We start from the raw sequence: 54,026 nt of genomic DNA, 5'->3' as shown, positions 1-54,026 counted from the left end.
CGGCATTAAGGGGCTAAAACAAGGACTGGTCGGCTCGGAGTCAGTATACTGTAAATTATGTCAACATACCAACATTTAGAAATGTCTGCTAAAAACAACAAACAAACAAATATTTAACCACCACTTACGTCAAAAGTACCTGTGGACCCTACTCGTAAGAGGCGACTAACGGGATCTGGTGGTCAGGCTCGCTGACTTGGTTGATGCATATAATCGTATCCCATTTGCGTAGTTCGATGCTCATGATGTCAATCACTGGATTGTCTGGTACAGACAACAAACAAACAAACAAACAAACAAACTTTGTGAAAGATTAGTAGCAGGTGGATAATCGTCTTGTCATATTCTGCATCCATGATGCTATGACAGCTTCGCTATGCAGTGTTGCGTCCCTTGGGCATACCAGAAACCTATGATTGTAGGTTCGAACCCCGGTTCGCCCCAATTATGTTTCTAGGTTTGTCAGCACCATACCCGTGCTCGTGGATTTCACCGAAGTGGTAAACTAAGACATGCATCACTTCGGGCTTTCCTCCCACATTAAGCTGACACGCCGCGATATAACTGGAATACTGTTAAAAGCGGCGTTAAACCCAACTCACTCACTCACTCAAGAATCTGGAATGTTGTTCCTCAGGCACGTCCCTTCACCTGACCCCCGGAGACTTGCGGTTACTACATGACTGCTCGGCTTTTGCAAGTTGCGTGCCTCTGAACATATCCCCATTCAATGGAGCTGACACGTGCAGGTAAGTCAGCGATCTGCATAAATACTTCACCTGAAGTCTTTATCCTTCAGACCTCCTCCGTGGTCTAATGGTAGAGCGTCCACCCGGAGAGCGGAAGGTCCGGGGTTCGATTCCCGGCCGCGTCATACCAAAAGACGTTAAAAGATGGTACTTGTTGTTACCCTGTCTGGCGCTCGGCATTAGGGGGCTAAAACAAGGACTGGTCGGCTCGGAGTCAGTATACTGTGTCTGAGTGGGGTATTCATGTTAAACTGCGGCATGGTATCTCAGTGAGCTAGCACTATAAATCGGCATTAGTCCGGACTAGTACAAGCAGCCACACACGTACATGCACGTCGCTATATAAGTGCAATAAACCCCATTTCACCTCACCTCTTTATCCTTCACATTCCCCTGATTGTGTCGCCGGTTTAACTGCATTTGTTACAGACCCGTGAAGATTCCGGGGTAGAGTAGGTCTTCAGCAACCCATGCTTGCCGTAAAAGGCGACTATGCTTGTCGTAAGAGGCGACTAACGGGTTCGGGTGGTCAGGCTCGCTGACTTGGTTGACATATGTCATCGATCCCAATTGCGTAGATCTATGCTCATGATGTCAATCACTGGATTGTCTGGTCCAGACTCAATTATTTTACAGACCGCCGCCATATAGCTGGAATATTGCTGAATGCGGCGTTAAACAACAAACATACAAAGCATTTGTTACAGCTGGAATCGAGTGAGTATTGTTTTTCTGCCGCTAGAAGAATATTCCAGCAATGTCACGGCAGGGAAACCAGATATGGGCTTCACACTTTCTACCCACGTGAACATCGGGCCTGGGTCGTCGACGTGAACGCTTTAACCGCTAGTATACATCACCGCCCTGACCTCATTTGAAACAGCTGAAGGGGCAATAAAACTACTTCCGTGGAAAAGTCCCAAAACATGCCATTACATCACCCATGTCGATTCTCTGTAGGTGTAGGGGGCACGGGTGGCGATTCGCTGTGCAGAGTTGCGTCCCTTGTACACGCCAGAAACCCATGATTGTGGGTTCGAGTCCCGGTTCGCCCCGATTATGTTTCTTGGTTTGTCAGCACCATACCCGTGCTCGTGGGTTTTCACTTTTAAAGTCAGTTAAATCCCGTGCTCCAAGAAGATGTACATGATGCAATGATTGTGTATTATATTCATTATTACAAATAGGTTTTAACAATACACATGTATTTGGACCGGATCGTGATCAAATGGGCACGGCAGAAACCTATGAGTGTTGTTCGAATCCCGGTTCGCCCCGATTATGTTTCTAGGTTTGTCAGCACCATACCCGTGCTCTTGGGTTTCACCGAAGTGGTAAACGTCTGAGACCTGCATCACTTCGGGCTTTCCTTCCACATTAAGCTGATACGCCGTGATATAACTGGAATACTGTTAAACGCGGCGTAAAACCCAATTCACTCACTCACTCACTCAAACGTGACTTTGTTAGCTGCATGACCCAACGTTCAGTAGGACTCTACATATAAACATGCCAAGAAAACCCTCAGAAAACAAAGTATTTTCGAAAGTCTGCCCGATCATTGGCATTTTGAAACACCACATATTTTAACTTGAAATGTGAAGCACATAACTTGAAATTATAAACATTGTTGAATGTTGCAGTGTTGTTGGGTCTGTCTTCAAGTGTATTGACGCTGCCTTATTGTCGTGCGGCGTCCCGAAGTCAATACGAACTTTCTTCACATCTCAAAAACAAAAAGTGGAAAAACTCTGTAATTCCGGTGAGCGTTACTATAACCACTGTATGGATCTTCTACTGGTAAAACATCGTTAAAAACCAATTCCGACCCGTGAAGATTCCGGGGTAGAATAGGTCTTCAGCAACCCATGCTTGCCGTAAAAGGCGACTAACGGGATCGGGTGGTCAGGCTCGCTTACTTGGTTGATGCATGTCATGGTATCCCAATTGCGTGGATCGAAGCTCATGATATTAATCACTGGATTGTCTGGTCCAGATTCGATTATTTACAGACCGCCGTCATATAGCTGGAATATTGCTGAGTGCGGCGTTAAACAACAAACCAACCAACCATAAACCAATTCCACATCTGTTTTGTTCACCGTAAGTATGTTATGGCGTCAGAATGTATGCTACTGTGCTTAGATTGCGGGAGGGGATGGGATGGGATGTTATAAAAATAAAAATGTTGGAAAAAAAAATTACCCTCAATTACCCCGATATAGATCATTGTCATGCTGGTTGTACTGAAATGTAATGTGTTGACAGAATGAGGGTTCCAAACATCGTTCCTCTCCACCATTCCTAAAATAATTTTTTAAGTTTTGAAATTTCAAGGCCTAAGTAATGCTTTTCAAAACGTTTTATGGTAGACATTTCCAAATTTAACGCCTCAGTGACGATTGATGTGTGAACCAATTCCCTTTTTTGACTTAATCATATGTTCCCGTGTTTCTTCGGGCGAACACTTGATTTGCCTTTGCATGTGTTTGTGACGGTGTCATCGCTAGGGCAGGATACGCTCACCTTTTTAGTGTATATCGGCATCATCATTATTTGGTAGTGATTCATAAACACATATTTATGATATAGTCGTCATCGTACAATGGACTCTGTTCTTACCAGAGACGTCTTTTGGTCACTTTTATTGAATATGCAATTGCAAAAATAGTCTTTCCCTAACAAACGGCCCCTTTCCCCAGGATATGAAAATGTTTGTCCTAATTTTATGGTATTGAATTGAATTTAACTTTCTTTATCATAAGCATTGGGTGTGTCTTCATAATTTCAGATAGAATCGTGGCTATTCTTCCTTATTTCCTCACAAGGCTGGGTAAGTGGCGACCGCCTCCGTGGTCTAGTGGTAGAGCGTCCGCCCGAAGAGCGGAAGGTCATGGGTTCGATCCCCGGCCGCGTCATACCAAAAGACGTTAAAAGATGGTACTTGTTGTTACCCTGTCTGGCGCTCGGCATTAACGGGTTAAAGCATGGACAGGTCGGCTCGGAGACAGTAAACTGTGTCTGAGTGGGGTATTCATGTTAAACTGCGGCATGGTATCTCAGTAGGCTAGCACCATAAATCGGCTTTACTCCGGACTATAGTACAAGCAACCACAAACACGTGTGCACGCACACCGCTATATAAGTGCAACAATCTTGGCCGCGACGTTAAACCCCATTTCACAGATAAGTGATGCCGTTTAATAATGTGTTAATATAAGAAAAAAAATATCCTTTTAATGCTATTCGAAATACAACATTATATTTTAGCCTTTGAACATGTTTATGCTTTGAAATGTCCTGCATGTTTAAAAGTAATAATGTGTTAATATGGGTATCTTTTCCTATATCCAGATGAAGGAGATGGACTGTCAGCGTTATCGTCTCCTGGGTGTGTGGAGTTGATGCGATGTACAGGGGATGGTCAGTCTCTGCGCCCCGGACCACAAGACACGGACACGCGCACATTCTGCATGTATGGGAATTAGTCTTGGCACACACGCACACACAGAGTAGATGTATAGACGTGATTTGACGTCCGTTTAATATAAAGCTGTTTGAACCGGAATGGAAGAAATCATGAGGTGCGGTGAAATGGGGTTTAACGTCGCGTCCAAGATTATTGCACTTATATAGCGACGTGTGTGTGTGGGGGTGTGTGTTGGTGTGTGGTGTGTGCTTGTACTAGTCTGGACTTTCCGCTCTCCGGGCGGACGCTCTACCACTAGACCACGGAGGCGGTCAGAAATCTTGACAATATGCTTAATTCAGAAGAAGACATAAATGTGCCGAATGGTTGGAGGATATTAAGTATACGCGAAGGGAGATATGATACACGGGACAGTCGAGGCTGCTGATGCTTGTGAGAATTGTGTCCCACGTGGTTGTATAGATGACACGTGGTTATGTAGCTGTGTCACGTGGTTGTGTTGCTGTCACGTGGTTGTGTAGCCCCCGCACGTGATTGTGTAGCTGTCGCACGTGGTTGTGTAGCTGTCACATGCTTGTGTAGCTGTCACGTGGTTGTGTAGCTGTCACATGGTTGTGTAGCTGTCACATGGTTGTGTAGCTGTCGCACGTGGTTGTGTAGCTGTCACGTGGTTGTGTAGCTGTCACGTGGTTGTGTAGCTGTCACGTGGTTGTGTAGCTGTCACGTGGTTGTGTAGCTATCACGTGGTTGTGTAGCTGTCACGTGGTTGTGTAGCTGTCACGTGGTTGTGTAGCTGTCACGTGGTTGTGTAGCTGTCACGTGGTTGTGTAGCTGTGTCACGTGGTTGTGTAGCTGTGTCACACGTGGTTGTGTAGGTGTGTCACACGTGGTTGTGTAGGTGTGTCACACGTGGTTGTGTAGCTGTCACGTGGTTGTGTAGCTGTCACGTGGTTGTGTAGCTGTGTCACGTGGTTGTGTAGCTGTGTCACACGTGGTTGTGTAGGTGTGTCACACGTGGTTGTGTAGCTGTCACGTGGTTGTGTAGCTGTGTCACACGTGGTTGTGTAGCTGTGTCACACGTGGTTGTGTAGCTGTGTCACGTGGTTGTGTAGCTGTTGTGTAAATTCCGCCCCAGTAGACCAAACTGCGACTGGAACTTTGCTTTTAAATTTTTGTATTTTCAGTAACATAAAGATTGTGAACAAATGCATCGACGAGAGCAAGGATTCCTGTGCCGTGGCCAGTCAGTTCCGTTCATTCATTGACCACTACAAACACGAGGAAAGCGAGCAGTGCCATTCAGGTAGTTGTTCTTATACAGTAAACTGATTCATTGAAAACTGTCTACCTGATGTCTTTGTCACAAATATTGTACAAAAACATCTTCCCGAGGCAAGAGAGATAACTGGCTATAAAATTCCAGTTTCCACCCTTGCCGAACTAGACTGGTATTATGGAGTTACATTTTGGCTGGACTAACGAGTCATGCAGATTTCGGTCGCTTGCAGGATTCGTAAAGCATGTGCACAGCCAACGTGTTGTCAACAGAAATTTTCCAGGTCATTTCATGTTTTTGATCAAAGTACTCATGTGATTTGATGCACTGCGCGATTATCGATCAGATCGTCTTGACTGGGTGGCGCCATTTTGTTTGAAACAAATACATGTGATACGGGAGGTGGAATCTGATTGGTCCATAGGAAAGGCTCAGAAGGGACATAACTCGTAATAACCACTGGTGGCGCTACGATCGAGCCCAGGAATTCCAGCCAAGTTCGGCAAGGGTGGAAACTGGACTTTTAAAGTCGGTTAACTCTCTTGCCTCGAGAAGATGGGTGGAAGGTTGCCTTGGCAACCAACTTCGTTATCAGCCAAAGTCGCTAACTGGCATACAACACCTTAATATAACTGAGTCCCCATGGGGATTAAAGGCAAGAACTCGTCCAACGCTGTGTGTAAGGGCGACGAACAGGACGGGGTGGCCAGGCTTGGTGACTTGGTGAATGGTGTGCCATTATACTCCGACCGGGAGGGGTGGATGGTCCCGTAGGAGCCAAGTCGTCTGAGGCGCCCCAATTCACTGTGCAGAGTTGCCTTCCTTGTGGGTTCGAATCCCGGTTCGTCCCCATTATGTTTCTTGGTTTGTCAGCACCATTCCCGTGCTCGTGGGTTTCACCGAAGTGGTAAACATCTGAGACCTGCATCACTTCGGGCTGTCCTCCCACATTAAGCTGTCACGCCGTGATATAACTGGAATAATGTTCAAAACTCACTCACTCACTCACTCATACTCCGACGGCATGCATGGCTGCTCATAAATTGTGAAGATCGATGCTCATTAATTCAATCCCTCGATTGTTGAATAGTGAACACGTTGGCCAGCTGTGGTGTCGATGGTGGCTGCGTAACACCTGGTATCCCCCTCCCCAACCCCCCCCCCCCCCCCCCCAAAAAAAAAAAAAAAAAATTAAAAAAAATAATAATAAACAACAACAAACAAACAAAACAAAACAAAAAAACAACAACAAAAACACCAAACAAAACAAAAACAAACACAAAACAAAACAAAAACAAAAAAACCCAGACAAAAACAACAAAAAACAACGTTCGGTTCCTGGCACACAAAAAGAATTGTCTGCACGTGTGCACCAGCACGGTAACGGGTGTGTCAAGTAATTATTTCTTATAATTTCCGAGTTCTCGATATTCAGATATAATGACCTATATAATAAGCTGAGTAAACTGAACTAAATTTAATACCTATGATAAAGCCAACGACCCCTGTTAGAGAAACAGGATTCTCAGAAGTTCATTTAAATATAACGTTGTCAGTATTTAACAATGACATGGTGATATAAATTCCGTTATTATAATTTCTTACATTATATCTACTGTTTGCAGGTGTTGGAGTTCAATCTATGACTCTCACCCTGGTGTTTGTCATTGCGACAGTTACCATGGTTACAAGACAGTTGCAGTGAATACTCTTGTTGGCACTCATGGCCAGTTGGTCAAATGTACCGGAATTCATTGTGCAGAGTTGCGTTGAGGTTCGAATCCCAGATTTGCCCTGATGTTTTTTCAGTGATACAATGAAATACTGTTTAAAGCTGCGCACATCTTACTCACTGCTGAATACGCACATATTTTGGAAAAGTAATGTTTTAATTTGTATGTTCTTCCTGTGACGGACGATGATGGTCGTTGGTTCCTGGAAAGGGTGTGGCAGAACACGTATATTTGATAGATCTCAAGGCCCGAGAAGATCCGAGTAAGAATAGGTCTTCATCAACCCATGGGGTCGGTGGGGTAGCCTAGTGGTTAAAGCGTTCGCTCGTCACGCCGAAGACTCGGGTTCGATTCCGACATTGGTACAATGTGTGAAGCCCATTTCTGGTGTCCCCCGCCGTGGTATTGCTGGGATATTGCTAAAATAAAAGCGGCGTACAACCAAACTACACTCAGCAACCAATGCTTCTAGCCTCTAATTCTACATATAATTATTTGATCCTTGAAGATCCGGGGTAGAATAGGTCTTCAGCAACCCATGTTTACCGTAACAGACGACTACGCTTGTCGTAAGAGGCGACAAACGTGAATGGGTGGTCAGGCTCACTGACTTGATTCATGCATGTCATCGATCCCAATTGCTGGATCGATGCTCATGATGTCCCTTGATTGCCTGGTTAAGACTCGATTATTTACAAACCTCTGTCATATAGCTGGAATATTGCTGAGTGCGGCGTTTAACAAAAAAACACACACTAGATCTCTATACATGTTCCTCCGTCATCTATAACATTCCTTGATGCTTCAAGAATTACTGGTCATGTATCCAACCTAAAATGTAGTGACGTTTTGTACTTTCACTGTTTTTCACATGGTTCTCTGTAGCGTTCGCTCGTCACGCCGAAGACCAGGGTTCGATTCCCAATATGGGTACAATGTGTGAAGCCCATTGCTGGTGTCCCCCGACGTGATATTGCTGGAATATTGAAAAAAGCGGCGTAAAACTTCACTCTCTCGCTCACACTATGGAGCCTCTTGTACATTGGTCACACCGATGATCTGAGCTCGAATGTCCACTTGTTGCGACGTGTAAGGCCTAGTCTGTGTCTCACAGTACTAATGCTGAAGTCCTACGAAAACCAAAACGGAAAATTGAGCTATTTTTCAATCTGGTATTACAGAGTGAGATTTGTTTAACGCCGATTTCAACAGTATTTGTCAAGTAACGGCGTGTCTGCTTCATGTGGGAGGGGAACCCGAAGTGATGTTGCCCTGAGACGTTTTCCGCTTTGTTAAAACCACCAGCGCGAGTACATACAAAAACATAATTTTGGAAAAATCGGGATTCGAACATTCAATCATATGTTCGGGAACGCCTAAGGGAAGCAACTCTGTATAGAGAATTGCGTCGCCATTGACGACCAGGCAAGCTATGAAGCCGTGGTGTAATACAGTATACACTAGTATATGCATGTTCCGTGATGATTGAGATAGTGAGTGAGTGAGTTGGGTTTAACGCCGCTTTAAACAATATTCAAGTTATATCACGACATGTCAGCTTAATGTGGGAGGAAAGCCCGAAGTGATGCAGGTCTCAGGCGTTTACCACTTTGGCGAAACCCACGAGCACGGGTGCTGACAAACCTAGAAACATAATCGGGGTGAACCGGAATTCGATCACAATCATAGGTTTCTGGCGTGTCAAAGGGACGCAACTCTGCACAGCGAATCGCGGCGCCTTAGACGACTGAGTCACCCGTGCCCCCTGATTGAGATAGAGACGGGCTTATATGTCTTCCCTTTATTTCTATAACGAATTCTGTTGTTTTGCATATGCCTATTGCTGGCAAAGTCTTTGATGTTACCTGATTCTTCTGAATGAAGAATAGTCTACCGATGTAGGTATTGATACTGTTCTTCCACGCATTGAAAGTGTCCTGTTACTGTTATACATTATATTCCAACTCGTGAAATAAAAAGAATTGTTGTGATTTTTCTGTTTACGCCTCAGTCCATAGCCAGCCATTTCGTGGCGGCCTGTTCATACTCAATATGCATCAGAATGTTTGTTTATTTGTTTATTTGTTCAGGAGATAAACATACTGTGTTTTTGATGTACAGATGGGACATCTGTAGATTTAACGGTGCTCAATTGAATTTGAAACCGAACGCACAACGTGAGGTTTCAAATGTTTAATTTAGCGCGGTTAATTCTACAGGTAACCTTGCTCTACATTGAAAATACAGTATGTTTCTCCGTTCAACCATAACTAAATGAACGCGAACTCTTTGGTGTCGGTAAATACATTGAGTGAAGCGGCATGGGTTGAGTCTAGGGTTGTCGATCAGAATTTATTATTACTTTATATGCTCAAGCAGTAGTAGAACATCGATCCACGCATTTGGGATACGATGACTTGCATCAACCAAGTCAGCGAGCCTGACTACCCGATCCCATTAGTTGCCTCTTACAACAAGCATAGTTCCGGTCTTCAGTGATTGGGTGTCAGGCTCGCTGACTTGGTTGATGCATGTCATCGTTTCCAACTGAGTAGATCGTAGCTCATGAGGTCAATCACGGTATTGTCTTGTCCAGACTCGATTATTTACGGACCTCTGTCATATAGCTGGTAGGTTGCTGAGTGCGGCGTTAAACAAACAATAAGACATATAATTATTTTAATCATATAATGGGTAGGTTTCTCGGAAGGATAAAGCCAACGGATAAACCCGATATCCGTAGGGGTCAAATGCTGATAGAGATGCAAATATCAAAGGTCAAGTAGGGACTACTTTCAGTGTTAAATAACAAACATGGCGACGCCTTTGTCATTCGGCGATCGAGTCAGAATCTGGATATACTAAAGATATTAGGGCTGGTACGATTCCAAATTTACTACCCGGGTACCAACACTCCTATTACTCGATCCTACCCGGGTACCCGCTGTTGGTGTCAAGAGATAGGTATAAAATGTCCAATTGGGAATAGTTTGACAGTAGCCCTGGCAAAATGTATTTAGATACACGTATAAAACATTGTGGTCATGCATACACTGAAATTGACTGACGTTTTAGCTTTGTTCAAACATATATAAGTCAGAAGGAATGTATTCATAGTCATGAAGAAATGCGAACATTAGAGACTTAAAATTGTCGTGGAACCATGCAGTTATATGGTGATTTTTTTGTCATGAAACAATATATCACGTGACTAACCACGGGTCAGGGTAGTCCTGTGGGTACCCGGGTCCTACTCAGTACCCACCCGACCCGAGTACCCGAGTTACCCGTCCCAGCCCTAAAAGGGATAATTGCTTTCATTATCAAAAGAACAGTCTAATATACTATGTGTGGCTGCTTGTACTAGTCCGGACTGATGCCGATTTATAGTGCTAGCTCACTGAGATACCATGCCGCAGTTTAACATGAATACCCCACTCAGGCACAGTAAACTGACTCCGAGCCGACCACTCCTTGTTTTATCCCCTTAATGCCGAGCGCCAGACAGGGTAACAACAAGTACCATCTTTTAACGTCTTTTGTTATGACGCGGCCGGGAACCCCAGACCTTTCGCTCTCCGGGCGGATGCTCTACCACTAGACCACGGAGGCGGTCCTTTTGCTGTATTTGTCTGTTTGTTGTTTTATGCCAGAGGGGCGGTCGGGTAGCCTAGTGGTTAAAGCATTCGCTCGTCACGCCGAAGACCCGGGTTCGATTCCCGACACGGGTACAATGTGTGAAGCCCATTTCCATTCCCCGCCGTGATATTGCTGGAATATTGCTAAAAGCGGCGTAAAACCATACTCACTCACTCACTCACTTTTATGCCAGACTCCTCACTATGACAGCGGTCTGAACATGATCGAGTCTGGACCCGACAATCCAGTGATTGATATCATGTGCATCGATCTTCAAAATGTGGATACGATGACATGCATCAACCCACCGAGATTGACCACACGAGCCCGTTAGTCGCCTCGTACGACAAGCATAGTCGCCTTTTAGGGCAAGTACGGGTTGCTGTTCTACCCCGGATCTTTACGGGTCAGGTGGGCAAATGGATCGGGTGGTCGGGCTCGGCGATTGCGTCTCCTCGTACCCCGAAGTCGTGGATCATTGCTTATTATATCAATCATTGCATTGTCTGACCAACAATTTATTATTTCCAGGCCGCCGTCATTGCTCGAGGGGGCACGGGTGGCCCAGTCGTCTAAGGTGCCGCAATTCGCTGTGCAGAGTTGCGTCCCTTGGGCACGCCAGAAACCCATGATTGTGGCTTCGAATCCCGGTTCGACCCGATTATGTTTCTAGGTTTGTCAGCACCATACCCGTGCTCGTGGGTTTCACGTCTAAGACCTGCATCACTTGGGGCTTTCTTCCCACATTAAGCTGACACGCTGCGATATAACTGGAATACTGTTAAAAGCGGCGTTAACCCCAACTCACTCACATCATTGCTCGAGCGCAGCGTTAAAAAGGAAACACATATTCAACGGAATGATAACATTGATATGCATTGAGTTTTTAAAATTTTCATTTAAATTAAAACCCGAGTGTCTTCGATGACCAAACTAAAGTCGGATTAATAACTTAAAAAAGTGGAAAAACTAGTATTTAAAACGTTTTATTTACAAAGGACACAAAGACCTCGTCCGTGTCATACGCATGACGTAATTGAACTACAGTCTTCATGAATGAAGTTAAAAAAAACTACAAATAATACTTAACTAAACTTTTATATTTATGTTTGTACACTGGAATTAAACAACAAGAATGGTTCTTGTCGGGTTCATACGCGAATCTATGCATTAACCATCATGAGGAAATTACCGCCAACTTAGGTAAATAGTTGGACAGAAATGAAATAGGCTGTCGGAATTCATCTAGAGTTCCGACGCGATGGCAAACAGCGAGGCCCACACCTCGTCTCCAGTCGGGATTATCTCGCTTGTCGGAAGGACGAACCCGTTGCTGGTCCCTGCAGAAGGTCGGAGTTCATAGGTCATAGTGTATGGAATCTCTTCTCGGAGCCTGGCCCAATCGGCGGAGATTCCCGATGCAACGTCTGAATGACACGAGATACAAACTTTAGTGGGCGAGTTATTGTTTGTTTGTTTGTTTGTGTGTTTGTTGTTTAACGCCGCTCTTAGCAATATTCCAGCTATATGACGGCGGTCTGTAAATAATCGAGTCTGAACCAGACAACCCAGTGATTGACATCATGAACATCGATCCACGCAATTGGGATACGATAACATGTAACAACAAAGTCTGCGAGCCTGACCACCTGATCCCGTTAGTCGCCTCTAACGACAAGCATAGTCGCCTCTTACAGCAAACGTGGGTTGCTGAAGACCTATTCTACCCCGGATCTTCACGGCTCAGTTGGCGAGTTAACATGTATCTGAAAAGGCTCAGTCACAGATAGAAGAGAGCAAATCATACATACAAATAGTGCGATGGCACTGTAGCTCACCTGGATATGTAGTCGACAGTTTAAAGTATCTATAAAATTGACATTCGAATATTTGTAGCCAAATATTGAGGACTAAAAACACTAAATCTGATGATTTATACAAAATAAATTTTATCATAAGGAGACACTTCCACGACATAGTTCAGCTGCATCAGTTTGGCAACGTCTTGGAGTAATATGCCAAGTGTGCCATTAAAGATCATTAGCTTGGTCGCGACATGGTCACATTTTACTGTATTTCAAATAGAACCAAACTGAGTGTACATCTTGAATCCTACAACTAAACATACTGTAAACTACGTTTATGACGAACACGCTTATAACGAACTGACGGATATACCGAACTTATTTTCTAGTCCCGGCCATATGGGTGAGTGAGTGAGTTTGTTTTACGTCACATCGGCAATATTTCAGCCACATCGTGACGAGAAGTTATACATTTTTAATACATACATTTAAACTAAATAAAACCTGTAATCGATGGACAGTAAAATTACTAGAATATCACAGATTAATGTTTAAAACTAGCATAAAACGATATCACTAAATGAACAGTACAATATATAAAAGGGCTTCAGATCGCCAGCAGCTGAAGGTAGATCACCATGCTAGGGTCCATGGGGACTTACAGTACTTTTGCTACCTGCATGGACCCCAGCCGGATTAACATCATCCCTTCAGCTGTTGGCGATTAATGACAAATTTAATCAGATTAAACGAACTTATATACTACTATTAAAAAAGTGTCAGAAATAAACATACTTTGAAAGACGTGGTCTTACATACCCTCTCAGGGGCCCCGGCCATTTGATGTAAATATGCTGTATATATGCTTATAACGAACTACGGTTATTACGAACTAAAATTAGTGATCCCTTTGAGTTTGTTATAACCGTAGTTTACCGTATAACAAATTTCATCAAATTTTCAAAGCAAACAGACTAATTGTCATCAATAGATTTTATAATATGGTTACATTTTAATAAGAACCCAACGGTTCCAGTGTCAATGGCTGTTTCGTATGCTGAATACAGACAAATGTCACAGGTTAAATACTTAAAATGCAAGGCCATGGCCACATTGAAGACAGCGTGAGTCATTTGGTTTAACGCCTGTTGGAACAGTATTCCAGTTACATTACGGCGTGCCAGCTTAATGTGGGAGGAAAACCCGAAAGTATTCTGGCCTTAGACGTTAAACACGGTGACACCTACGAAAACGGGGAAGGTGCTGACAAACCTAGAAACATAATCGGGGCGAACCGGGATTCGAACCCACAATCATAGGTTTCTGGCGTGTCCAAGGGTCGCAACTCTGCACAGAGAATCGCGGCGCCTTAGACGACTGGGCCACCCGTGCCCCCTACACCTACAGAGAATCGACATGGGTGATGTAATGGCATGTTTTGTGACTTTTCCACGGAAGTAGTTTTATTGCCTCTTCAGCTGCTTCAAATGACGTCAGGGCGGTGATGTAGCCTAGCGGATAAAGCGTTCACGTCGACGACCCAGGCCCGATGTCGGTGACACCAACGAAAACGGGGAAGAAGCTGAGAAACCTAGAAATATAATCTGGGCGAACCGGGATTCGAACCCGTAATCAAGGAGTACTGGGACGCTTGACGGCAACACTGCACAGTAAGTTGCGGCCCCTTAGACGCCTGGGCAAATTCCAAAGCAACACGACCACACGGGGAGAGCAAGGATCACAGCACGGCAAAGGGACGAGACTACACACTGACAGTACTGGGTGTATCTTGTGTATGAATTCCCTACAACGTTGGGAGCAAACTCCGAAACCCTACTGAGGTCAAAATTGAAAGATGGGCCTTCAGTGTGACGAGCGAACCACTAGGCTACCCCACCGCCCCGAATAAATCAGACAAATCACCCGCCTCTTTAGATTCGGGAAATAGAATCAACAGATTCTCCTGATTTCACCGAACACACAGACAGACAACTACCCAGTGCGTGTCCCGTCTTTACGCCACTGAGAAGAAGCTGAGATTCAGGAACTGTTCTATCAACAGCTGCCTGACGAACGGAAAACAGGTATAAATTCAGATATGAACGTCGAATTAATAACGCAAACGATCACGGGCGAAAAGGGAATAGTCAAACCACAAACACCAACTATCACTAAAACATCTACTGATGCCCGGCCATTTGATGTAAATATGCTGTATATATGCTTATAACGAACTACGGTTATTACGAACTAAAATTAGTGATCCCTTTGAGTTTGTTATAACCGTAGTTTACCGTATAACAAATTTCATCAAATTTTCAAAGCAAACAGACTAATTGTCATCAATAGATTTTATAATATGGTTACATTTTAATAAGAACCCAACGGTTCCAGTGTCAATGGCTGTTTCGTATGCTGAATACAGACAAATGTCACAGGTTAAATACTTAAAATGCAAGGCCATGGCCACATTGAAGACAGCGTGAGTCATTTGGTTTAACGCCTGTTGGAACAGTATTCCAGTTACATTACGGCGTGCCAGCTTAATGTGGGAGGAAAACCCGAAAGTATTCTGGCCTTAGACGTTAAACACGGTGACACCTACGAAAACGGGGAAGGTGCTGACAAACCTAGAAACATAATCGGGGCGAACCGGGATTCGAACCCACAATCATAGGTTTCTGGCGTGTCCAAGGGTCGCAACTCTGCACAGAGAATCGCGGCGCCTTAGACGACTGGGCCACCCGTGCCCCCTACACCTACAGAGAATCGACATGGGTGATGTAATGGCATGTTTTGTGACTTTTCCACGGAAGTAGTTTTATTGCCTCTTCAGCTGCTTCAAATGACGTCAGGGCGGTGATGTAGCCTAGCGGATAAAGCGTTCACGTCGACGACCCAGGCCCGATGTCGGTGACACCAACGAAAACGGGGAAGAAGCTGAGAAACCTAGAAATATAATCTGGGCGAACCGGGATTCGAACCCGTAATCAAGGAGTACTGGGACGCTTGACGGCAACACTGCACAGTAAGTTGCGGCCCCTTAGACGCCTGGGCAAATTCCAAAGCAACACGACCACACGGGGAGAGCAAGGATCACAGCACGGCAAAGGGACGAGACTACACACTGACAGTACTGGGTGTATCTTGTGTATGAATTCCCTACAACGTTGGGAGCAAACTCCGAAACCCTACTGAGGTCAAAATTGAAAGATGGGCCTTCAGTGTGACGAGCGAACCACTAGGCTACCCCACCGCCCCGAATAAATCAGACAAATCACCCGCCTCTTTAGATTCGGGAAATAGAATCAACAGATTCTCCTGATTTCACCGAACACACAGACAGACAACTACCCAGTGCGTGTCCCGTCTTTACGCCACTGAGAAGAAGCTGAGATTCAGGAACTGTTCTATCAACAGCTGCCTGACGAACGGAAAACAGGTATAAATTCAGATATGAACGTCGAATTAATAACGCAAACGATCACGGGCGAAAAGGGAATAGTCAAACCACAAACACCAACTATCACTAAAACATCTACTGATGCCCGGCCATTTGATGTAAATATGCTGTATATATGCTTATAACGAACTACGGTTATTACGAACTAAAATTAGTGATCCCTTTGAGTTTGTTATAACCGTAGTTTACCGTATAACAAATTTCATCAAATTTTCAAAGCAAACAGACTAATTGTCATCAATAGATTTTATAATATGGTTACATTTTAATAAGAACCCAACGGTTCCAGTGTCAATGGCTGTTTCGTATGCTGAATACAGACAAATGTCACAGGTTAAATACTTAAAATGCAAGGCCATGGCCACATTGAAGACAGCGTGAGTCATTTGGTTTAACGCCTGTTGGAACAGTATTCCAGTTACATTACGGCGTGCCAGCTTAATGTGGGAGGAAAACCCGAAAGTATTCTGGCCTTAGACGTTAAACACGGTGACACCTACGAAAACGGGGAAGGTGCTGACAAACCTAGAAACATAATCGGGGCGAACCGGGATTCGAACCCACAATCATAGGTTTCTGGCGTGTCCAAGGGTCGCAACTCTGCACAGAGAATCGCGGCGCCTTAGACGACTGGGCCACCCGTGCCCCCTACACCTACAGAGAATCGACATGGGTGATGTAATGGCATGTTTTGTGACTTTTCCACGGAAGTAGTTTTATTGCCTCTTCAGCTGCTTCAAATGACGTCAGGGCGGTGATGTAGCCTAGCGGATAAAGCGTTCACGTCGACGACCCAGGCCCGATGTCGGTGACACCAACGAAAACGGGGAAGAAGCTGAGAAACCTAGAAATATAATCTGGGCGAACCGGGATTCGAACCCGTAATCAAGGAGTACTGGGACGCTTGACGGCAACACTGCACAGTAAGTTGCGGCCCCTTAGACGCCTGGGCAAATTCCAAAGCAACACGACCACACGGGGAGAGCAAGGATCACAGCACGGCAAAGGGACGAGACTACACACTGACAGTACTGGGTGTATCTTGTGTATGAATTCCCTACAACGTTGGGAGCAAACTCCGAAACCCTACTGAGGTCAAAATTGAAAGATGGGCCTTCAGTGTGACGAGCGAACCACTAGGCTACCCCACCGCCCCGAATAAATCAGACAAATCACCCGCCTCTTTAGATTCGGGAAATAGAATCAACAGATTCTCCTGATTTCACCGAACACACAGACAGACAACTACCCAGTGCGTGTCCCGTCTTTACGCCACTGAGAAGAAGCTGAGATTCAGGAACTGTTCTATCAACAGCTGCCTGACGAACGGAAAACAGGTATAAATTCAGATATGAACGTCGAATTAATAACGCAAACGATCACGGGCGAAAAGGGAATAGTCAAACCACAAACACCAACTATCACTAAAACATCTACTGATGCCCGGCCATTTGATGTAAATATGCTGTATATATGCTTATAACGAACTACGGTTATTACGAACTAAAATTAGTGATCCCTTTGAGTTTGTTATAACCGTAGTTTACCGTATAACAAATTTCATCAAATTTTCAAAGCAAACAGACTAATTGTCATCAATAGATTTTATAATATGGTTACATTTTAATAAGAACCCAACGGTTCCAGTGTCAATGGCTGTTTCGTATGCTGAATACAGACAAATGTCACAGGTTAAATACTTAAAATGCAAGGCCATGGCCACATTGAAGACAGCGTGAGTCATTTGGTTTAACGCCTGTTGGAACAGTATTCCAGTTACATTACGGCGTGCCAGCTTAATGTGGGAGGAAAACCCGAAAGTATTCTGGCCTTAGACGTTAAACACGGTGACACCTACGAAAACGGGGAAGGTGCTGACAAACCTAGAAACATAATCGGGGCGAACCGGGATTCGAACCCACAATCATAGGTTTCTGGCGTGTCCAAGGGTCGCAACTCTGCACAGAGAATCGCGGCGCCTTAGACGACTGGGCCACCCGTGCCCCCTACACCTACAGAGAATCGACATGGGTGATGTAATGGCATGTTTTGTGACTTTTCCACGGAAGTAGTTTTATTGCCTCTTCAGCTGCTTCAAATGACGTCAGGGCGGTGATGTAGCCTAGCGGATAAAGCGTTCACGTCGACGACCCAGGCCCGATGTCGGTGACACCAACGAAAACGGGGAAGAAGCTGAGAAACCTAGAAATATAATCTGGGCGAACCGGGATTCGAACCCGTAATCAAGGAGTACTGGGACGCTTGACGGCAACACTGCACAGTAAGTTGCGGCCCCTTAGACGCCTGGGCAAATTCCAAAGCAACACGACCACACGGGGAGAGCAAGGATCACAGCACGGCAAAGGGACGAGACTACACACTGACAGTACTGGGTGTATCTTGTGTATGAATTCCCTACAACGTTGGGAGCAAACTCCGAAACCCTACTGAGGTCAAAATTGAAAGATGGAAAGGAAACGAAAAGAAATTCTTTATAACGGAGAAAAAAATCGTTATTACGGAAATAATCTCGTTATAACGGGAAAAAAAGATTCGATATTAAGAAAAAAGATTCGTTTTTACGAAAATAAATTCGTTATAACGGAAAAAAAGATTCCTTATTACGGAAATAATTTTGTTATAACGAATCTGTTTTTCGTAATAAAGAATATTTTTCCTTACTCCGTAATAACGAAATTATTTCCGTAATAACGAATCTTTTTTCCGCCATCACGAATTTATTTTTGTAATAACGAATTTTTTTTATGTAATAACGAATCTTTCTTTCGCAATAACAAATTAATTTTCATATTAACAAATCTTTTTTCCGTTATAACAAAATTATTTCCGTAATAACGAAATTTTTTCCGTTATAACGAATTTCTTTTCGTGTCTTTTCCATATTTCAATTTTGACCCCAATAGGCTTTCGTCGCAAACGCATCGATGTCGCACGTACTTTGGAGAGAGTTTTACAAACGTCTATAACAGTATTAACTTTCTCAAAACACGTGAAACTTTACTGTTAATAAAGAGAGTGATGTGATGACGAGGACCATTACGACACATCTCAAGATGTTTAAAGACGACACATTACTTACACAAAATCTCAGCTGGAGTGCCGACGACATAACTTTTCCCGTCGGGGCGATTCAAGATGGCTGTTCGGGCCAAGTTTGTGATCCGTCTCTGCGAAGTCATTTAAATAATGATAGAAAAACTCAATCATCATACATTAGGTTACCTGTAGACTAGGTTTACCTGTAGACAATGTTATTAATATTGATAATTAGTCATGATGATAGTGACGTGGCTTCCAAGATTCAAGGGGCGGTCGGGTAGCCTAGTGGTTAAAGCGTAGCTCGTCACGCCGAAGACCCGGGTTCTATTCCCGAGATGGGTACAATGTGTGAAGCCTATTTCTGGTGTCCCCAGTGTTTTTGCTGAAAAAAAAACCATACTAACTCTCTCACTCCAAGATTCAAACGCTTTTTGAGTACACACAAAAAAACTAAGACCAGGTGAGCTTGGCAACATCTTAATTCAAAACGAAAGAGTGAATGAGTATGGTTTTACGCCGCCTTTAGCAATATTCCAGCAATATCACGGCGGGGGGCACCAGAAATGGGCTTCAGACATTGTACCCATGTGGGGAATCGAATTGGGCCTCTCGCGTGACGAACGAACGCTTGAACCACTAGGCTACCCAACCGCCCCTCAAAAACGAAAGAAACATCGCAATCGTTTCTTTAACTGCTGTATATATATGAGGATTTAATTTTGAAATTCAAATTTTTTAACATTGTCATTCATTTCCTGTCGATGTCTTCATCATGAGTGAGTGAGTGAGTTGGGTTTAACGCCGCTTTTAACAGTATTCCAGTTATATCACGGCGTGTCAGCTTAATGTGGGAGGAAAGCACGAAATGATGCAGGTCTCCGACGTTTACCACTTCGGTGAAACCCACGAGCACGGGTATGGTGCTGACAAAGCTAGAAACATAATCGGGGCGAACCGGGATAGGAACCCACAATCATAGGTTTCTGGCGTGCCCAAGGGACGCAACTCTACACAGCGAATCGCGGCGCCTTAGACGACTGGGCCACCCTGCCGCCGATTAAATATGAAGTCTTTGAAATTATTATTGTTGTATGTATGTCAAAGAATTAGCTTCAACATGTTTTTGCGTTTGTGGAGTTATACTAAACTAAACACCGCTGTGCTGCTAATTTGTTTGTTTGTTTGTTTTTTGCCGAACTCGGCAATATTCAAACTACATGGGGACGGTCGGGTAGTCTAGTGGTTGAAACGTTCGCTCGTCACGCCGAAGACCCGGGTTCGATTCCCGTCATGGGAACAATGTGTGAAGCCTATTTCTGGTGTCCCCCGCCGTGTTACTGCTGGATTATTGCTAAAAGCGGCGTAAAACCATACTCACTCACTCAAGCTATTTGGTGGCGACAGCCCTTCTGATAATCTGGGTAAAGCAGAAGGCTGCAGTGTTTGGGAGTCTTCACATTTTCCGAAAAGTTCTTGGTGGGTATGGCAAGGAAGCGCATCTTGGGAGAAGTCCCACTAGCTGTCTGATTTGATTGTTTGTTTGTTGTTTAACACCGCACTCGACAATATTCCAGCTATATGACGGCGATCTGTACATACTCGAGTCTGGACCAGACAATCCAGTGATTGACATCATGAGCATCGACCCACGCAATTGGGATACGATGACATGCATCAACCAAGTCAGCGAGCCTGACCACTCAATCCCGTTAGTCGCCTCTTACGACAAGCCTTTTATGGCAAGCATGGGTTGCTGAAGACCCCGGATCGTCACGGGTCTTGTTGATCATGTACATATTTGACCATAAGTGTATTGTGGCCATCGATCCACGAAACTGGGATATGATGACATGCATTAACCAGGCAAGCGAGCATTTTTGCTTCTCACGGCTATCAAGGGTGCTGAAGACCTATTCATAACCGGATCTTCATGGGTCGATGATACGCCTGAAGATTAATAAGAAAATTATAGCTACTTGACTACTCACAATTTCAGCATCGTTAGCTGGAACAGTGTTGTAGGCGTATCCGTAGGGCGTCAGCAGATACTGAGAGTAGCAGTGGACGGAGATGTAGGCGGAGATGGCGCCCTTTGTCGCCTTGATGGAGCTGACCAGGTCACGCATGTTGCGACTCTCCGCCTCAGAGAAGGCGCTGGGGCCTCGATATGTGTCTGATGCACAGCTGCCAGAAGAACCACCGCCTGAAGAACACATCAGGTGAGGTGAGGTGAGGTGAGGTAAGGTGAGGTGAGGTGAGGTGAGGTGAGGTGAGGTGGGGTGGGGTGGGGTCGGGTGGGGTCGGGTCGGGTCGGGACAGGTCAGGACAGGTCAGGTCGAGTTAGGTCATGTCAGTTTAGGTCGGGTCGGGTCGGGTCAGGTCAGGTCAGGTCAGGTAAAATGGGGTTAAATGTCGCGTTCAAGATTATTGCACGTTTATAGCGGACTGATGCAGATTTATAGTGCTAGCTCACTGAGATACCAAGCCCCAGTTTAACATGAATGTCCCCCCCCCCCCCACACTCAAACACAGTATACTGACTCCGAGCCGACCAGTTCTTGTTTTAGCCCCTTAATGCCGAGCGCAAGACAGGGTAACAACAAGTACCATTACAAGTACGGAGATACCATGCCGCAGTTTAACATGAATACCATGACACAGTACACTGACTCCGAGCCGACCAGTTCTTGTATTAGCCCCTTAATGCCGGGAGCCAGTACATCTTTGAACGTCTTTTGGTACAACACGACCGGGGATCGAACCCCTGACCTTCCGCTGTCCGGAATGCGCTCTACCGCCTGATTATTGAACCACTATTTTGACGTCACGCTGTTGTTGTTGCAGTCAGTAATTATAGAAAGTTGCAAAGCAAATATATATCAACCATAACATAGTATAAATCGGAGTGAGTGAGTGACTGTGGTTTTACGCCGCTTTTAGCAATATTCCAGAAATATCACGGCGGGCTTCACACATTGTACCCATGTCGGGAATCGAACCCGGGCCTTCAGTGTGACGAGCGAACCACTAGGCTACCCCACCGCTCCGAATAAATCAGACAAATCACCCGCCTCTTTAGATTCGGGAAATAGAATCAACAGATTCTCCTGATTTCACCGAACACACAGACAGACAACTACCCAGTGCGTGTCCCGTCTTTACGCCACTGAGAAGAAGCTGAGATTCAGGAACTGTTCTATCAACAGCTGCCTGACGAACGGAATCCTGTACGGACAAAATTAAAGTCTTCTATACTTTAGACCTCTATAACTCAAAACTCCAGACGCTGCGTCTCGTCAAAGGCTATCAGAATTCAGACAAGACGCTGTGTCTCGTCAAAGGCTATCAGAACTCAGACAAGACGCTGTGTCTCGTCAAAGGCTATCAGAACACAGAAAAGATGCTGTGTCTCATCAAAGGCTATCAGAACTCAGACAAGACGCTGTGTCTCGTCAAAGGCTACCAGAACTCAGACAAGACGCTGTGTCTTATCAAAGGCTACCAGAACTGAAACAAGATGCTGTGTCTCGTCAAAGGCTATCAGAACACAGACAAGACGCTGTGTCTCGTCAAAGGCTTTCAGAACACAGAAAAGATGCTGTGTCTCATCAAAGGCTATCAGAACTCAGACAAGATGCTGTGTCTCGTCAAAGGCTACCAGAACTCAGACAAGACGCTGTGTCTCGTCAAAGGCTACCAGAACTCAGACAAGACGCTGTGTCTCGTCAAAGGCTACCAGAACTCAGACAAGACGCTGTGTCTCGTCAAAGGCTACCAGAACTCAGACAAGACGCTGTGTCTCGTCAAAGGCTACCAGAACTCAGGCAAGACACTGCGTCTCGTCAAAGGCAGGCAGATGAACCGCAATGAATGGGAACACATTCATAGACCCTTTCAAATGACATCATTTGCGATACGAAATTGTTTTTTTCCAGCTACCTCCGAAGTTGGCGTCAAAATTGCGGTTCAGGTCAATTCCCCGACTGCTGGTGCCAGAGCAGATGTTTCGGTTCTTCCTCCAAAGCCGACTCTGTAAAAATGGACCGACATAAAAGTAGATGATGTTTTTTACAGAAAATTCGATACATTACTGTTTCATTTTTGAAAATTATTCTTGTAATAACATATATGTTCCTAAACACGACTGACAATGCAGTTGGGATCGGGCATTTGAGTCTACTTTTGGCGCTGATTTCTTCTGAACATGGAAAGGGTTTTGTCACATTTATTTGTAACCCCATCAGGGTGGAGACTTCGGGCAGTGACAATGTACCTACATGGTGTGTGTTTAGGAATATCCGTCAGGGTGGAGGTGAGGTGAAAGGGGGTTTAACGTCTCGTTCAAGATTATTGCACTTATATAGCGACGTGCATGTACATGTGGGTGTGTATGGCTGCTGGTACTAGTCCAGACTGATGCCGATTTATAGTGCTAGCTCACTGACATACCATGCCGCAGTTTCACATCAATACCCCACTCAGACACAGTATACTGACTCCGAGCCGACCAGTCTTTGTTTTAGCTCCTTAATGCCGAGCGCCAGACAGGGTAACAACAAGTACCATTTTTTAACGTCTTTCGGTAGGACGCGGACGGGGACCGAACTCCGGACCTTCCACTCTCCGGGCGGACGCTCTACCACCAGACCACGTAGGCGGTCCCTTCAGGGTGGAGCCAGGGGTAGTGACGATGTACTTACATTGGTGTGTGTGTAGGAATATCCGTCAGGGTTGGTGACAGGAACAATGTACCATTCGAAGTTGTTGTAAAGGAATTCTGCCTGGCTTCCGGGGTTAGAGCGTTCGTGAAGCATCTGTAATGGAACGTCAAAACATCAGTTCTGCATAAGGAAGAGAATTTATGGGTGTCAACTTCTTGATTAGGAGGAACACAACGTTTCGGAGTATATGAATGATTATTCACCCGATGTTTCGAGTTTTGATATAACTCAGTATGAAGGACATTTTAATTTTAAAGATTCGTTTGGGGCTTTGATATAAATGAGTATGAAGGACATTTTCATTTTACAGATTCGTTTAGGGCTTTGATACAACTCAGTATGAAGGACATTTTCATTTTAAAGATTTGTTGAGGGGCTTTGATGTAACTCAGTATGAAGGGCATATTCATTTTAAAGATTTGTTGAGGGGCTTTGATATAACTCATCATGAAGGACATTTTCATATTAAAGATTTGTTTAGAGCTTTGATACAACTCAGTATGAAGGACATTTTCATATTAAAGATTTGTTTCGAGTTTTGATATAACTCAGCATGAAGGACATTTTAATTTTTAAAATTTGTTTAGGGCTTTGATATAACTCAGTATGAAGGGCATATTCATTTTAAAGATTTGTTGAAGGGCTTTGATATAACTCATCATGAAGGACATTTTCATATTAAAGATTTGTTTATAGCTTTGATATAACTCATCATGAAGGACATTTTCATATTAAAGATTTGTTTAGAGCTTTGATACAACTCAGTATGAAGGACATTTTCATATTAAAGATTTGTTTCGAGTTTTGATATAACTCAGCATGAAGGACATTTTAATTTTTAAAATTTGTTTAGGGCTTTGATATAACTCAGTATGAAGGGCATATTCATTTTAAAGATTTGTTGAGGGGCTTTGATATAACTCATCATGAAGGACATTTTCATATTAAAGATTTGTTTATAGCTTTGATACAACTCAGCATGAAGGACATTTTAATTTTAAAAATTTGTTTAGGGCTTTGATATAACTCAGAATGAAGGGCATATTCATTTTAAAGATTTGTTCAGGGGCTTTGATATAACTCAGTATGAAGGACATTTTCATTTTAAAGATTTGTTTAGGGCTTTGATATAACTCAGCATGAATGACATTTTCATTTTAAAGATTTGTTGAGGGGCTTTGATGTAACTCAGTATAAAGGGCATATTCATTTTAAAGATTTGTTTAGGGGCTTTGATATAACTAATCATGAAGGACATTTTCATATTAAAGATTTGTTTAGAACTTTGATACAACTCAGTATGAAGGTCATTTTCATATTAAAGATTTGTTTCGAGTTTTGATATAACTCAGCATGAACGACATTTTAATTTTTAAAATTTGTTTAGGGCTTGGAAAAACTCAGTATGAAGGGCATATTCATTTTAAAGATTTGTTGAGGGGCTTTGATATAACTCAGTATGAAGGGCATATTCATTTTAAAGATTTGTTGAGGGGCTTTGATATAACTCATCATGAGGGACATTTTCATATTAAAGATTTGTTTATAGCTTTGATACAACTCAGTATGAAGGACATTTTCATATTAAAGATTTGTTTCGAGTTTTGATATAACTCAGCATGAAGGACATTTTAATTTTTAAAATTTGTTTAGGGCTTTGATATAACTCAGAATGAAGGGCATATTCATTTTAAAGATTTGTTCAGGGGCTTTGATATAACTCAGTATGAAGGACATTTTCAGTTTAAAGATTTGTTTAGGGCTTTGATATAACTCAGCATGAATGACATTTTCATTTTAAAGATTTGTTGAGGGGCTTTGATGTAACTCAGTATAAAGGGCATATTCATTTTAAAGATTTGTTGAGGGGCTTTGATATAACTAATCATGAAGGACATTTTCATATTAAAGATTTGTTTAGAACTTTGATACAACTCAGTATGAAGGTCATTTTCATATTAAAGATTTGTTTCGAGTTTTGATATAACTCAGCGTGAACGACATTTTAATTTTTAAAATTTGTTTAGGGCTTGGAAAAACTCAGTATGAAGGGCATATTCATTTTAAAGATTTGTTGAAGGGCTTTGATATAACTCATCATGAAGGACATTTTCATATTAAAGATTTGTTGAGGGGCTTTGATATAACTCATCATGAAGGACATTTTCATATTAAAGATTTGTTTCGAGTTTTGATATAACTCAGCATGAAGGACATTTTAATTTTTAAAATTTGTTTAGGGCTTTGATATAACTCAGTATGAAGGGCATATTCATTTTAAAGATTTGTTGAGGGGCTTTGATATAACTCATCATGAGGGACATTTTCATATTAAAGATTTGTTTAGGGCTTTGATACAACTCAGTATGAAGGACATTTTCATATTAAAGATTTGTTTCGAGTTTTGATATAACTCAGCATGAAGGACATTTTAATTTTTAAAATTTGTTTAGGGCTTTGATATAACTCAGAATGAAGGGCATATTCATTTTAAAGATTTGTTGAGGGGCTTTGATATAACTCATCATGAAGGACATTTTCATATTAAAGATTTGTTGAGGGGCTTTGATATAACTCATCATGAAGGACATTTTCATTTTAAAAAATTGTTGAGAGGCTTTGATGTAACTCAGTATGAAGGGCATATTCATTTTTAAGATTTGTTTAGGGCTTTGATGTTACTCAGTATGAAGGGCATATTCATTTTATAGATTTGTTTAGGACTTTGATATAACTCAGCATGAACGACATTTTAATTTTAAAGATTTGTTGATGGGCTTTGATGTAACTCAGTATTAAGGGCATATTCATTTTAAGATTTGTTGAGGGGCTTTGATATAAATCAGCATGAAGGACATTTTCATTTTAAAGATTTGTTTAGGGGCTTTGATGTAACTCAGTATGAAGGGCATATTCACTTTAAAGATTTGTTGAGGGGCTTTGAAATATAACTCAGCATGAAGGACATTTTCATTTTGAAGAATTGTTTAGGGCTTTGAAATAACTCAGCATGAGTGAGTGGATGAGTGAATATTGCTTAACACAGCATCAGGAATTTTGTAGCTATTCGCGGCGTTACTCAGCATGATGGGCATATTCATTTTAAAGATTTGTATTTGGCTTTCATATACCTCATCATATAGGACATTTCCAAATTTACTCTAGCTTTGAGAGGCGGTCGGGTAGCCTAGTGGTTAAAGCGTTCGCTCGTCACGCCGAAGACCCGGATTCGATTCCCGAAATGGGTAAAATGTGTGAAGCCCATTTCTGGTGTCCCCCGCCGTGATATTTCTGGAATATTGCTAAAAGCGGCGTAAAACCGTACTCACATACTACTCTTGCTTTGAGTCTTGATGTAGGATAACCACAATGAGTCTCAGGAAATGGTTTACAATAGTTATGTGTTACCCTATCAACAAAATACAGCATGGATGCAGGTGTGATCCATTCTCTGGCATGTATCCCAGCCTCGATGACAATCCGCTTCTTGTTCGAACTGCTTCCACCAGTTATCTGCAAGAAGATATAACAAGGATGATATCATCATAGTCGTCGGCATTATTATCATTATTGTTATTGTTGTTATCATACATATTAAAATGTTGGAGAGGGGTCGGATGGTCATGGCACAGTCAGACCTGAAAAGGTTCACCACAGCTCATCTACGAGTTTGCCTTCAGCTTTCTCTATACTCAGCCCAGTAGCCCTCGCCAATCAAACTCACCTAGAACCTCCTAAAGGATATAAAGCCTCCCCCTTCTGTACACCCACAATGTCTGCATGTAGCAAATACTGACACTCTCCTAATCCGTGCCAAGTGATCTGCAATCTTAGCGCTAAGATGATCGTAACTCCCATACTTTAACATAGGCTTACAATAGTTGTAGTGCTAAGATCCCTTTGTGCAAGTGAGCCCTGGAGATACCAAACAAGAGGCCCCGAGAATGATGGAGAGTCGGTCAACTTCATATGAGGTACATTCATACGTATTCTTTTCATTCCTATTAAATCAAAATGATCAAACTTTTATGCATTGATAATTACCTTATCTGTTTTGTTTTCAATTAAGTCAATTAACATTCTTGCACGTTTAAGTTCATAACAAATACAGGATCGTGTATTTGGAATCCATAACATATAGGCTTCTTCACAGGTGTCCAGTAAGGACTGCATTTTCTTGAGAGGTCAGGAGGATGCGGACCACCTACCTCGAGATACCTGGTGCTCCTGCCTTCGTATGTGTTGTGAGATAAGGAGGGTGCGGACCACCTATTTCGAGATACCTGGTGCTCCTGCCTTCGTATGTGTTGTGAGGTAAGGAGGATGCGGACCACCTACCTGGATATATCTGGTGCTCCTGCCTTCGTATGTGTTGTGAGATAAGGAGGGTGCGGACCACCTATTTCGAGATACCTGGTGCTCCTGCCTTCGTATGTGTTGTGAGGTAAGGAGGATGCGGACCACCTACCTGGATATATCTAGTGCTCCTGCCATCGTATGTGTTGTGAGGTAAAGAGGATGTGGACGTGAACCACCTACCTCGAGATACCTGGTGCCCCCGCCTTCGTATGTGTTGTGAGGTAAGGAGGATACGGACCACCTACCTCGAGATACCTGGTGCTCCTGCCTTCGTATGTGTTGTGAGGTAGAAGGATGCGGACCACCTACCTCGAGATACCTGGTGCTCCTGCCTTCGTATGTGTAGTGAGGTAAGGAGGATGTGGACGTGAACCACCTACCTGGAGATACCTGGTGCTCCTGTCTTCCTATGTATTGTGAGGACCACCTACCTCGAGATACCTGGTGCTCCTGCCTTCGTATGTGTTGTCAGGTAAGGAGGATGTGGACGTGAACCACCTACCTCGAGATACCTGGTGTTCCTGCCTTCATATGTGTTGTGAGGCAAGGAGGATGCGGACCACCTACCTCGAGATACCTGGTGCTCCTCCCTTCGTATGTGTTGTGAGGTAAGGAGGACGCGAACCACCTACCTGGAGATACCTGGTGCTCCTGCCTTTATATGTATTGTGAGGTAAGGAGGACGTGAACCACTTACCTCGAGATACCTGGTGCTCCTGCCTTCATATGTATTGTGAGGTAAGGAGGATGCAGACGCGAACCACCTACCTCGAGATACCTGGTGCTCCTGCCTTCGTATGTGTTGTCAGGTAAGGAGGATGTGGACGTGAACCACCTACCTCGAGATACCTGGTGTTCCTGCCTTCATATGTGTTGTGAGGCAAGGAGGATGCGGACCACCTACCTCGAGATACCTGGTGCTCCTCCCTTCGTATGTGTTGTGAGGTAAGGAGGACGCGAACCACCTACCTGGAGATACCTGGTGCTCCTGCCTTTATATGTATTGTGAGGTAAGGAGGACGTGAACCACTTACCTCGAGATACCTGGTGCTCCTGCCTTCATATGTATTGTGAGGTAAGGAGGATGCGGACGCGAACCACCTACCTCGAGATACCTGGTGCTCCTGCCTTCGTATGTGTTGTGAGGTAAGGAGGATGCAGTCACTCCAGTGAAGCTGTTGGCAAATCCGGTTATGTAGGTATTGATCTGAAAACAAGGAAACGTGTAGGTGCATCTGTATATAGCATCACTGCTGCTGGTGTTCCATAGAATACTGCCAAAGTCAGTTCTACTCGTTGTACAGTTGTTTGGTTGGTTGTTTAACGCCGCACTCAGCAATGTTCCAGCTATATGACGGCGGTCTGTAAATAATCGAGTCTGGACCAGACAATCCAGTGATTAATGTCATGAGCATCGACCCACGCCATTTGGATCGATGACATGCATCAACCAAGTCAGCGAGCCTGACCACCCGATCCCGTTAGTCGCATTTTACGACAAGCATTGTCACCTTTTACGGCAAGCATGGGTTGCTGAAGACCTATTCTACCCCGGATCTTCACGGGCCACTCTTTGTACAGAGAACTGCATGCATCGAAAATGGCCATTATACTTGATTCTGCGAGATGCATAAAATACTGCGGTGATTGACTCTATTTGATGTACAGAGAACTGTCAAGGCTGTTTCTACCCCATGCACCGCCTTAGTGGCGTAGTTAATAGAGCGTCTGCCTGGAGAGCCCACTGTCAGTTGTTCGATTCCCGATCGTGTCATACCAACAGACGTTTCAAGATGGTACTTGTTGATACCCTGCCTGGCGCTCAGCGTTAAGGGCGTAAAACAACGACTGGTAAGCTTGGAGCCAGTAAACTGGGTCTGAGTGGGGTATCTATGTTCAGCTGGGGAAAGCATTATAAAATCGGCAATATTCCTTAGGACCATAAGCAGACACACGCATCGTTTAACTGAGCTTCCATTACAAACATAGCGGTGACAGGACAGCGAACTACATAAATGTCCTACAATAAGGAGCAGCACACCATATTCGACGGAAATGTGTTTTATATTAAAACTACAGGTTCTTTTCCCGAGTGATTCCTCGACAATGGGATTATCCGCCTCTGGCATCTTAGTGGCTAGCACTATGAAACTGGACGTGCATGTCCCCATGTAAGTGAAATAATTTTGACCGCGACGTTAAACCCCATTTTCCCTCACCTACAAAATGCATAAAATATTGTAGAGCTGCTTTCTGTTTTGAAAATCCTTAGATGTTGATGTGAATCTCAACAGCTTTTAAACCCACAATTTAGAGATGATTACACACATGGGCTTGTTTAGTAGCTCAGACGCGTGGCATGAGAAGGAAACATGGATTACTCACATAGGCTTGTTCAGTAGCTTAGACACGTGGCATGAGAAGGAAACATGGACTACACACATTGGCTTGTTCAATAGCTTAGACACGTGGCATGAGAAGGAAACATGTCGAACCTGTGAGAGCTGGTGGTATTTGGTGTGATCTGCTATCCCCGAGACAAAGTTGTATGTGCTCATGTCATACTGTCCCAGCTCCGGTGGGTTGTCGATCAATCTGAAAACAACATGCACATCCATAATGCAACTTTTGTTGCCAACTCGCATTTTCAGTTGTAGCAGGATCACGTGTTGGGTTTTTGTCTCTACACATATACAACATACTTAGTCTTGTACATCTTCCACTACTACATATATACAATATACTTACTCATGTACATCTCCTACCACTACATATATACAACATACTTACTCTTGTACATCTTCTACCACTACATATATACAACATACTTACTCTTGTACATCTTCTACCACTACATATATACAACATACTTACTCGTGTACATCTTCTACCACTACATACATACAACATACTTACTCTCGTACATCTTCTACCACTACATATATACAACATACTTACTCTTGTACATCTTCTACCACTACATATATACAACACACTTACTCTTGTACATCTCCTACCACTACATATATACAACATACTTACTCGTGTACATCTTCTACCACTACACATATACAACACACTTACTCTTGTACATCTTCTACCACTACATATATACAACATACTTACTCTTGAACATCTCCTACCACTACACATATACAAAACACTTACTCACGTACATCTTCTACCACTACTTATATACAATATACTTACTCGTGTACATCTTCTACCACTACATATATACAACATACTTACTGTTGTACATCTTCTACCACTACATATATACAACATACTTACTGTTGTACATCTTCTACCACTACATATATACAACATACTTACTGTTGTACATCTTCTACCACTACATATATACAACATACTTACTCGTGTACATCTTCTACCACTATATATATACAATATACTTACTCGTGTACATCTTCTACCACTACATATATACAACATACTTACTCTTGTACATCTTCTACCACTATATATATACAACGTACTTACTCTTGTACATCTTCTACCACTACATATATACAACATACCTAATCGTGTAATCTCCTACCATTACATATATACAACATACTTACTCGTGTAATCTCCTACCATTATATATATACAACATACTTACTCTTGTACATCTTCTACCACTACATATATACAACATACCTAATCGTGCAATCTCCTACCATTACATATATACAACATACTTACTCGTGTAATCTCCTACCACTATATATATACAACCTACTTACTCGTGTAATCTCCTACCACTATATATATATACAACATACCTAATCGTGTAATCTCCTACCATTACATATATACAACATACTTACTCGTGTAATCTTCTACCACTACATATATACAACATACCTAATCGTGCAATCTCCTACCATTACATATATACAACATACTTACTCTTGTACATCTTCTACCACTACATATATACAACATATTTACTTGTGTACATCTTCTATCACTACATATATACAATATACTTACTCGTGTACATCTCCTACCACTACATATAAACAACACACTTACTCTTGTACATCTTCTACCACTGCATATATACAACACACTTACTCTTGTACATCTTCTACCACTACATATATACAACATACTTACTATTGTACATCTTCTACCACTACATATATACAACATACTTACTCTTGTACATCTTCTACCACTACATATATACAACACACTTACTCTTGTACATCTTCTACCACTACATATATACAACATATTTATTTGTGCACATCTTCTATCACTACATATATACAATATACTTACTCGTGTACATCTCCTACCACTACATATAAACAACACACTTACTCTTGTACATCTTCTACCACTGCATATATACAACATACTTACTCTTGTACATCTTCTACCACTACATATATACAATATACTTACTCTTGTACATCTCCTACCACTACATATATACAACACACTTACTCACGTACATCTTCTACCACTACATATATACAACATACTTACTCTCGTACATCTTCTACCACTACATATATACAACATATTTACTTGTGCACATCTTCTATCACTACATATATACAATATACTTACTCGTGTACATCTCCTACCACTACATATAAACAACACACTTACTCTTGTACATCTTCTACCACTGCATATATACAACATACTTACACTTGTACATCTTCTACCACTACATACATACAACATACTTACTCTTGTACATCTCCTACCACTACATATATACAACACACTTACTCACGTACATCTTCTACCACTACATATATACAACATACTTACTCTCGTACATCTTCTACCACTACATATATACAACATACTTACTCTTGTACATCTTCTACCATTACATAGAAACAACACACTTACTCTTGTACATCCTCTACCACTACATATATTCAACACACTTACTCTTGTACATCTTATACCACTACACATATACAACATACTTACTCGTGTACATCTTCTACCACTACATATATATACAACATACTTACTCTTGTACATCTTCTACCACTACATATATACAACACACTTACTCGTGTACATCTTCTACCACTACATATATACAACATACTTACTCGTGTACATCTTCCACCACTACATATATACAACACACTTACTCTTGTACATCCTCTACCACTACACATATACAACACACTTACCCTTGTACGTCCTCTACGACTACGACGTGGGTTAGTCCAGCCTGGGTCAGCAGGTCCACAAACCTGGCGTACACGTTAGGAGGCACACGGACCCGTGTCTCGTGGTCCAGCATTGGGTCCAGCCAAAAATCCAACTGAAAGTCAAAGCCACATAACACTGTACCTCGTGGAGAATCCTACATCTTTATCCCTCAAAATATGACTCGAAAAATGACTGTCCACATTCATCATGACAACCTCATTTTGTAATACATTTAGTAAGAAAATACGTTTGTATAATGCAAAAGTTATAATTCTTGTCCCAACCGGACTATATATAGCGCGGTATTTTGCGAGATCTTACCGTTTGACAGACGTTGCGATGATCGGTCAGCTATATATCGGTGACAAAGTAGACACAATTTATGGACTTCTTTCATACTGTAAAACGCCTTATACCATTACCCTTGCTTGATAACAGTATAAGGATCAATACTGAAAGGCTCGCAGACTTGGTTGATGCATGTCATCGTATTCCAATTGCGTAAGTCGATGCTCATGATATCAATCATTGGATCGATTGGTCAAGACGCGATTATTTACAGACCGCCGTCAAATATATGTAATATTGCTGAGTGCGGCTTTAAGCGACCAATAAACAAACACACAAGATATCCTTGAAGCCAAATCTCTATTCCAAATCTTTTTTCGTTCCTAGGATGGAAAAGACCATATAAAAATTTAGCTTGATAAGCGGAACGAAACTCTGCATGACAATATCTGGCGATGCGACCACTGGGCCATCTGTGACCCCCTCGATTCTTGTGGCACAAACTGTTGCCTGTTGTGGAGAAGGAGTGAGTGAGTGAGTGAGTTGGGTTTAACGCCGCTTCTAACAATATTCCAGTTATATGACGGCGTGTCAGCTTAATGTGGGAGGAAAGCCCGAAATGATGCAGGTCAAGACGTTTACCACTTCGGTGAAACCCACGAGCACGGGTATGGTGCTGACAAACCTAGAAACATAATCGGGGCGAACCGGGATTCGAACCCACAATCATAGGTTTCTGGCGTGCCCAAGGGACGCAACTCTGCATAGCGAATCGTGGCGCCTTAGACGACTGGGCCACCCGTGCCCTCTTACCCAAAGGAGGGAAGGTCTGGTAGCCTAGTGGTTAAAGCGTTCGCTCGCCACGCTGAAGACACGGGTTCGATTCCCAACATAGGCTCAATGTGTGAAGCCCATTTCTGGTGTCCCCCGCCGTGATGTTGCTGGAATATTGCTAAAAGCGGCGTAAACCCATACTCACTCACTCACTCACTCTTACCCCAAGGTGGCCGGTCTCACCCAGCTCGTGCAGGAACTCAACCTGCTCTTTGTTTGTGGGCGTCACGCCGACCAGGCGATGGCTGAAGCAAATCACGAATAAAATAATCTGCCGGGAAAGAAACAGAATATATTTGTTTGTTGTTCAACGCCGCACTCAGCAATTATACAGCTATATGACGGCGGTCTGTAAACAAGAGGCCCATAGGGCCTGTATCGCTCACCTGGATATTTACGCAATCATGACAAAATATACATTTGCATTGTACACATTTATAATACTGCAAATATTTCGTAATTGTGACTCAGCATTTAAAATGGGTGGATGGCAAATCTGACAGCTCGAACGTGTATTTCTCTAGATACAAAATTAGCATAAAGACCTGAACCGTTTCCATGTTATGATCCAGGATAAATCATATTAAAGGTATTATTCTCTTCATAACAAACAAATGTATGCAATGCATCTGTTTATTATAGGGTGGGGGATAATATCGGTTTGCATGTTTGACTCCTTTGGGAATGCCGGACAGATGAACAGAAGGGCCAGCCCTGGTAGCACATGTGCATTCCTCTCATTATACTCTCAATTGTACACATGGTTATACGGTGGGGATCTTAACTGTGTCAAAGTTATAAACTCTTTTTAGCCCCGCCCCTTAGTCCGCGGGGGTGGGGGTAGGGTTGAGCCCCTCCATTTCTCCAATTTGAATCCCCACCATTGGATAATCTCATCTCATAGTTCGAGAATGGAAGTCGTGTAACGCAATATCGCCAAATTACCCCTCTTTGGCACCGCCCCTCAGGTCAGGCCATCCATTTGAACAATTTTGAATCCTCACCACCCAAGAATGCTTCCAACCAAATATGGTTGATATCTATTTCTTAGTTCCAGAGAAGAATTCGTTTAAAGCAATATGGCCAAATTACCCCTATTTTGCCCAGCTCCTCAGCCCCTTTGGGGGTCAGCCCCACCATTTTGAATCCCCATCACCTAGGGATGCTTCCAACCAAATATGGTTGATATCTATTTCTTAGTTCCAGAGAAGAATTAGTTTAAAGCAATATGGCCAAATTACCCCTATTTTGCCCAGCTCCTCAGCCCCTTTGGGGGTCAGCCCCACCATTTGTACAATCTTGAATCCCCACCACCTAGGGATGCTTCCAGTCAAATTTCGTTTATTTCCAATTAGTGGTTCAGAAAAAGAATTGTTTACGTACGGAAGACGGACGGACAACGGACGGACGCCATGGTATGGCATTAGCTCACCTGGGTCCTTCCGACCCAGTGAGCTAATAATCGACCCTGGACCAGACAATCTAGTGATTGGTGTGTGCATCGATCAACGCAATTGGGATACGATAATATGTATCAACCAAGTCAGCGACCCTGACCACCCGATCCCAAGCATGGGTTGCTGAAGACCAATTCTAACCCAGATCTTCACAGGACGCAAAAGAAAGTATACACCTATATTTGATGAAGGCTAAAAATGAAACAAAGAAGAATGGTTGTTCGATGCTGATGTATTTGATACAGTTATCAAAGTTGTGTTTAAGACCTTAAGTTTGCGTAGAGCGTCCGCCCGGAGAGCGGAAGGTCCGGGGTTCGATTCCCGGCCGCGTCATACCAAAAGACGTTAAAAGATGGTACTTGTTGTTACCCTGTCTGGCGCTCGGCATTAAGGTGCTAAACAAGGACTGGTCGGCTCGGAGTTAGTATACTATGTCTGAGTGGGTGTTCGTGTTAAACTGCGGCATGGTATCTCAGTGAGCTAGCACTATAAATCGGCATCAGTCCGGACTAGCACAAGCAGCCACACACACACATACACGTGCATGCATGTCGCTATATAAGTGCAATAATCTTGGACGTGACGTAAAACCCCATTTCACCTCACCTCACTTTAAGTGTGCAGTTGGTCGACAACTATTTTAAACCTAGTACGTTCTGATATATATAATTTTGATCAAATCAATTTTCTAGTGTATACTTACTTGTGACTGTCAGTTTATAAATTAATACCATATTGTATAAATGATCTGTTCATTATCTTTTAAAATAACTAAATCACAGTTTTAACAATTTTCGAAGATCATTGGTCAAATGGACATTGCGAGCTTCAATATGAGATCTTTACATACACTACTGTTCACAAGAACATACCTCTTTTTGCCGAACTTTTCGCGACACTTTTGCGCTACCACAGCGATTCAATAAAATAATTCCTCAAACACGCTGCAGCGCGTTTCCGTAACTGTATCGTGATAAAGAGGTAAGTGGTTTTGAGCAGTAGTGTAGATGAAAACAGTTGATCTTTTTAACTGGTAGATATTATTTTCAAAGTATTGCTTATTGTGGACATGTACATTTGAGAAATAATTATTGACATAAACTGAAAAAATACTGTCATCATTCGAATGTGCCATGCGTTTCAGAAAACAAGTAAAGAAAACTACGCACCCAACATATGATTCTTTCTCCGGGCTATCCGGTTTTGCCCCAACCGCCGCCCCATACGTAGGGGCGAGGCAGACAGCCAGCAGCACTAGCGTCCACATGTTGAAGTCAGATATCACGGCGAGGAGAACTTTTGTCTTTATAACATGCCCGAGCAGAAGGTGCCGTGTGCAAAGGATTTTATAACTCATTGATATCAAACCGTTTACACAGTATTGTCCACAATCAAGGCCATTGTCCACAATAAAGGCCATTGTCAGAGAGGTATAACTGTATACAATACCTTGAATAAAGGGCAATAACAGAGAAAGTACTGCTATTTTGAGAGCTTTATCTTGATGTGCTGTTTCAAGAAAGTGCAACGTCATGGCCCCTTTAGGACCGTCAGTGTCTCAACGGCCCAAGACGCCTCCGTGGTCTAGTGGTAGAGCGTCCGCCCGGAGAGCGAAAGGTCCACGGTTCGATCCCCGCCCGCGTCATACCAACAGACATTAAAAAGTGGTACTTGTTGTTACCCTGTCTGGCGCTCGGCATTAATGGGCTAAAACAAGGACTGGTCGGCTCGGAGTCTGTGTCTGAGTGGGGTATTCATGTTAAACTGCGGCATGGTATCTCAGTGAGCTAGCACTATAAATCGGCATCAGTCCGGACTAGTACAAGCAGACATACACACACGTGCATGCACGTCGCTATATAAGTGCAATAATCTTGGACACGACGTTTAACCCTCACCTCACCTCATGACGCACTCGGCAATATTCAAGGTACATGACGGCGGTCTGTAAATAATCGAGTCTGGACCAGACAATCCAGCGATTAATATCATGAGCATCGATCCACGCAATTTGGATCGATGACATTCGTCAAACAAGTCAGTGAGCCTGACCACCCGATCCCGTTAGTCGCCTTTTACGACAAGCATAGTCACCTTTTACGGCAAGCGTGGGTTGCTGAAGACCTATTCTACCCCGGAATCTTCACGGGACCCATGATCCATGTATGATGTTTAGGTTCGGTTATTATTGTTTGTTTGTTTATCATGGATAATTCGGATTGTTTATTGACATACGCAGTCCTTGAATAGCTTAGTTCGGCTTCTTGCAGAAAAAAAAATGTTTTGTTTGTTTGTTGTTTAACGCCGTACACTGCAATATTTCAGCTATATGAGGGCGGTCTGTAAAAAAAAAATCGAGTCTGGACTAGAAAATCCAGTGTTTGATAACATGAGCATCGATCCATTCGCTCGGGGCACACAATGAGGTCATCCAGCCAGCATATACAAACGGTGGAACTGAAAACTTCACATTTGAAAAAATATTTTCCTATCAAATCTCTCACACCTTTTACTATACTAAGGCCTTGGGGATCTATTGTGGCAGATTTATGGATGGTGTAGAGACGTCCTTGAGAGGAACTCCCCGACATTAATTACAACTAGAGACACAATAAATCTGCCACACATTACACCAGTGTCATTGACCCACTTTAATGTTGTCAAAAAGAACCAATTACATTTCGGCGGTATGCCATGAATGTGTTGACATCAGACCCTGTGAAGATAACGCGGGGTGGCCAGTCTGGACCAGACAATCCAGTGATTGCCATCATGTGACCAGCATAGGCTTCAAGAAACCGGGGGAACTGGTGGCCCAGTCATCTGAGGCGCCGCGATTCGCTGTGCAGAGTTGCGTCCCTTGGGAACGCCAGAGACCTATGATCGTGGGTTCGAATCCCGGTTCGCCCCGATTATGTTTCTAGGTTTGTCAGCACCATAACCGTGCTCGTGGGTTTCACCGAAGTGGTAAACGTCTGAGACCTGCATCACTTCGGGCTTTCCTCCCACATTAAGCTGACACGCCGCGATATAACTGGAATACTGTTAAAAGCGGCGTTAAACCCAACTCACTCACTTCAAGAAACCAATTCTAGCCCGGACGCCCCACGTACACCAAGTCAAGATGTGCATCGTTGCGTCCCTTGGGCACGCTAGAAGCCTATGATTGTGGTTCGAATCCTGGTTCGCCCCGATTATGTTTCTAGGTTTGTCAGCACCATACCCGTGCTCATTGGTTTCATCAGAGTGGCATTACTTCGGGCTTTCCTCCCACATCAAACTTCAAGCTCACAGGCCGTGATATAACTGAAATACTGTTAAAGGCGGCAATAAAACCCAACTCACGGAGGCACTTCTAACGTGTTTACTAACTACGTAGATCGATGCTCACGATGTCAGTCACTGGATTGTCTGGTCTTCAGTATTTACAGACCTTTTCATATAGCTGGAATATTGCTCAATGTGGCGACAAACAAACATGTATCCTAGATTTCAATCAGCAAAATGCCATCGCTCGTACTCTTCACCAAAGTGGAAAACCTTTCCCGTTGGAAAGCTGACTCATTGGACATAATTTTGAAAATCAATGTAGCTTACTCACACACTTGATAAATTTACCTAACAAATGGTTGGTTGGTTGGTTTGTTGTTTAACGCCACACTCAGCAATATTCCAGCAATATGACGGCGGTCTGTAAATAATCGACAATCCAGTGATTAATACCATGTGCATCGATCCACGCAATTGGGATCGATGACATGCATCAACCATGTCAGCGAGCCTGACCACCCGATCCCGTTAGTCGCCTTTTACGACAAGCATAGTCACCTTTTACGGCAAGTATGGGTTGCTGAAGACCTATTCTATCCCGGAATCTTCACGGGTGAAATGAGTTGTACAGCATTGCTCAAAGGAACATCCGAAAGTAAACTGTATATTTTTGAAAGATCGATAGTATTGTATAACAATGTTTTGACCCCTGAAAATGTAGATTCTATATCATTGTGCAAAACATCATCCGAAAATAAATTGTATACTTTTGAAAGATCGATATTAATGTATGACACTGTTTGGCCCATAAAAATGTGTACGGCCTCAAATGGTCATCTTCAGAATCTGTTTGTTAGGTCCCGTCACGTGATGACGCACGAGCAGACAACTGTTTCCCTGTGTGCCATTGAACATTGTTTGACAACAATGTGGATATTTCATTCACACACTCACTCCCACTGAGATTGTGTATTGAGGTTAGATATGTTTTCAGCTACAGCTACAAAAGCAGATATATTTTTATTTAAAACTGTGATCCTCGTTAAGTTCAACAAATTGCACTTGGGGGCAGCCAATTTTGTGAACAGTCTGAAGCATAGATATTTTCGGAGAAAATTTTCAAGAATTTTCGGGGACAACATTTTTGTTTTTGCAATAGAATACCAGTACCGTCCCGTATAACCACCCACCCTCCAAACCCGCCCTACGCCCCGCCCTACGCCCCGCGCCACTGATCAGGTACCTTGTGGGACAACAATGTGCACATTTCTGTCAACATAACTGTTTAAAAAAAACCAGTGCCCTAACTTGTTGTAATAGCTGACTACAATGGGAATCGGATCGTCAGGCTGTTACTTGACCAATGTTCTGTCATTGTACTCCGAATACAGCCTTCTCCTAATAGCATTGAACATTATGTACAACCGAGGAACATACGCATGATTATCTTGGTGTGTTTGAAGACCCATATACAGCAAGGGGGGCAAGTGAACATGTCCTCAGCTCTGATGCTGATGCAAAGTTATTGTCATTAAATTTGTCGACTAATCGTGTCACAATACACCCCTTGGACTGACATCGACATGTCGTACACAGTTAAGGAAACCCACCAAACATGCAACAGCGCAACAAATATCTCAGGTCATTTCCAGGTTTCTCACTCGAAGACAAACACGTGTTCCCTTCATACCTGTTTCCTTTTGTCTGACCATTAGTATGTTTGAATCGGGTCACAATAAGCATTTGGCTACAATAAGCTAATGGTCAAATATATACATGACCAACAAGACCCGTGACGATCCGGGTAGAATAGGTCTTCAAGCAACCCATGCTTGCCAAAAAAGGCTTGTCGTAAGAGGCGACTAACGGGTTCGAGTGGTCAGGCTCGCTGACTTGGTTGATGCATGTCATCGTATTCCAATTGCGTGGATCGATAATCATAATGTCAATCACTGGATTGTCTGGTCCAGACTCTAATATTTATAGACCGCCGTCATATGACTGGAATATTGTTGCGTGCGGCGCAAACAAAACAAACATGCTCAAATACTACAATTCCTAATACCATACTTCTCCATGGTATATATTCCAGGCTGTTTTATTTTAACTAAAACTAGAATACTTACAACATGCACCTTTGACCACACGAATCGGATTTGCGCTACCGTCAATGCCCCCATAAACACACCTACTTATGTGTAATGTGCTTTTAACGCCATTATCAAACGTTTACTCGTTTGATAGCCTATATGTTCGTCACATCGTGGCACATGGTAAATAGCTGAGTCTTTGCCAAACATACAAAGACTAAAAGAATGAAAACATACCAAGCTGATATAGTACGATGACATGACAACAGCCAAGTCTGACCACCAGCCCCAAATATGTCGACAAGCAATTTGACGTTGGGTATGAAGTCTAGCCCCTGTCCCATAGGAACCATGCTTGTCATGCAGGTTTGTTGCGAAACAAGGGCATGACTTACCAGATTTGAAACAGTGATTTACACTTTCATATAAATAAAATGTAGCACTGTAATCGATGTCATTAAAATCAATTCTTAGTTATCTCTACCACTAAACAAAGATCCCAAGACATCCTATTCCAGGTCACATCAGACCGACATCGCTCGAAGTTTGACGGACCAATGAAATGACTGACAAGAAGTCGACATTAGCGAATCAGAACGTAATTTCAAATTTGCGAATACGATTCGAAACATATTTTGACTAATTCTCGAGAAAACATTTGAAACCTTAACAAAAGAACATTCTGAAATGGCAAATATATGCTTTAGATTGTATGGATTCAGTCGTTAAGCCTGTAACTATCGTTCGGAATACCCCGTGTTAAAGTTTTCAAGGTTGCATTATTAGAAATCATATTCCAATTGTCAATTTCGTGATCTGGTAAGCGACGCACTGATTGATTGGAAGCAAGGTCGTTCTGACGTGACCCCTAATGAGATGTCTTCAGATCTTTGTTTAGCAGTAGCGAGAACTAAGATCTGATTTTAATGAGGTTGCACTGCAGCCAACTTTAAGCAAACAGAAAATAGTGAATTAGTTAACGTTCACCTCACGACGGACGTATTTCAGTGTGTACAGTGACAAGAACAGTTAATCTGATTATGTTTGTTTGTTTGCTTGTTTGTTGTTTAACGCCGCACTCAGCAATATTACAGTTATATGACGGCGGTCTGTAAATAATCGAGTTTTGACCAGACAATCCAGTGATTGATATCGTGAGCATTGATCTACGCAATTGGGATACGATGACATGCATCAACCAAGTCAGCAAGCCTGACCACCTGATAACGTTAAAGAAGTTGCTGAAGACCTATTCTACCTCGTATCTTCACGGGTCCAAAATACAAAAAATATGTAAATGATGGACACGATTCCCCGAATAACTAGCTGGAGTGGCTCTGCTCATAATCTCAGTTGATTTTTAACTTTCAAAACGCGAGCAGTAACTGAAACTTCACAAGAAATCCATTGAATCCATTGTTTATTTCTTTACATCAGGGTACATGTGTTTACACAGTATTCTGGTCAAAACAATGCTCTAAAAGGTCACGGGAAAACAAAGCTTCATCCAAGGATACTTTCAATAAAAACCAACAGTCCTATTTATTTTCTTTATCTATTTCTTTGATCTGAGACCAAACCCTTTCAACTTTAATTTTTTTATAGTGAAACATTCAGAATCATAATTACTACAAACCTTTTAGTGCAATGAAGCGACGACCAGACTGTGGGATAAATTGCCTCTTCACCACATTGAGATTCATTCGTGGGATCAATCTGGGAAGAAACCACGTTAAAACGATAAACGTGAGTATTTCCTTTTCAAATTGTATATCCCTTCTAGTATAAATGCTGCACATGACTATATAATTATAAATGGCAATGCGTCAGTCATGTATTATTTATCTAATTTTTTATCTGGTTATGTAAAAGGATTGGAAGATGTTTAAGGACGATTTATTGTTGGGCAACTCTCTGGGAAATTCCATCAGCATTCTGTGGGGAGGAATACTGGGATTCTAAGCAGTACAGCTAATTTCAGTTGACGTTCAGATTTTGAGCCAACGTTATTTTGACCTTCAGTCCTGCATACACTTTGAACTCAGTCTCATGAGTGAGTGAGTGAGTGAGTGAGTGAAGATTTAACGTCACATCGGCAATATTTCAGCCATCTCGTGACGAGATAAAGTCAGACATTGTCAACAAATATATTTTCGATTGTATAAAACCTGTCTCCGAAAGACATTGCAATAACTAGACTTTATAAACCTATTCATTTGGATCGCTATTAAGTAAGAGACTTCTTTCTATAGGCATTAAAAACCTATTGTGAGGTTTTACTTTCCAGTCAGGTTAAATCTCATAAACAGGGACGTTGTAATGTCTCTGGGATTTAATAGAATATTCAAGTCATATTTGCTATAATAACCCAGGGATTTTATATAATGTCCTGGGTATTTTATTAATGCAACTTCCGTTCAGATTGTAAAATGTAATGAAATGTAAAATCAAATGACAAATGTTTTCTATATATTCCCTAGGATCGAACTCGCAACCTTCATATCTGTAGCCCAGTAAGTAAGTGTACCACGAGGCTATAGAAGTGTTGATAAGCCACACTGGTTTTTAGAATGTCCTTTTCAACATCCGTACGCCAGCAACAGATATTTTACGCGCGTTTCCTAAGGTTCATGGAAAGTATGTTCAAAACATAAAAATCTTGATAAATGTTGTTTTAAGTTTCTTTTTTTCGGTTTATAAGTATGGAAAATCACTTTCCATCGGTTTTGGTAGACAGAGCCATCTTGGTTTTTCCCTCTCCCCAGGGCATACTCTGTCTACCTAAACCTCGTAAGCGTGTTTTCCCAAATACATCACAGATTTGAGGAAAAACTAGTTTGAGAAAATGTGAAAGGATAAATTATAATTCAACAACACAATATAAAAAAAGCTACAGATTGCCATCAACCAAAGTAGTTTTTTTACAAAAATCATTTAGTTATACATAGATACATCTCATCAATTACAACACGGTTATAGACCACCAATAACCAAAGATAGACCACCTTACTGGAGATCATGGGGACTTACAGTACCGATGCTTCCTGCATGATTCCACAGCAGGATTTATGCCATCACTTTGGTTACCAGTGGCAGTGACTTATGCTAGCCAATATCCAAAGAGACACAATACGATCTTACTTCTAAAACACAAGTCAATATTACTTACCTCAATCGAGAATGGATTTACGTGTCACTAACAGGACAACATTTTTACGCTACTTTAACCACCCGAGTGGCACCACCATCAATAATCTCAGTTGATGCTAATATTTAATTTATTGAAATGCATATTAACTATTCAAAATTTATCTATTAGTTCTAATTCTCTTTAAAAAAAGAATTAAAGGAGTACGGACATTATCAAAGGATTCTTTAAAGAAGATGAATGATAATATTTATATCTTGTCAGAGAAAAATCGACACAGTATAGCAAATCTAGACTGACAACCCAAGTAGGTGAAACCGATATTCGGTTTGATTTCATGTAACTTATTAATACCTACTTGAGTGTAACACTTCTTTTGCATGAGATCTCGGATATAATCTTTAATCACAGATTTCTAATAACTGTATGGGATAAGAAGTGGTGTCACAGATTTGTTGAGTACAGCTGTTGCTGCTGCATTAGCCACTGTGTTGCCTTTTATACCCCCAAGACTGGACAACCAACAAAAGATGACATCGTCTTGGCGAGTTGGAGGATCATTGGAAAGTTCTAAAATATTCACAATAACTTGTGACATTTTTCAGTGCATATTCCTGATGATGTACAAGTTGATTTGTGTCAGATTTTCTAAAACGGGTAAGGGAAACGTCTGGCCTCACCAATTGGCATGGAGGCGCAGACAATAGCTGATTTGGAGGGATAATATCCAGATCAAGATCAGCAGCAATTACATGTGATTTGATCAGAAATCCAAGTAAGGGAACCAGCTTTGGTTTCCTCTGAAACAGTTCTTAATATACGGGATGACAAACGGAGGCATAGTCAGGATAAGAAGGATTGGGTTGTAATTCAGTGATATATTGAAGAGATAATTTAATACGGTGTTGTTTTAAAGAAGGTTCATCAGCTTCGACGTAGAGGCTGTCAACAGAAGTTCTAAAAGCACCAAGGCACATTGGAGCCATAATCTAATTAAGAGTGGATGAATGATCTATATAAGTGAGGGGAAGTTGTCTGATCCCCTCCCCACTTTAAATTAAGAGACGACTTTTAACAAATCTGGGACCCTTCAGGTATTTTGTCTTTAAATATTTAATAAGTGGCAGAAACGGTTGGGTTGACCCAACTCAGACTTGAAATTGTCAGTCTGTTAAAACTGCAATTCAAATTGAAGCAAGCGGCCTCTTAAATCCGGGTCATGTAAATCTTTTAAGATACCATTTTTCCAAGTGGTATCATAACGTTTTTCAAGATAAAAAAACATAAATACAGCTTTTTGTTTATTGACAAAAGCATTTTTCATAAATAATTCTAAACAAAACAATGGTCATTTGTACTTCTGTTTTTACGAAAAACGCATTGGATATCACTGATTACTTTGTTTGTTTCTAAAAACCAAACTAATCGATTATTTACCATGCACTCCACGGTTTTACAAACACAGCTAGTATATGAAATGGGTCGATAATTTGATGCATCTGTATAATCCCTGCCAGGCTTGACATGGGTACAACTATGATTCTCTCATTACAAGGGATGCAAATGGAGAATCCTCACCTTTTGATAAATATTCATGAGTATCTCGAGAATGGACAACACGGCATCCATCGTCTTAATATGACCTCTTCAAATCTGGACTGACAACCCAAGTGGGTGTAACCAATATTTGGTTTTATTGCATGTAATTTATTTATATCCACTTGGGTGTTCCACTTCTTTTGCATGAGATCGCTGATGTAACATCTAAATACAGGTTTATAGTCACTGTAGGGTATAAGAAGTGGTGTTACAGACTTGTTGAGTGCTGCCTTAGCAGCAGCATCAGCCAAAGTGTTACCAACGATGCCAACATGGATGGGGAACCAACAAAAGACGATGTCATATTGGCCAATAGCTAGATTATTGTGTAATTCAATTATGTCACATAAAACTGGATGCTGACACGAAGTTTTGTAATTGGCTAGAGACAGGACAGCAAGTCTGTAAAAAATATTAAAGTCCTTATGTTTAGACTGTTTATTTATATATTCTTGAGCGGTTAAAATGGTCTTTGATTCAGCTGTGAAAATGGATGAGTTATCTTGTAATCTTGGTGATAAAAGTTCTGGATCCAATGATAGTGGCGCATGAGTATCCTTGGTTCCATCAGTCAAAATAGATTTGTCAATATCATATTCGCTTCTTAACTGATTATGTTCTTGTTGATATTGTAGTTGATTAGTGTCAGACTTCTTTAGTTAAGATAAGGTAAGATCCACTAGTGGCTTTACCAATTACCAAGGAGTAGAAGAAAGCAGACGGAAAGGAGATATATTTTCAAGTTTAATATCAGCAGCAGAAATAAAAAGGTTTAATTCTTATTTAAAGAGGCGGAATAAGAGATGACTTTTTACACAACAGATCCTCATAAAGAGGATTAAATACACAATTGTATGCAGGGTTAGACTGATTAGAATATAACTTTGTGATACACTGCAACTATAGTTTAATACGGCGCAGTTTAAGTGGTGGCTCATTTGTCTCACTGCATAGTCTGACAATCAGAGAAGTCCTGAAACATCCAAGAGAAAGTCTTATACCGTTTGGATATACCGTTTATATATGTTTTGGATCGAGTAATTTAAGATTACTTTTACAAGCTCCACCATAGATAATGTAGCCATAATCGAGTTAAGAACGGATGAGTGATATATAAAAGTGAAGAAAGGTTAACTGGTCGCCTCCCCACTTGGAGTTAGAAACAACCTTTAATACATTTAGTGCCTTCAGACATTTAATCAGTTTAGATATTTGTCAAAATTTGTCTCCTCACGATATGGCTGAAATATTGTCGATATGACGTTAAATATTAACTCACTCACTCACTCAGACATTTAGTTTTTTTAAAATATCTAATATGTGGTAAGAAAGTAAGGTAATGATACAAAAATATTCCTAAAAAATAAGCTTCTTTTGCTTGACTTTAATTGGCGTTCCAGCCAGATGTAATTCTATTCAGACAAATGATGTAATTATATTAAGACAAAGTTGCAACTGTTTCTCAATCGTGTGCATACTTTTACCTCGACATGATACATTGAAACCATCATCAAAGACCCGTCAACAGAGACATTCAAAACCCTAGATAAACTGTATTTTTCATGCTAACCAAGTTACCGATAATATGCTACCTTGTGGGACACCTTGATCTTGATGGTAAAAATCAAACTAGGTGCATCCAACACGAACCTGAAAATGTCTATCTGTTAAAATCTGATATAAAAAATTAGGCAAACACCCTCTCAATACCATTTTATGAAGATATTTTAAAACTCATGTTTCCAGGTGGTATCGTAAACTTTTTCTAGATCGAACAATATTGATACTGCATATTGTTTACACAAATATCTTCAGTCTAACCAAATTGTCTATTTTACCACATTGTATATCTTTCAATGGTCTTGCATGCACAGCTAGTAAGTGATGTTGGCCTATAATAAGAAGGATCAGTATGATCACGGCCAGATTTTGGTATCGATATTACAACATCATTTCGCCACGATGAAGGGAAATTTCCTGTAGTCCAGATACGGTCCAAGATATTAAATAATGTTTCTAAGCATGACGGTAAATGTTTTGAGTTACTGATAGTAAAAATTATCAGCACCTGTAGGAGTATCAGGAACTTGTCCAAGAGCCGTTAGCAGCTCATGAATAGTCCTCGCCGCTATCAAAATTGAAATTAATTTTCGTTTTCCTCTGTTGTTCTTTATATTTCTGAAATTTTGGGATATAATTTGACGGGGAAGAATGTTTAGTTAACGTTTCACCTAGTCAATTTGCAATATCTGATTTATTGTTATTAAGGTGTCATCCTCCTTAAGATGTTCCTCTGGGCACGCACAAAACCTGCGATTGTGGGTTCGAATCCCGGTTCGCCCCAATTATGTTTCTAGGTTTGTCAGCACCATATCCATAAAAACACCATAAAAACAGATTTGCCTGCTGTGACCTTGAAAATGGGGTCAAGGTCACCAAAACCGACTGGTGTCTGCGGTGTCTGTATATACACCATAGTTCCAAATATGAAGACAATCCAATGTTTAGTTCTTGAGATATCGCGGGAATACTGTTTTCCAACTCCAAAAGCAGATTTGCCTGCTGTGACCTCGAAAATAGGGTCAAGTTCACCAAAACCGACTGGTGTCTGCGGAGTCTGTATATACACCATAGTTCCAAATATGAAAACAATCCAGTGTTTAGTTCTTGAGATATCGCGGCAACAAACAGGTGGGACGTACGGACGTACGGACGGACGGTCGTAAATACTATATACCCCGCTTCGCGCTTTCGCGCGGCGGGGGACAATAACAGTTTCAGTCTGAAATGCAACGTCCGATATCACGGACGAATCCTTACTGCTATTTAATGTCCTGTGAGGAAAAGCCTCAACAGGACCATGAGCTAGTGATTGATAAAAGAATTTGAGATTTCATTGGTTTTCTGCATTCAATTAATAGAGGACCAGATTTTTTAACTTCCTTTACGTCGCCAGGCCAACCTTCAATGCCCTTTGCTATGGCAAACGGATTAGCTTTAAGAAGACCACCATCTGGAGCAGACATAACAACAAATCGAGACCAGTAATCAGGATTGAGGAGAGTTTTAGTAGAATCTTCATCCTCAGAAGAGAACGAATCATCAGATTCGTGTGAGCATTTTTTTTTAGTTGGGGTGCCATGGTAATATTGAACGTGATTCACCCTCCTAGCTCCCCTCCTACCATGGAGTGTCTTCATGGACGATGCACCAAGGATACCGGGAGGGTATACTCAAGCAGGAACATCTGAAAAAGACATATCCCACCAGATTGGCCCATGGGCCATCGCCTTCTGGACATTAAGACTCTAGGCAAAATTCTTGAACATTTGTAAGCAATTTGAAAAGTTTATTTCTTAAATAAATTTATGGCCAAGACAGTTCTTCAAAAGTAGAAGAACTCGTCTAGGTGAAGTATGGGTCAAGTGGTGTGTTGGTTCCAGTGCCCTCAACCACCACCAGACTCCCGTCCTCCACCGACACAGGGGCGCAACCAACGGCAAACGGGTTGCCCAATTCGGTCCCCTTTTAAGACCAGCAGTGGGGTGCTGAGGACACATTCTTATTTCCTCCAGGTCCCCACGGGGGCATTCTCATCAAACAGCAGGTCAATGCAGTTGATCCTCTCATGGAATGGTACCGCCCGCTGGATAGTTTGATGTTGGACGAAGAACGAATCAAATGCTGTCAGTGACAGTTACATTTCATATTGTATATTTTTTAATCATTGATAAGTAAAATTTTGATTGCTGTATTTTGTAAAAAAATAAATAGATTAACTCTTACAATTGGCAGTATAAATCAGTAGCTGAGATTGTTAGTGGCTATGTCGTTGAAGGGGGTAAAAGAAGTGTAACATTATTGTCCAAATGCAATCGTTCATAAAATGTTCAATACAACTAAAACATATTTGATTTTCCATAGTATGTGCAGATTAAAAACTATCAGACAATAGGCCCTGCACAAGTCCCCACATTATTATTTGAAACCTTCAGCATTAAGGGCAAGATTGAGACCATTAAAATAGTGAATGCACCTGATGTCCCATCATCCATTTATCTCATACATTGAAGCAATAAACAAAAGTCAATATCAAAGAAATGTAATGACAAGGGTTGGGTGACCATTGTCTTTTTGTTATCTTTTTTTGAACACATTGATCTTGTGATGAGTGGCTGCGGAGATCTTTTAGTCCGCAAATCAAGAGTAGAGGGAAGATCTTCGACTGTATCCATGGTCTCCCTTTGTGAACTGGCAACTGAATAAGACTATTACACAATATAAACTAATGACTTAACTAGGGATATGTTTGAACATTAAAAAAAAAACTCTTTTAGAAAAAATAAATAAAAGTAAATGTCCAAAAAATGTCTTAAATCTTAGCTCCACACCCTCTTGAGCTTTAAATGGTCATATTGTTAATAGTTGGTCAGGTATTAATACTATAATGCCCTTGGATCACAGGAGGATCAGCTTTGAACATTGAATTGAACTAAAGCAGAATATATAATTTTAAATATGTTAATGGCATCATCTGTATTATTTCCACTGAGTAGCAGAGCACTGTCAACAAAAGCTCCGAGGAAAGTGAAAAACTTGAGAATTCTAAGGTGAGAAAAGCCAACAAAACCAACAAAACTATGGGGGTTCCAGTCGAGAATTGGTGAGCACAAATTGGAAGATTACAGCCCCCAAAAGGTCTAAAACAGGTAGGAGGTATGAAAAATTCAACCCTACAACCACATATCAGATTGGACGCCGGTTGCCTAAAGACTTCTGTTGTGTCGGACTGTATTATTAAGTGTGGTAGGTTTAGGATCTGCTACAACAACATGGATACAAGACATATCGCCTTAGCTTATCCCTACTACTGCACTGTTTGCATGGTTTACAGAGTGAGTGTTTACATATTCTTTTGACACTGGCAACACTAACATCGTTGACATACCGAATACAGTACATATGCAATGTAGATACTCTGCCTGGTAATACACTCGTACCATCACTGATACAAAGATCAGGAGACGTAGAACTAAACCCAGGGTCAACAAGTGACGAATGAAACGAATTAAAAACAGCACTTATCGACCAGATTAAGAATATGGAGGATTAACATTCAAAAGATATGAGACCTATTAAAGAGGACATACAATCCACGAAGGCCGATTAAAATTGACATTGGTGCACAAGGTGAAAAGGCAGAGGAAGCAGCGCGTTACTATCGGGACCTTGGGATCGGGAGGTTGAATTTGAAGAGCAGGAACGAAAAAGTAGGCGAGACAAGGTAGACATTCTTTTGGGATATTAGTCATGATAAAATGACTCTTCTTAAAATATGTAAAAATAACAAAATGGTACAAAATAACAGAAAACTCTGTTATTATATCATTTGACAAAATTCTATTTAGTCTTGATTCTGATTTACTATATTCATGTGTGTATGTCAATCCATAAGGGTCAACCTGCTCTAACAAACTTGGCTTCTATTGCAAAAATGGAATAACAATATTTCAATATAGACTTATAGACATACTATCTAATCTCCCGACCTTTTTGGCGGCAGCGATTTTAATGCTTGTACAAACTAATTTTTGTTGGGGGCGACATAATTGACTGCATTGAAAATCAAAATCACTCCATGAGGGATTTCCTTCCTGATTATTTTAACGTCCATCGTTTCGCCGCTGACAAAACTGTATCGTAAATAATTACAGAGGTGAAGTGGCCTATGTTAATCCATAAATAATTGTAAATTCATATTATTGCTAATTACACGAACACAACTTTCATATTTAATATGTAATTGTATTATATCATCAGTAGTAATTTTATTTCATAGCTATTGTCTATGTCTAACTATGTTAGATGCATGTTTTACAAATCATCTTACTTTGTCCCTGCAATGAAAGCAAGCATTAATGCAAGCTCTATAGGTATTAATTTGTGTGTTTAAAGAAATATATATAAAGAGTATTAAATATTGGTTAAGATTATTGAATATACCATGTGAGTGAGTGAGTTAAAATTTAACGTCGCATCGGCATTATCTCAGTCATATAGCGACGAGACCAAGTTAATATATTTACAATTTAGTCATTTATGCACAGTTTTGTTTAAAAACAAGTTGTAAAACATATTTGAGCATACTATATTTAGAAACAATTCATGAAACATATTCGAGCATAACAATATTATATATACTGTTTTAAAACACAGGCTATAGGCCACCAGTAACCAAAGCTAGGCCACCTTGCTGGGGATTATGGGGACTTACAGTACCTTACAAGCTCCCTGCATGATACCCCAGCAGGATTTACGTCATCACTTTAGCCACTGGTGGTTGTGCACAATGACAGCCAATATTTAAAAATAGTCATCAATGAGTTGGCTTAAAAACACTGGTTGATGATAGTTACATTGATTATGATAGGATTACGTGTCACACGGAAGGGCAATATTTTTACGGTACTTTAACCTCCTGGACAGAGCCTTCATTAATGTCTGTTAATAGTAGCATCACATCAAAGTTAAAAACAAGCATTTAATTATTCACATACATATTTAAAATTTATCATACAGACCAATTTCTTTCAAGTAATTTATGATGAGATGCCCGCTGACACGGGAAAAGAGATCTTTTAGATTAACACTTTGATAATGTGAATCCCTTGTGATTGCAAAATCCACACAGTCAAGCAATATATGCTTGACGGTAAAACCTTTCATCACATGGGATACACATAGGAGGTTCGCCCTCATCTGTCTTAAGCAGATATTCGTGTGTAAACCGACTGTGGCCAATACGACCTCGTCATGTCTTGACTGACAACCCAAGTAGGTATTATCGATTGTTGGTTTCAATTCGTGTAGTTTATTGCTTCCTACTTGGGTGTCCTACCTCTTTTGCATGAGATCCCGAGTATAAGATGTGATAGTTGGTTTCAAATCACTGTACAGGATCAGTAGTGGAGATAACGGTTTGTTAAGAGCTGATTTAGCTGCAGCATCGGCTTTTGAGTTACCTCTTATGCCTACATGACTTGGTAACCAGTAAAAGACGATGTCACATTGACCAGCAGAAAGATCATTATAGAGTTCTAAAATGTCAAGGATAATAGGGTGATATGGTGAGACACTGTTAAGTGCCTGAAGGCAAGATAATGAATTAGAGAAGATGATGAAATGTTTAGATTAGTTTTGTTGTTGAATATAGGTCAAAGCTGTTAGGATAGCTTTGGCCTCAGCAGTAAAAATTAAACTTAAATCTGGGATTCTTGAGGAGTCAGTTCTGGATCCAATGATGGTGGCACTTTGCCACCATCCTTGGACCCGTCTGTAAAAATGGACCTGTGAGAATTATATTTGGAACGTAATTGGTTATATGATTGTTGATATACCAAAGGATTGGTATCCGACTTTTTTAGATTAGTTTGAGTGAGGTCTACTTCTGGCTTCACCATGTGCCAGGGAGGAGAAGACAAAAGACAGTGAGATGATATGATATTTAAATCTATTTTAGCTGCAGTGATGTGTGGTTGAATTCTGATTCCAAGTGGTGGAACCAGGTTTGATAGATTTTGAAACAGGTTTTCATATTGAGGGTGGAAAACACAATTGTATGCTGGATTAGATTTATTTGAGTGCAACTTAGTGATATATTGCAGTGAAAGTTTAATGCAGCGCAGTTCGAGTAAAGGATCATCTGCCTTCACATACAAATTGTCCAAGGGAGAGGTCCTAAAAGCTCCAAGACAGAGTCTGAGGCCTTGATGGTGTATAGTGTCTAATGTTTCTAAATTGCTTTTACAGGCTCCACCATAGACAATGGAACCACAGTCTAGTTTGGAGCGTCTTAACGATATGTACAAGTGAAGGAAGGGGGTCTGGTCCCCTCCCCACTCGG

At 41.7% G+C, this 54,026-nt stretch overlaps 1 protein-coding gene across 1 annotated transcript; it reads right to left on the bottom strand.

Annotated features, from left to right (window-relative positions):
* Positions 1–12,072: 12,072 nt before the first annotated feature.
* Positions 12,073–37,283, bottom strand: LOC139460505 (zinc carboxypeptidase-like). The gene is made up of 11 exons (XM_071241978.1): positions 37,186–37,283; positions 34,723–34,804; positions 33,416–33,549; positions 30,731–30,830; positions 29,341–29,442; positions 27,285–27,389; positions 23,856–23,969; positions 23,095–23,185; positions 21,144–21,358; positions 19,196–19,283; positions 12,073–12,254 (listed from the first exon to the last, which is right to left on the bottom strand). The coding sequence occupies exons 1-11, from the start codon at positions 37,281–37,283 to the stop codon at positions 12,073–12,075; spliced, it is 1,311 nt and encodes a 436-aa protein (XP_071098079.1).
* Positions 37,284–54,026: the final 16,743 nt, after the last annotated feature.

The sequence above is a fragment of the Haliotis cracherodii genome, unplaced genomic scaffold (assembly GCF_022045235.1).
Source record: "Haliotis cracherodii isolate W230 unplaced genomic scaffold, xgHalCrac1.p SCAF_14, whole genome shotgun sequence".
NCBI lineage: Eukaryota > Metazoa > Mollusca > Gastropoda > Lepetellida > Haliotidae > Haliotis > Haliotis cracherodii.
The sequence above is the reverse complement of the archived record's forward strand: the minus strand, read 5'-3'. Positions and strand labels throughout refer to the sequence as shown.

Bases quoted from the DNA above. Each gene is read 5' to 3' on its own strand.
- LOC139460505 (XM_071241978.1), bottom strand. From the start codon at position 37,283: ATGTGGACGCTAGTGCTGCTGGCTGTCTGCCTCGCCCCTACGTATGGG. The intron at 23,970-27,284 runs GTAACACATAAC...GTTCCATTACAG, and splicing joins TGCTGTATTTTGTTGATAGG to ATGCTTCACGAACGCTCTAA. The intron at 21,359-23,094 runs GTAGCTGGAAAA...TGTGTTCTTCAG, and splicing joins TTTTGACGCCAACTTCGGAG to GCGGTGGTTCTTCTGGCAGC.